At 49.2% G+C, this 68,873-nt stretch overlaps 4 protein-coding genes, 1 non-coding gene and 1 pseudogene across 7 annotated transcripts in view; 1 reads left to right on the top strand and 5 right to left on the bottom strand.

The window, feature by feature from the left end:
- Positions 1-10,726: 10,726 nt before the first annotated feature.
- Positions 10,727-12,636, bottom strand: LOC129674687 (serine protease 29-like). The gene is made up of 5 exons (XM_055604827.1): positions 12,576-12,636; positions 12,248-12,428; positions 11,839-12,104; positions 10,972-11,138; positions 10,727-10,891 (listed from the first exon to the last, which is right to left on the bottom strand). The coding sequence occupies exons 1-5, from the start codon at positions 12,634-12,636 to the stop codon at positions 10,727-10,729; spliced, it is 840 nt and encodes a 279-aa protein (XP_055460802.1).
- Positions 12,637-19,240: 6,604 nt separating this feature from the next.
- On the bottom strand, positions 19,241-21,034 carry LOC129674436 (serine protease 29-like). Its single transcript, XM_055604393.1, is given in 6 exon segments — positions 19,241-19,405; positions 19,485-19,671; positions 20,223-20,275; positions 20,277-20,484; positions 20,628-20,808; positions 20,974-21,034. Coding segments are annotated over 6 exon segments (855 nt in total).
- Positions 21,035-34,363: 13,329 nt separating this feature from the next.
- Positions 34,364-38,344, bottom strand: LOC129674435 (serine protease 28-like; annotated as a pseudogene).
- Positions 38,345-40,698: 2,354 nt separating this feature from the next.
- On the bottom strand, positions 40,699-40,835 carry LOC129674729 (small nucleolar RNA SNORA70). The gene has a single exon (XR_008719832.1). It is a non-coding gene; the product is annotated as a small nucleolar RNA SNORA70 (small nucleolar RNA).
- A 5,204-nt stretch (positions 40,836-46,039) lies between these two features.
- LOC129674661 (mastin-like) lies at positions 46,040-47,608 on the bottom strand. The gene is made up of 5 exons (XM_055604789.1): positions 47,467-47,608; positions 47,131-47,311; positions 46,673-46,947; positions 46,417-46,580; positions 46,040-46,303 (listed from the first exon to the last, which is right to left on the bottom strand). The coding sequence occupies exons 1-5, from the start codon at positions 47,537-47,539 to the stop codon at positions 46,040-46,042; spliced, it is 957 nt and encodes a 318-aa protein (XP_055460764.1). The 5' UTR covers positions 47,540-47,608.
- Positions 47,609-61,319: 13,711 nt separating this feature from the next.
- The window catches only part of Ube2i (ubiquitin conjugating enzyme E2 I), a 15,445-nt gene continuing 7,891 nt past the window's right edge, over positions 61,320-68,873 (top strand). Inside the window, exons 1-4 of one of the 3 annotated variants that reach the window (XM_055604465.1) lie at positions 61,320-61,478; positions 66,484-66,560; positions 66,698-66,781; positions 67,733-67,805. In XM_055604465.1, coding sequence (XP_055460440.1) covers positions 66,495-66,560; positions 66,698-66,781; positions 67,733-67,805 — 223 coding nt within the window. In that variant the 5' untranslated portion in view covers positions 61,320-61,478; positions 66,484-66,494. Of the gene's footprint in view, positions 61,486-62,227; positions 62,333-66,483; positions 66,561-66,697; positions 66,782-67,732; positions 67,806-68,873 lie in introns of those variants that run through there. The other 2 variants (XM_055604464.1, XM_055604466.1) reach the window with 2 other exon arrangements.

The raw sequence follows: 68,873 nt of genomic DNA, 5'->3' as shown, positions 1-68,873 counted from the left end.
GGGAGAACCAGATCTCTGCTGTTCCCAACACGCTGCTTCCTGCCAGGGCGGCATTCCTGCCTTCTTCTCCTCCCACCTCCCCCATCCCTCTGCTCCTCCTCCTGAGCCCCGATTCTGTTCCATCTGAGCCCCTGGCCACTCCTGTCCCTTCCCCCCAGGTAGCCCCACTGTGTAGCCAGCCACCCTTTGCTATAGCTCATTAAAATGCACGAAAGCAGCCAGGGGTTTTGCTGTGTTTTTGGATGTCAACAGGGGAAAATGAAGTGCTTGGGATTGATTGCTGGGGTGACATTGCTTAAGTTTTGGGGTACCAGACCATAGGGTTTGGCTGCTACAGTGAGGCGGGACCTCCTTACCACCTGTCCATGAAGTTAACTTCTCTCTACACAAGTTCATTTCTTCTGGGTAAGGGACATCACACCCTTGGGATCCAAGAAAGAGCAGGGTCACTTTAAGAGATAAATGATGGGGCTGGGGGCTGGTGAGATGCCCCTCAGGTCCTAGCCTGAGGACCTAGGACCTACATGGTGGAAGGACAGAACACAAATTGTCCCCTTGCCTCCACACATGCAGGCCATGGTATATGCCCCCACACCTACCCCCTCCCACACACAATCATGATCACAATAAAAATGAGCAAATAAATACAATTTTAAAATGTAAAGATGCTGGGTGGTGGTGGTGGCGGCGGCAGCGGCGGCAGCGCACGCCTGTAATCCCAGCACTCTGGAGGTGGAGGAAGGTGGATGAGTTCAAGGCCAGCCTGGTCTACAGAGAGAGGTGTACAGAGAAACCCTGACTCGAAAAACAAAACAAAACAAAAAGTAAAGATAAACATGGACTGGAGAGATAACACAGTACAGAGCTTGTTCTACAAGCGGGAGAACCAGAGTTAGGTCCCCAGAATCCATAAGGAAAAAGCGAGTGTGGTAAGATATGGTTGTAGCCCATATGGAGAGACAGAAACATGCAGCCTAGAGAAATGAGAAGTTTGCAAAATCTAGACACTGTGTTTTGTTGTCTTTTTTGGAGGGGCAGTGTTCAGGATAGAGTTTCTCTGTGTAGCCCTGGCTGTCCTGGAACTCGCCCTGTAGACAAGCTGGCCTGGAATTCATAGAGATCCACCTTCCTCTGCCTTCTGAGTGCTGGGGTTAAAGGCCTGCGCCACAACCACCCAGCTAAGACATCCTGTTAAAACAAACAAACAAACAAACAAACAAAGAGGATAGCACCCTGAGGAACGACATCCAAAGTTGACCTCTGACCTTCACATGGAGGTACAGACATGTACATACATACAGAGAGAGGGGGCAGAGAGAGAGAGAGAGACAGAGAGAGAGGGGACAGCAAGGCTCTCCACAAACAAGCCAGGAAATGCAGTGAAGCCTGCACCCTTCCCCTCACTCAGGCACCACCCTGCCACCCTACAAGGTAACAAGAGGTAACAAGAGACATCCTTCTTTGCCGGAATGACAGTCCACATGACTGTGCCCAGTGGGGAGTGTCTCTGGGGCTCACCATCCCACAGACATTGTGAGGATCTCACACTGCTGAGCTCAGCGCCATCCTGCTCCTCAAAATGCCACGTGGTAGCTGCACTCAGCTGCAGCAGTGGACTTCAGGGTGTCCCCTTCGGGCCTCTCAGCTCATTACTGTCTCTGTGCACATAGGTACCTTGTCTGGAGCCTGCTGGCAAGGGACGGGGCTGGGATCTGGGGGGGCCAGATCTCCATTTGTCTAAACAATAGAAAACCGCTCCCTTGGGGAGATGTGTCTTCGCCTCCCATCAACAGTCAAGAAAAAGTGACAAGGGCTGTGCTGTTGCTAATACTGGCTGTCCCTCCTCATTTACGTGTGCGTGAGTGCATGTGTGTGTGTGTTTGTGTGTGTGTGTCTGTGTGTTTGTGTGTAAACCAGAGGTCAGCGTCAAGTGTCTTTTTTTTAATTTTCATTTTTTATGTGTACTACTGTGAAAGTGTCAGATCCCTTGGAATTGAGAATTCCCAATTGGCGTTACAAACGGTCAAACAGTTGTGAGCTGCCACGTGGTTGCTGGGAATTGAATCTGGGTCCTTTGGAAGAGCAGACAGTGCCCTTAACCACTGAGCCATCTCTCCAGCCCCTGTCACGTGTCTTTAAAAAAAAAAGTTCTCTCACTTGCCTGGGGTTTGCTCAATTAGCCTAGGCTGGCTCATCAGTATGACCAAAGGTCCTGTCTCCTACTTTCCAGCCACAGGATCACAAGTGTGTCACAATACCCAGGGTTTTTTGCTTCATTTCGTTTTACTTTGTTGTTGTTGTTGTTGTTTAAGATTTATTTATTTATTATGTATACAGCATTCTGTCTGCATGTTCAGCTGAACACCAGAAGAGGGCACTAGATTGCATTACAGATGGCTGTGAGCCACCATATGTTTGCTGGGAATTGAACTCAGGACCTTTGGAAGAGCAGCCAGTGCTCTTAATTTCTGATCCATCTCTCTAGCCTACTTTGTTGTTGTTGTTGTTGTATTTGTTGTTTAGCCTTCCTGCTCTCCTCCTAGTAATTCACCCCAACCTTCCCTCTCCCCTCTGCCTCCACTCCTCTTTAGAAAAGGGCAGGCCTCCCATGGACATCAACCTGCCATGGCATATCAAGGTACAGTAAGTCTAGGCACCTCCTCTCCTATTAAGGCTAGGCTGGGCAACCCAGTAGGAGGAAAGGGTCTCAAAAGCAGGCAACAATTCCTGCTCCCACTGAAGGAGCCCCACAAAAAAGACCAAGCTAACAACTATAACATATGTTCAGAGGGCCTAGGTCAGGCCCATGCAGGCTCCTGGGTTCTCAGTCCTGTCTCCATGAGCCCCTGTAGGCCCAGGTTAGGTGATTCTGTGGGTTTTCTTGACCCCTCTGGCTCCTACAATCCTCCCCTTCTTCCCCAGGATTTCCCAAGCTCTGCTTAATGTTTGACTCTGTGGGTCTCTACAGCTGTTTTCATCAGTTGCTGGGCTAGGCACCAATCTATGAGGGTAGCGGAGTATCGTTAGGAATCATTTCATTGCCTTTTTTTTTTTTTTTTTTGGCTGGTCATGTTTGTTTCTGTCATCTGGTCTTTGGGCTCTCCAGCCTCTGGTTCCTGACCCTCCAGGCAGTGTCAGCAGTGGGCTCACTCTCAGAGCATGGGTCTCAAGCTGGACCAGCCATTGGTCGGCCACTTTCCTGGTTACAGGAGATGGCCGATTCAGGCTGCGTATCGCCTATTGCCAGGAGTCTTAGCTAGGGTCGCTCTCCCGTATTCCTGGGAGCTCCCATTGCACTGGGTTTCTAGCTCATTCCAGAGATGCCCCTCCCCCAATACTTGTCTTTCCTATGGGTTCTTGGGAACAAAATTCAAGTCCTCATACTTACAGCACACACTTGGCTGATGAGCCATCTGCCAAGCCCTGGCTGGTCCTTTGGAGATTTTTAATGAGTAAACGTCACACAGGACACAGGCATCCTGGCTGGGAGGGCTGCCGCTCTGCTACCTGAACCTGACATCTGTGTCTTCATGCTTGTCTCATCTGGTTACAAATAAGCAGTCGTCCCATCTCTTCCAATCGTCCTTCCTTCCCTCCTTCCTTCCTTCCCTCCCTCCCTCCCTCTTTTCTTTCTTCCTTTCTTTCTTTCTTTCTTTCTTTCTTTCTTTCTTTCTTTCTTTCTCTTTCTTTCTGAAACAGGGCTTCTCTGTGTAGCTTTGGCTGTCCTGGAACTTGCTCTGTACACCAGACTGGCTTTGAACTCAGAGATCCAACTGCCTCTGCCTCCTGAGTGCTGGCGTCACAGGCACACACCACCACGCCCAGCTGCCTGCAGTTCTTTAATATATATATACATATATATTAAATATATATATATACATATATGTATATATATATATATATTTTTTTTTTTTCAATCCAGTCTCACTGTGTAGCCCAAGCTGACAACCACCTCATGGTCATCTGCTTCAGCTTCCTGAGTGCTGGGATAGCAGGTGTGTTCCGCATCCAGCACACCTACTAAACATTTGTGCAGCTTCCTGGGTTACGCCTGTATAAATAACATCAGGGTTGCTTTGAGATCCTAGGGCCGCCCAAGTCCGAGGCTACTTCCTGCTGGCAGGTTCCTTTGATGGTGCCACACTGTTTACGAAGAGGGCGGTTTCTGTGCATTCTTGGCCGGCACTGGAAACAAATGTGAGACAACCTGGATTGGGGATGCGTAATGAGGAAGATATATGCTGCAGAGTGTACTTGCCAAAATAGGATGAATATATATCATTGGCCTCTTCTAAAAATAGCCCCATTTCTTTAAATCAGCGCAACCACACAGCCTCCCTTGCTGCTTCCATGCTTTGTATTTTCTTCCTTTCCTGAACTTTTGACATGGGAGCAGCTGTGCTTAGAGAGAGAAAATTTCAGTTTTGTAACAGTATTCTCTCTCTCTCTCTCTCTCTCTCTCTCTCACTCCCTTCATATCTCTGGCTCTCTGGAAGTACTTCTATGGGGCCAACTTTTGTCCCCAACTGATAAATGTCCCTTCAGCCAGCCAGAGGGTAAATTAGAGGCTTCCAGGAGTACACAGTTCACTAGCGTCAAAGAGTCACTTCCTAAGGGGGTGGTTTGAATAAGATGGGTCCCCATAGGCTCATTTATTTGAATGCTTAATCACAGGAAGCAGAACTTAGGGAGTGGAAGAGCTTGGGAAGGATTTGAGGTGTGTTCTTGTTGGAGAGGGTGTGTGGCTAGGAGTGGGCCTTGAGGTTTCAAAGGCCACACCAGGCCCTGCCTGCTGCCTGTAGATCAGGATGTAAAGCTCTGAGCTACTGCTCCAGCCATGGTCTTCTTTGTGCCATGATGATCATGGACTAACCCTCTAAAACTGTAATCACTCCCCCAATTAAATGCTTCATTTTATAAGAGTTTTCTTAGTCTCCAGGTGTGGTGGTACACACCTGTAATCCCAGCACTTTGGGAGGCAGAGGCAGGCAAATCTCTGTGAGTTCAAGGCCAGCCTGGTCTACAAATCGAGTCCAGGATATCCAGGGCTACACAGAGAAACACTGTTTGGAAAACATTAGTTTCCTTGATCATGGTATTTCTTCACAGCAATAGAACAGTGACTAAGACATTAGGTTCCTGATGAGGACCTGTGCTGCCTCTACACAGCCAGCCTGTCCACTCTGACAGCTCTGTGCACGCCCAATCATGTGGAAAGGGAGCCTTCACTCATATCCTCTCCTGTGACCCATCATGTCACTGTCCATGTCAGGGAAGACAGCTTTTTAAGAATTGAGCCAAATAGGTCAGAGGACAAAGATTAGGCCCTAAAAACCTGGAGCTCTAAATGTGAGGTCCACAGCCTGGCTGGGATAGGGCACAGGGCAGGGACTACACTGGGCTTCCCTCTCTCTGTGTCTCAGCCCAGTGACCATTTACAGGCACACCCAAGCTCAACCCTCCTGTTTGGGGCCAAAGGGCAGCCTGAGGCAAATGGGCAGCCTGGAGGAGGAGTCAGCTCCAGCCCCACTCTCGTACGGAACCATGCAGACGGGAAGACTAGGACCCTTAGAGGGAGTTGCCACTGTGGTCCATAGCAAAGTTACTTAGCCCATGAGCCTGGGATGCAGGAGACACCAGTCGTTGAGAAAGGGTCACAAAGGCCAGGTTGTGACTTCCTTCTGCCCTTCCATCTGGTGAGGACAAAGGCCAACACAAGTCGCCAGATGATGAGGGAATGCATGGATGCACAGATGGAATTTCTTCCTGGACATCCATCCTGAGATCCAGGGTGTCCAGAACACTGCAGGGAACTAAACAAGAAAGAGGTGACCAGGTCTCTCACACTAGAGGGACAGTAGAATAGACTCCTCCTTACAGGGACCGGTGGCGGCTCTAGCGTTCAGGACTCAGAGGGTCTGTTTCATGAAGGATACCCCCCTAGCCTGGGTGACATCTCAGGTGGGCACATGACTCCCTCACCCTGACCTATCTGTGCTGGGATGAGCTGACAGCGCCTATCTCCCCAAACAGCCCCTCCTTAGACCTGCTCCTGAGGGAGGCAGGCCCTGTCACCTAGCAAGGGCCCATGATGTCCTATGCATCACTAGGTCCAACATTTAGTGTGAGTTCTTATTTTTAAAGAGGTATTTTCTTTTTAATAATGTGGGAAGAGCACTGTGTGTCTAAGCGTGCAGGTGCTCATAGAGGCCAGGAGAGGGCATTAGAAGCTCTGATCTGGGTGCTGTTCTAAACCTCCCACATCTGGCTTGTCTACAAAAGCAGGACATGCTCTGAACTGCAGAGTCATTCCTCCAGCACCTGCTGTGCAATCTTGAGCTTTGGCTTCGGGACAGGCAGGCCCATCATGTCATGCCCCATGGTGTCACGTGCTGGAAGAGGGTTGAACAACTCTCCCCAGCCTCACTTTCCCAACCATGATCTAGAGGCTGTCGGTGGAACCCCTCAACCCTGAACCGAGATTTGGAACTTAGGAAAGTCCTGTACTCTGCACTCTGGCAACAGTCCTGTTCCTGGGCCCTAGCCAGACAGGAAGCCCTGCTCAGGCAGCTACAGACTCGGTCCCTCTGACCTGAGATGGAGTCAGAAGACCCAGTGCTGGATGTGGGAATAGGGACACTGAGGGAGGTGTGTTGCCACAGACCAGAAGGCTCACACAGAGCTTTCTGAGGCGCCCCGGAGGCTGGCCCGCCCTATGTGGGGAAGCGGGTCAGGAAGGAACCGGAAGGGCTGCTTGGAGGGGAACTGCAGCCTCCCTACACTGGGAAAAGAAACTCGGGTTTCAGTGAGGGCATCACTGAAACATTCCGCACATCCTTTCTCTGCAGTACTCTGCCTCTGGGCTGGTCCCTGGCACTCTGGGACCAGCTCTGGGTTGCAGACTCCATGTGAAGACAGATGGCGATAACAGCTCTTGCCTGCAAGAGAGACTGTCGGTGACCTCACCTCCTTCCTCCTCCCTCCTCCCAACTTACAGCAGATATGAAACCCAAGGCGTCTGGGTGGTCTTGTCACCATGATAGACAGACTCCATGACCTTCTGGCCCTGACCTGGAAATGGCAAGACCCCTCAGAACTTTCAGCTCTCTTCTACTCCCATCACTTCGTTCTGTTCACTTCGTTCTGTCCATCCTCCCCTTCTGTATAATGAAACCAGTCCTCCACAGAGCATTTAAATGTTTAAAGTTCTTTGATTCAAGACATATATTATGTAGAACTCAGGAAGCAATTTTTTTAAAAAGAAGTGAAAAACATTTGCACATTCACCAAAAAAGATATGCAAATAGATAATATGGACGTGTGGTGAAATGTACACTGTTAGTCCCGACAAAGATGCTAATTAGAAACAGGGAGAACAGAGCTTGGCGTGCGGCACAGTTGGTAGAGCGCTTGTCTGACATGCAGGGGGCACTGGGTTGGAGTTGCCCGTCCAGAACAAACTGGATGTGATAGTGTTGACTTTCAACTTGACAGAACCCCCTGTGAGAAGGGCCTCTGGGCATCCCAGTGAAGAATTCTCTTCAATCACACGGATTTAGGTGGGAGCACACAGGCACCATTCCCTGGCTGGGCTCCTGAACTGTATAAATGAAGGAAGAGAACCGAGTAGCGTGCACTCATTGCTCTCCGCTCTGGTGCTGTGACTATTACATGACTACTTGCCTCGCGCCCCTGCCTCTGTGCCTTCCCCACAGTGATGGAGTGTACCTTGAACTGGGGACTGGAATAAACACTTTCACTCTTAAGTTGATTTTGTTATGATGTTTTATCAAAGCAATAGTTAAGAATGAAACTAAGACACCTGGTACGATGGTGCCCATCTGTAATCTTAGCACTGGGAAGATGAAGGCAGGAGGTTTAGGGGTTCAAGGCCAACCTAGGCTACATGAGGCTCTGTTGAGAGAGAGAGCGTGATGGGGAGGAGAAAGGAAGGAAGGAAGGAAAGAAAGAAGGAAGGAAGGAAGGAAGGAAGGAAGGAAGGAAGGAAGGAAGGAAGGAAGGAAACAGAACTAGCCTTGGTGGCTTAAGTTTGTAAGCCTAGCTCTCTAGAGTCTGAGGCAGGGGAATCACTGCAAGTTTGAAGCCGTCCTGGTCTACAGTAGGAAAAAAAAAAAAAAGCCCTGTCACAAATGAAAAACAGGAAGAAACTCTACACTGCTCTCTAGAACTCCTGAAGCTAAGCAGTTGGTAAATACCGAGACCTGATTAGAAGCCAGCCCTATCCACGGCCACAGGATGTAATCACGGCCTGAATCTGGAAGCCTGTATCCTTTAAACATTCTGTGTGAGTCCGCCATCACAGTTGTGCTCCTCCAAGAGAAAACATGTGTTTCCTTCACACAAAACACAAACTGTTAAAAGCAGCCTTACTCCTAAGAGCCCTAATTAGAAACAGCCCAAATGTCCACTAACCAGATGAGCAAATCCTGTGGATTCCTTCAACAGACAGTATCAGCCACAAGGGAAGAGCCACGACAGTTGTGTAACACATGTGTGCTCAGAAACCCAGGCCCAGAGGCACAGACCTGCTTCCTCAGCCTCAGGAAAGGCTGCCTGCCTGTGAGTGTAGAGGTGGCCTGGCCAACTTACCAAGCCAGCTTCAAAGGGTCAAAAGGACTGAAGATGTAGCCTAGTGGGAGAGTGTTTTCCCAAAACATTCAAAACCCTAGAATGGGGCATTGAATCCTGCTTTCTGAGGGCAGTCCTAGGGGCATCCACAGGCTGAGGAAGATGGTCACTCCTCAACAAGTCATCTGGCCTCCCACCAATCAGAAGCTGCCTCAGTGTGGGCATCAGGGGAACGCAACGGACCCACCCATTTCTGGCGTGATCCCAAGGGTTTCACAGGTACATCTGTGTAACAAAACTCCTAGCCTGTGTGGTCTCATAGAACCGTGGGGGGTAAGAGGGGTGCTGGGAGTCTGGGCGTGCACCCCAAACCCTGCTTCCCACTGCACCCCATCGCAGACTCCAGTCGAACACAGGCTGGGCCGTGCTCCTTCATACTGCCAGCGATCCATACAAGAGCAAACAGAAGGCAATGAAAAGAGCGGACACTCTCCAGCAAGAGCTTGACATGGGAATTTGAAGCCAGCCTGGGCCACGTAGATCTCCGTCCCCCAAAAGAAAGTAAATGAAAGAGCAAAAAGACCCTGAAAAGAGTGGGAAAGCTGCTTTCTGCCTTCTGAACACAAACAGGCCCTGCACCGGGAGGCGGTGGGCTTCGCCTCATGAACAAGCCCTTTGCACACCTACCTGTCAGGCACACCAGAACTGCAGTGCCATCCTGCCATCCTTCAGCGCCACCTGGAGGCTCTCGAAATGAACAGCAAAGAGCATTTGCCGGAGGATTTAACTCTTTGCGGCCCACCGGAAGCTTTTCCAGCTCTTTGCTTTCAGTAAAAGCCTGATGCCTTTCCTTTTGCTGTCCATCCCCTTAAAGCCATCTCCAGCCCACACATGGCAAAGATGGCAGATGAGCATGGATGGCAGGGTTTTCCCTCCCCCTTGGCCTCCCTCAGTCCCCAGTCATGAAGGTCCTGATGTGAGGGACAGAGAGAGCAGGGGTGGACACAGGCAGGTGGTTGTGTGCCCTGTAGCTGGCCACAGAACTGGCTGATTCCCAGGCTTCTGTGAGCACAGTCCACCCCCACTTCGCTGCTAAATAAGATATGGAAAGGCCAGCCTCACCCTGCAATAGCCCAGTGTGTAATTGGCGGGGGGGGGGGCTATCCCTTGCAATCCTCTTTTCCTATCACCCCTCAGGTGAAGCCTGACTGGGGCTCTTCTCACCCCCCTGCAGCTTGGGTTAATCTCTGCTGGTCTGGGTTTAGCTCCAGCCAAACCACAACACTGTCCCTCCTGTCCCCGATGTACCACAGCGCTGAAGCCCGTGCACCATCCCATGCCCATGGGCATCCTCCTTGGAAACTCAGAACCTGCTCTAGATGAGACCGCCTGCTGCCAGCTCCATCCTCGCCTGCTGACCTCTCATCGGGCAAGTTGGAAGACTTGGGGCTGGGGCTGAGACTCTGGCAGAGGGGGTACTGAGGTAGGTACTCCTTTTCCAGCCCGCTCTTCTACAGGTGACCTTATCTGTGTGTTATGAGTATACAGACTCCCAGCACAGAATGACAAAGGATGCAGGATGAAGACTTCCTGTGAGTCACTGTGCCATTGGTGATGGCTAAAGTGTTCTTTTGTCATGCTGGCCTTAAATTCTTTGTGCACAGTGTGGCCACATCTGGATTCCAAGTACACTTGGGATGCCAAGATATTGAGACCCAATGGTGACTAACTGGATACCCAACCAAGACAAGAACAAAGCACAAACAAGGTTACCTGCACAGGCAGAGAGTTCTCTCAGTACGTGGTAAACAATGAGTGTGGGCATCTTTTCCAAAGAAAAGGAGATGTAAACTCACACAAAGTCCTGAATGTGCACAAGACCTTTATTAAGAACATCCAAAAAGCAGAAGCTGCTCAGTACCTTCAGCAGCAGCATGCATAGCAAACCCCCATTCCTCTTCACCTTCCTTCTAGCCGAGAGCACCCGCCCCTGCCAGCCACCGTTTCTGCTGTCTTTGTTGGGTCAGGGATGTCCAGACTCCCAGAAGCCCAGGGGACTGCACAGGTTCAGAAGACAAAGGCTGAAGCAGTGGGTGCTGGGAGACTCTTCTGCCAACCGGCACGAGGCCGGCTGGGCTCAGGAGAACTTCTGCATCTGCTGCGTGATCCAGGGCAGGAAGGACTGCACGCGTGCATAGACCCCAGGGATGTCACTCAGGGCACAGTCATAGCCCCAGCTGACCACTCCTACTAAGTTCCAGGAGCCTGCTACCCTGCAGACCAGGGGGCCACCTGAGTCACCCTAGAAGAGGAAGAAGCACCAGTGGGTATTGGCCCTGAGGTGGGAATGGGGACAAGAAGGGGGCAGTCGATGAGACTCACAAAGCAGGTCCCTCGGCCCTCGCTGCCAGCACACAGCATGTCATCTTGGATGAACCTGTGGCTCCGGTAGCGGTGCCTGGTTGCGTTGTGGTATAGCTGCTCACAGATGGCATTGTCCACTATCTTCGCTTGAACCTGCTGCAGGCGGTAGGGAGGGGGCAGCAACTCTGGGGAAAGAGGAAGTAGGGCTGGGGGTGCATAGATCCTAACTGTGCACTATGCTGCCACTCCTCCTGGGGGCTGAGGATAGCTCATCCCTACTCAAACCCATGCCTGGAACAGTATGTACAGGAGATACCAGGGTGAAAGACCATGCCCAATCCTGACACCGAGGAGGCTAAAGATGCATTCTGTCTGCTTGCAGGGGCTGAGGAGATGGGTCAGTGGGTAAAGGCACCAGCTGCCAAGTCTGGAGAGCTGAGTTCAATCTCAGGGACTCATGTGGTAGGAAGAGAGAACAGATTCCTGCAAATTGTCTCCTGAGCTCCACATGAACGCCATGATACACATGGCCCTTCAAATAAATACATAAGTGATGTAGCAAGAATCCATCTGCCCGTAGTTCAAAAACCAGAGAGCGGAGTCGGATGTTCTAGAGGAGGAGGAAGAGGAGCAGGAGGAGGAGAGAGCACGGAGGGATAGGAAGGAGGAGGGGCTTTTGCCCCTCAAAGTTTTGGGTTCTGGGCCCAACCATGCTATTGACCTCAGGTACAGAGCTCTGATGGGCACCTGAAGTATGTGGGAAAGCAGCCAGAGGTGTTCTATATTCAGAGTAGTTCTCTGCTCCCTAGTACCTCAACGCCACCCGCCAGGGGTCGCCGGATGACAAGTTTGTCCCCCCAACACAAATCTTCCCTTGATACCTACCATACATGTGGACCCTGCCCCAGCCAGTCACCCAGCACGGGTTCCTCGAGTTGACCTCCAGAGACCCAGAGAACATCTTGACAGGCTTGATGTTGGCAGAGCAGCCCAGGGGCTTCTCCAACCTAAGCAGGGCCACGTCTGAACCCAGGACACCGTGCACATAGTCCTGATGGATGATGACCTGGCTCACACCTAGCAGCTCCTTCCCCCCGTAGAGGTACACATCCCCAGCGTGGATCCGAAAGACCGATGGGTCAGCATCTCTCCTGGGATCAGAAAGAATCTGTGACCACACGCTCTAGGTACTGTGGGCAAATTCTCCTGGACAGAATCAACAGAACCCCACACTGACACGGCCTTCCAGATTCACCCCTCGTCCTGCCCAGCACTGGATGGCAAAGGAACTCACTCGTGGATGCAGTGGGCAGCAGTCAGCACCCACTGTGGGTGGATGAGGGAGCCCCCACAGATGTGCACCCAGGAGGCAAAGTAGTAGCTGTAGATCCTCAGGCTGACCTGCCATGGCCACCTCCCCTGAGGGGCACTGTGCCCCCCCACGATGCCCACCAGCACATCCTCAGGCACAGCTGCTGCAGACAATGGGGAGAAGGTCAGGGACCCAGTGCTCAGCCTGCCACCCACACTGGGGTGGAACAGGTCACACATGTGACCCCAGGGTCCGGGGAATAGGGCTTTATGGAGTCTGTGTAGAAGGAAAGGGTGTCGTGAGGACTCACGTGAATTTCCAGCAGTGGAGGACCCAACAAAGAAGAGAGTCAGACACAGCAGGCTCAGCATCTATAGAGAGACACAGAGAGAGCATGGAGGGGGCTGGACTAGCCCTCTCTGCGTGGAGAGGGCTGCAGCCCCTGCATAGATCTGGGAGAAGATGGAAGCATGGAAGGGCATGGAGGAAGCTAGGCTTGTGTGGGTTGGGATGGAGCTGGAACCCAGAACCCATTGAGGGAATCTGGGAGGAAAGGGGATGGAGTGCTTACCATGCCAGGTCTCTGCAGCTCCCTCCTCATAGGACCTCTTGGGCCCTTTTATCCTTGAGCCGCAGGAAGTGGGCAAGGGGATTGGCCAGGCCTCTGCTTTGAGGAGGGGCTGGAAGGAAGTGGCATGTAACCTCAGGCTGGGACTGTTGGGAACCATCTCCTTCCCTGGGCCCAGGTATCCAGAATGACAGTCATAGGGGTGTAACCATCTGCTCAGAGTAGCATCATGGGGAAGTTTGGGGGAGGAGGACTGCTTGGTGCTAGTGCCAGCTCTCGGAGGGCCAGGGAAGAGAACCCTCTCCAGCTGTGTAGGTGACACTCAGACCCAGGCAAAGCAGCTCCCCTGTGCCAGGTGCAGAGAGCCATGCTGTGGACAGCGTGCGGAAGCTTCTGCGCCTACGATGTCTAGAACACAGGACCCCCCCTTCCACATACGCTTCACGGAAACTGCTCTGAGCGCCTGAGAATCTCTCCACTGTGAACATCCATAGGCAAAGCTTACAGCATTGAACACGGAACCCGTTCTTCGTAGCCACCTGTGGGAGGGTGAGGCCCATGGATCCCAAAGCTTGCCAGCAACTCGCACACTCCATTTCCCTGCCCTCAGTAACTCAGTCTTGTGTTTCCCCTCCACAATTCTTAGTGTCAGGGGTGCCCTGGAATGACCGTGGGCCCTGGCTGAACTCTCCCCCTAGTTATGGGCAGTAATTGGGGGGAATTATCTCACATAGTTTCATCATCTCACATAGTCCAAGATGGCCTCCGGGTCAGTATGTAGCCTAGGATAAACTTGAACTTCTGAGTCTCCTTTCTCGACCTCTCTATTTCCCAAGTCCTGAGGCTACAGATGTAGTTCTTGGTCCTATGCAATGCTGGGGCCTTGCGTATTTTAGGCAAGTACTCTACCCGCTCTTAGCCTCTGGCAGTTCCTTTACATACAGTACTGTGTTAGCTTTGGAACAGTGGGAAAGTTCAGGGCCCCAGTTCAAGAACCTAAAGGAGGGCCTATCCCCCATACTCAGTCAGGGAAGGTCCCTAGGTTTGCCGTGTGGCAGCCCCTTCACCGGCACTGCAGAGAATGTGGCTCCTTTGTGTGGGCACACCGGCCCCATGGGAACGAGGCCAGCCTCTTCCTCTACATCCACCATGACACTATCTTTTAGAAAGGGTCCCACCAGTCGTCAGAAACACACTCCTGCTCGTTCCCCAAGGTGACCCAAAAGCAATGCTTGATGTCTCCAAACTCTAAAAGCGGACTGAGCTCTAGGGGCGCAGGCAGTGCTGGTGGAAGGGCACCCACAGTCGCTCAGGGTTAGCTGAATTTAGGGGGTATAGAGGAAGAAGGGAGAGGCAGACCTGGCCCCGGGGTCCTTATCCAGTGAGAGCAAGTCCTGAGAGGCTGAGCTAGGTGGACAGAGCACCTGTGCACGGGGACAGTGTGAGTCCAGGGGCCCCAGCATGGGCCGGGGTACTTTGGGGGAACAGTGTAAGCCTAGCATCAGGACATAGCTGTCCCAGCTCTGGGACCCTTGTGTTGTGGCCAGGAGGGAGTGTGCTTGGGAGCCTCAGCCTGAGAGGAGCCTAGCTGTGAAGTGGCCTCCAAACCCGAATGGGCTATCAAGACTGGGAACAGCAGGCCAGGTGTAGCGGCAAACATCTTTAATCTGAGCACTCAGAAAACAGAGGCAGGTGGATCTCTGTGCATTTAAGGCCAGACTAGCCTAAAGAGTGAGCTCCAGGCTAGCCAAGGCTACATAGTGAGACCCTGTCTCAAATAATAAAACAAAACAAGACTGGGAATGGCAAAAGAGGGGAAAACAGGTCCTCTTAAAACTGCCCAATGGACAGTTGCGTGGGAGTACAAACAGGAGGTAAGTTCAGGGCTGGGCACTTTACAGTTTCCAAGAAACCTAGAAAAGCCTAGGCAGTGACCCAAAGGCTCACTCAAGGGAAACCATTTCCTGCTTGTGTGGCCATTTCAAGCCCTTGGGTGACTTATCTGTGTGAGATCTCACCTGAGGCCCCTCATTGGTGGCCTTGCTGTTGCAGTTAGGCAACAAGACCTGGGGACAGGATACCTGGCCATGCTGATAGAGGCAGGACCAGGCCACCATGAATGAGCACATCCAGTGATAGGATCAGAAAGAGCTAGGGACCACATGAGTTGGGTCCGTTAGCTCAGGAGCCACAACCTAGCCAGTGAGAGTTCCTGTCCAAGTTTTGAGCTCAGGGATGCCGTTGGGTGAAGGATGTGGTTGCCCAGGGCTGGTGTTGCAGAAAGGAGAGTTGGGACAAGGTACCAGCGCTGGAGCACCATTGTCTAAGAGTAATAACCAGAGTCCATAGAACGCTTGAGCTACAGCTTATGAGAGAGACACAGACAAGGTTTTTCCAGTGTCTCCAGATCTATCCCAACCTGCGCATGATGAGCCAGCCCCTGGATTAGGCACAGTACTTTTTCAGGACCTGAAAAGTCCTCCTCTCAAGTTCTGGGTGACCCAGGGAGAAATCTCCATTGTCCACATGAGCAGATTTGCTTAGTCACATGTGACATTGGCTCCCTCCCAGCATCCTCACACTGAAATGGGGGGAGCAGGAGCAATTTCGGGCACTGATTACCACAAGGCTGTGGTATGTGAGCAGCATGTTGGCATTCTCCCTGACTAGCATGGAAGATTCTGTGATGCAGGTTCAGGCTCAGCCTTGAGCAGATGGGAAATTGGCCCGGGAGTCAGAGACAGAGCAGGATGTCCCTGGGATTGAGAAGATGAGCTGGCCATAGGAAAGAGGCTAGGTGCTTGGGCCATTCTGCCTTGACAACTCTCCCTCACAAAGAAGCCCATCTGGCTGCATTGGCTTGCTTGTCTTGAGTGCCCAGGGCCACACTTGTCCTGGTCTCTTCTCAAGGGATCTGGCCCAGAGGTGAGCAGGGGGAAGGTCCAGGGTTGACATCCTCAGTGCCTGATGCTATGTGTGGCCTTGGGGAAAGCATTCTCTTCTCTGTTCTGAATCCAGAGTGCAGGGGCAATCCCACTTGCCCCGGGAGAAGGGAGTTGTTCCCATGGGCTGTGAAACAGTGAATGTCCCTAGGAAAAGTCCCAGGGAGTGATTACCGGTCATTATTTTCCAAAAGTGAGTTTACCAAGAACATGATAGAAAAGGCTCCGCACTAATAGGTTTATTTGCCCCAAGATTGCATCAGGAACCAGCCTGTCGTGTATTCATAATCGTACCTGACAAGGGCACCCAGACCATGGCTCAGCCCTGACAATGACCAGGAGTAGCTGAAACATCTCCATGAAAATTGCAGCAGCATTCAATTATGATTTTTCTCCATTTAATTTTCTTGTCTTTTACATTTAATTGTCTCATCTTTTAAAGAGCATTTGCTACTTACAAAGCAATGATGTCAGACTAGGGACATAACTCAGTGGCAGAGTGCTTGTCCATTGTCCACACAATTCTGGTTTCACCCCCCCAGCACTGTAGCAGGAAAAAAAAAACACCCAAGCAACGGTGTCCATTGATGAAAACCTAATTCCTTGTTTTACAGATAATGACTGAACAGTTTGTGGGAAGGGCAGGTGTGGAACAACTCCAGCTTTCACTCTTACAACCACTTCCAAGTGTGTGCTCCCCTAGAAGTTCCATGCAGGCACCCCTCAGCTACTCCTGCAGAGGACACTACCCCTGCGTCTTCCCAGTGTATGAGGAGAAGGACCCATCTGGACATGTAGCAGGGGGCATGGTACCCACTGAGGCTGGTGAAGGTGCATCCACAGGATGCTACCCGGTCCCCTGAGGATGGCTGTCAGAGCCCTTGCTAGGGGAAGCTACCATCATCATCATCACTAAGAGCTGTGGAGAGGAGTCAGAGGGTGGTATCACCTGGGTACCCCTTTGGAAGCCCATTCCATCCTATAAAGCAGTGGTTCTCAATCTTCTCAGTGCGGCCATGCTTTAATGCAGTTCCTCATGTTGTGATGACCCCCGATCATTATTTTTTTTTCATTGCTTACTTCATAACCATAATTTTGCTACTGCTATGAATCATAATGTAAATATCTGTGTTTTCTGGTGGTCTTAGGTGGCCCCACAGGTTGAGAACAGCTGCTATAAAGGAAAATGGTGTGAGTTTACCTCCCCTCCACCTTCTATATCAAGTGTGATCAACTTTCTGAGCCTCCAGACCAATGCTACCCAGTGAAACTTGGTAAGAAGTCCCGGGTGCCCGTGGAGGCTGCTGTAGCACATCCCTTTTCCCCAGCACTTGGGAAGCTACAAGTCTGAGGCAGTGGCCTCCATAATGAGTTTCAGGCCAGCCAAGGCTACATAGAAAGATCCTGTGTCAGAGGGGATGGGGGAAAGAGCCAGGCGATATGACTGTCAGCAGGCAAAAGCTAGCTGTCAAGCCTGGCAATCTGAGTCCCATCCCTGAGACCCACATAGTAGGAGGGAGATGACCTCTACAAGTTGTCTTCTGACCTCCACGTGTGCACCCTTCTTCCTCTACACCCTCCCCCATCACACACTCACCTGTGATCACTAACTTTGGGGCAGAAACTGAGGAACTATTTCTGTACCCTGATAGGTAGACCAGGGGGACGTAGGCTTACATGCCCTTCTGAAGGGCAGTGGGACACCTTTAGTCTAGGTGCTGACAAGTATTGTCTTCCCATTACAGATATTAGGCTCCCTGTGAGCCACACAGAACTACTTCAAGAGCCACTGAGTGCCACAGCAGGCAGGGGCATCCGAGGCCACACGGAGCACAGCTGAGCCCACCAATCACATCCCCCAGCCCTGCCTTCCACTGTGTCACAGGCAGAAAAGAAAATCCTTGGGGTACACAGAAAGGGTCTCAAGCACAGGTTGTCAGGAGCCAGACTCCACATCAGTCAGAGGAGAAGTGCCCATTGCCCCACAGCCCTAGCCACCCTGTCTTTTCAGGAGCCTGAGGACCCACTCCTCATACCCAGGAAGCGGGGGGAATTACAAGAAAAAGGGCCAGGTCAACCCAGTTCCAGCACCCTGAGAGCCGCTATAGCCACAGTCCAGAGACTCCAGGTTCTGCTACCCTCTGCCGTCTGACGTTGAAGCGGTGTCACCCAGGTTGTGTGCTACAGAAAATCCTTTTTCTTCCTTCCTCGCCAACCAGGAGAGGTGCCGGAAGCACAGGGCAGGTCTTGCTCGTGGTGGGATGTGAGAGAGAAATGCAGGCCTGTGTGTATGTATTTTCAGAGAGTGCATGGTGGCTCTGAGGACATCCGTTGTGGCACTGTCCCGATGCCTACAGGAACCCTGGGGACCAGGTGGCTACCAGTCTCTCTGAAGTGACCACCTCTGTCTCATTGCTCTGCCCAGCTACAGGCAAGAAAGGGAAAGAAACCATACTAAAGGCACCTGCTTCCCTTCCGAAGAACAGGAGCCAGATCAGCCCCGCAGGACTGCAACCTAATGCCCCCTGCAGACTCAGCAAAGCCCCCCCCCCCAGCCTCTTCCATCCCCTCTCAACTCCTGACCCCAGAATCTTGAGATAAACCTCATCTGAGTTTAGCATTTATCAGGCACCTCCCATCTCCTACGTGCCACAAAGGCCAGTGCAAATGGCTGCGCAGCACACCTGATGACCTCTGCAGACCAGCAGCTCCTGGGTGGAGGCTTGGGATGAAAGAACAGCCCTGCTTGAGTCTGAGGTGAAAGCTCCCACCCAATCCACCCTTCTTCTTTTGCTGCTCAGAGTGAAAAGGGTTAGTCGGCCCCTCCCCACCATGAACCCAGAGTCAGAACTTCTGTGCAGCCGGTGGCCCTCAACCTAGATCTTAGACAGCTGCCTCTATGCATAATTCAAGGCAGCAGCCCAAGCCGTGTAGATAACCTTAGCCACACTGAGTCTGCAGTAAAATGAAAGGAGGTACAGGAAGAAAACCAATATCGCAGCAGCCTCCTGGCCCCATGGTGACATTGATGAGGGTCAGGGTCACACTGGTGCAAGGATGGGTGTCACCACAGCCAGGTTCCCGGGTGCTAGGTGCTTGGGAGACACACATCTGCCTGACAACCATCCAGGGTACCTAGGGACCAGGGACCAGGACGCAGTGCAGACCTGCCTGAGCCCACCTCTGCTAAGTTCAGCCCTCGGTTTCCTTGTCTAGGAAACTAGTAAAACTGCACCCACAGGTGTTTCCACTAGACATCAATGGATTTGTATTCACACGAAAACTTGAACATGAATGTGTTTATTTAGGAAGCCAGGAAACAGAGCCATGTCCTTCAGTAGACAGTGCTCGGCACACTGGGCGCTTACACTCCAGAGCCTGCCCATCCACTCTGCCCATCCACTCTGCAACTGTGATGAAAGCCGACCCATCCTCAGCTGACCAGCACACGACCAGCACCTGGGCTCAAGGGAACTTCTGTATCTGCCGCCTGATCCAGGGCAGGAAGGGTTGCACACGTGCATAGACTCCAGGAATGTCATTCAGGGCACAGTCATAGCCCCAGCTGACCACTCCCACCAGGGTCCATGAGCCTGCCACATTGCAGACCAGAGGGCCACCTGAGTCTCCCTGGGAGAAAAAGAAGCACTGATGGTTATTGGCCCCGACGTGGGGATGGGGGTGGAGGGGGGAGGTGGGTGGGACTCACATAGCAGGAGTCTCGACCCTCACTGCTTGTGCACAGCATGTCCTGTAGGATCAGTCTCCGGCCCTCATAGTGCTACCCAGAGGCATCGTGGTACAGCTTCTCATGAAGGTCGTTGTCCACTATCTTCACCTGCACCTGCTGCAGGTGGTAGAGAGGAGGCAGCGATCCTGAGGGAAGAGAGGTGTGGCTGGTGGTGCAGAGAGTCCCCGCCTACCCCACAATCCTGCTGCTCCAGCTGGGGATAGAGAGGAGGCCTGTCTCCAGCACAGCTCCATCCCTGGCGGAGCTCAGCTCCCTTCCTGAGCCTCAGCATCCCCGTTCTGGAAAAGAATTTCTAGACTCCAGCCTGAAGGGTCCATGTCCACCTATAACTTCTAGGACTTCTATACATGGATTCTGTCTGGTTGCCTGTCAAGGGCCAAATACGCAGGGTTTTTTGTTTTTTTTTTTTTTTTGTTTTTTTTTCTGGTATTTTCTCTAAGATAATTTATTATAAGTTGGAAAATAAGAAGCAACGATTCCACCTCAGATTGTAGCTTCTGGATCCAACTGTGGCCTCAGGTATAGAGACTCTGATGGACATCTGGAATTAGCCTGGAGGTGTAGCTCTCAGTCCATGTTTGTCAGCCACAGTTGATCTCCTCTCCGGATCCTGCTTCCAAGACCTTGGTACCACCCACCGGGCATCCTCGGATGCCACGTTTGTCCCCACAGCTCGAATCCTTCCCCAGTACTTACATGCTCGCTGCACCCCAGCCAGTCAACCAGCACACATACTTCTGGCTGACCTCAAAGAGACTCAGAGGACAGCTTGACAGGCTTGGCATTATCAGAGGGCTGCACAGATTCCATCAGCTGGAGCAGGGCTACATCGGAACCCAGGCCAGGATAGACAAAGTCTGGGCGAACAATGACCCTGCTCACACCCAGCAGCTCCTTCCCCCCGTAGAGGTACACATCCCCAGCGTGGATCCGAAAGACCGATGGGTCAGCATCTCTCCTGGGATCAGAAAGAATCTGTGATCACACGCTCTAGGTACTGTGGGCAAGTTCTCCTAGACAGAATCAACAGAACCCCACGCTGACACGGCCTTCCAGATTCACCCCTCGTCCTGCCCAGCACTGGATGGCAAAGGAACTCACTCGTGGATGCAGTGGGCAGCAGTCAGCACCCACTGTGGGTGGATGAGGGAGCCCCCACAGTTGTGCACCCAGGAGGCAAAGTAGTAGCTGTAGGTCCTCAGGCTGACCTGCCATGGCCACCTCCCCTGAGGAGCACTGTGGCCCCCCACGATGCCCACCAGCACATCCTCAGGCACAGCTGCTGCAGATGGGGAGCAGCTGTGGGGAGAAGGTCAGGGACCCAGTGCTCAGCCTGCCACCCACACTGGGGCGGAACAGGTAGCACATGTGTCTCCATGATGCTGGGGACAGAGCTTCAGGGAGCCTCTGTAGAATGGAGGGAGGAACGCCAGGAATAAGGACTAACCTGGGGTTGCAGCAATGAAACACCTGAGAAAGAAGAAGGTCAGACACAGCTGGCTCAGCATCTGTAGAGAGGGGTGCTGGGGTGGGGGGCTAGAGGGGTCTAGCAGTAGCCTGGGTCAGGATGGAGAGAGCTGAAGCCCTTAGAATGATTCTGGGCATAGAGGCATGGAGAGGACTGGGCTTTGCCTGGGTTGGGCTAGGGAATATTGGAATCCAAAGCCAGTTGGAGGCATCTGGGAGAGAAGAGGACAGTGCCTTTACCCTGCCAGGTCTCCATAACTTCCTCCTGCTTAGGCCTCTCAGCCCCTTTATCCTCAACCCCAGGAAGCTGGCAGGGGGCTTGGCCAGGCCCCTGCTTAGAGGAAGAGATGGGAGGAAGTGGTGTTTGACCTCAGGAAGGATGGGAAGGGGCTGAAGGGACCTGAAGCCCTTCGTCACCAAGGTTACATGGATGTCCCACCTGCTTCCAGTAGCATCACCAGGAGAGAGCTGTGGCTCAGGCTGGTGTCTCAGAAGCACCAGGTGTCTCTGACACAGCTTGTGCTTCAGGGACGAGACAAGCCCTCATCCGTCTCGTGAGCTCCGAGACACCGGTGGAGCGACTCCTCCCGTCCCCGTGCTGGGAGACCCGACCCATGTGCCCACACAGTGCATCCTGCAGGGACTGCCCCAGGGCGTTCTGCATGGATGGCCTCACTGCTTCAGTGGACAGCTGAGGCTTAAGCGCCAAGTGCTGGTCGTGGACACCCACAACCCAGGACAGTGGCTGTGACTAAGTTTACTGTCAAGTCCGAGAACAGATGTTACCTGGAGCCTACAGTAAGCCAAGCCAAGTGCTCCTGTTTGTGGACCAAGTGGACAGTGCCTGTCTGCAGCCTTCTTCCGGCTGCTGGAGTGTTTAGGTCAGTGAAGGGTCCTGCAGGAGTCCCAGGGCACCTCTACACTCAAGGACAGGCCGTGTATCTGCCCCACTCCTGTCTCTACAATGGAATTTTCTCCTCTAGGGTCAAAGGGACACCTAGCTAGCTGGCCTCTGGAAGCTCTGTGCTCCTGGCATGAACTCACATGCCACCTGGGTCCCATGCTCAACCCAGCTCCTCACAGGGGAGGTATCTGACAGCACCTGAGGGCATTTCTGGTTTGGAGCCCGTCTGAAGGCATCGCTGGCACTCACTAGGCAGTGGTCAGGGGTGCTGCCAGACCCTGGGGTTCTCCCGCTTCACATCTCTACTGTGTCCCAATAAAATGACCCCAGTCTGGCTGCAAACACATCCCATCCCACCCACCTGTGGTCAACACAAGGATGCCAAAGAAGGTTCTAGACCTTAGCTGAGAAATTGTCAGTAACTGGCTCCCTGCAGTGTCCCTACTGTCCACATAGGAGGATCGGGACACCCACTGTCCCCTCTGACTGGGCCTGTCAGAGGCAGCTCAGAGCCAAGCTGCGGACTCACCTTGGCTCCAGAAATGCCAGGTCCCCTGGTATAAGCACTAGCCACAGGTATTGTGAGAACCCTCAAAGGAGATGGGTGTGCCCAGGATTGCCCAAGACACAGGTTCTTGGGGACTCAGTGGCAAAAGGATGTCTCAGGTAGAAGCGAGCTAGATAATTCCCACACCCCTGAGCAAGAGGAAGGGTTTACATGCTAAGCTGGACAACGTGAGCCACAGCTACCTCAGACCTGAAGTCTGCACCTTGGCTTCCTCAAACACTATTAACAAGTCCAGGGTCAGTACAAACGCAATATGGGCATCAGAGCTTGACAGGAAATGCTTGGATGACTACCATAACAACAGAGTCAGGCCACCATTATCACACACAATGATAGGATCAGAAAGAATCAGGAGCCATATGGTGGTGGGGTGCAGAAGTTACCAAAGGGGCAATGGACTGGCCAATGAGGGGTTGTGACCAGGTTCTGTGCTTGGGGATGCCGTTAGAAGGATGTGGCTACCCGGGGGTTTCTGTTGCAAGAAGGGATGTTGGGCAGAGACTGGGACAAGGGAACAACACTGGGCACCAGGGTCTCAGAGCAAAGGGTCCACCAAGGCATAGGAGAAAGGTAAAACCATGTTTTCCCTGCATGGCCCACTGCATCCCAGCCCTAAGGACAAGGAGAATGTACATTAGTGATAAACTTAGCGCTGGGAAAAGTGCCTTCGAAAGATGTGAGGTGTCAAACTGAGGGGTCGGGAGTTAGATGGGTCCCTGACAGGATGATAGATAGGGAGGGGGGCTCAGCTAGGTAGTAAAGATAGCAAGAGAGGCTGGAGAGATGGTGCTGGCTGCTCTTTCAGAGGACCTGAGTTCGATTCCAAGAACCTGTGAGAACAGCTCAAAATCACCTGTACGTCCAGCTCCTGGGGTTTCCAACACCTCTGGCAGCCTTGGTTACCTGCATATGTACAAATCATACATAGTTAAAGATAATAAAAAAATCAACCTTAAAGGGGAAACGGCAAACTTCCAATATGGCAATAGTCCACCTTCTTCCTCAGCCTCCTGACCTGAGACAAAACCTGGCAGATTAAAACAAAGGCCTGGCAGGGTCTTTTTCTCCTGCCAGGAGAACTCCTGTCCTGACAAGTTGAAGGTCTGTCTGGTTGGGACATTGTTCATGAGAATTCCTGGAAATAAACTGTGTCTGCAAAAACTGACTAACTAAAACTACAGTGATGTGGAGAAGTTGGAATGTTGCAGGTCTGGAAGCTACTTATCTTCTCTTGGGCTAGCTCTGGCTCCCAGAACAACCCCTTCGCCCACCTCTATGTCTGACTCAACATCCCATGAATAATAGATAAAGGAATCTGGGGATGGAGAGATAGTTCAATGGTTAACGCTAACTGTTCTTCCAAAGGATCCAGGTTCAGTTCCCAGGACCCACATGGCAGCTCACAACTGTCTGTGTAACACCAGCAGGATCCAATGCCCTTACACAGACACACATGAAGGCAAAACACCAACGCACATAAGATAAAAATAAATAAAAAAATCATTGAAAGGAATCTTTGGAATCTATTAATTTAACAGACCACTGGTTTACACAAGCCCCAAAGCTAAGAATGGCATCAGACATCTTAGGCCTATAGAAAAGCCTCTCCCTTCTTGCTGTAACCTCTTACCTGGTGTTCCCACCAATGCTTTGTTGTTGTTGTTTTGTTTTGTTTTTCAAGGCAGGGTTTCTCTGTGTAGCCCTGGCTGTCCTGGAACTTGCTCTGCAGACCAGACCAGCCTTGAAACTCAGAGATCTGCCTGCCTCTACCTCCTGAGTGATGGGATTAAAGATGTGCGCCACCACTATCCAGCCACACCAATGTATTTAAAACTTGCCTTGATTTATGACTTTCTTTGTTCTGTAAAACTATAACATTTCATGAAACTGCTTCCACATTGGGACATGGAATTTAGGGTAACCTAAATCTTATTGTAACCTGCTTAAATTCTATAGTCCCTCTGTTGAGACCTACTTTATTTCTTAGCATAACTGACTCCTCTGTTAACACCTGCTGTAACCGTTAGCATATCAGAAGCCATTTTGCCTGCAAGACTCCATTTTGATTATGTCTCTATGATTTTATTTCTCAAAACAAGAAGCTAGAGAGATGGCTGAGGTATACTTTGTTACCTGGACACTCTATGAAGTCCCCCAGCTACAGAACCAATCAAATTAAAGGTCAATTAGAAAAGCTTGATCTAGCTAGTCAAAATGATGTAATGTTGCTTGCTCTACCTGGATAGTTGGTTGCGTTTTTGTTACTTAGTTGTTACCTAGTTGCAGTTTGTTTCTTACACCTGGTTACAGTTTTGTTACCTGGTTGCTTCCTGGTTACAGGTTTTTTGTGTTTGTTTGTTTGTTTGTTTTGTATTAAAAAACCTGTTTCTGTTTAGCGGTCAATAAACCTCTGTTGAGTTGAGTGTGGTGTCTGAGTGCTAATCTGTGGTCCTCAGCTGTGGTCACTCAAAATGGCTGCAGAATGGACTGTCTCGTACTCCCTTTAAGATGAGAACTGTGTTTTTTGTGTTGATAACATGTTTCCCCACAAAATGTGGGCCTATCAGCCACCCTGCCTTTGTTCAAACTGATCAACTCTAAAGTATGATACAAAAGCACCTCACAGAGACCCTTATAAATAAATAAATAAATAAATAAATAAATAAATAAATAAATAAATAACCTAGTCCTCAAGGAGAAGCCAGCTTAAATATTCCTTTAATGTTTTCTACTTTTATTTTATTTCATTAGGTTTATTTATTTTACTTTGTGTGTATGAGTATTTTGCCTGTACGCATGCATGCCTATTGTATTGTCTGGAACTGGGGTTACAGATGGTTAGAGCTGGGACTTGAATCCCATCCTCTGTATGGGGATATAAGAGCAACAAGCACTCTTAACCTCAGCCATCTCTCTAGCTTCTTGCTTTCCACTTTTAATTTGGCTCTTTTTAAAATTGGCTTATTGAGGATGAGTGGCTGGACCTGTGTTGGGACACAGGTTGTGATCTGGCTAGTTTTATGTCAACATGGACACAAGCTGGAGGGAGCCTCAACTGAGAAAACACCTCCTTAAGATTTGGCTGTAAGGCATTTTCCTAATTAGTAGTTGATGGAGGAGGGCCAAGTTGCTTTGGTCATGTGTTCATCACAGCAAAAGTAACCCTAACTAAGACAACCCCCAAGTTTTATACAAAATGTTAACCAGGAAGGGCCATAGGTAGATTTTGGGGTATCTACTAGTTACACTTAGTTGGCCTCAGCAGAGGAGAGCTGGAAACTCTCAGCAGCTGCTGAGTCATTTACTCCAGGGACAATCTCCTCTACCCCTTGAAGGAGAGTTTGGACTTTGAAGAAAATCTGAACCTTTGAAAGTCTCTCTTTCTTTCTTTTTTTTTTTTTTTTTTTTTTTTTTTTTTTTTTTTTTTTTTTTTTTTGGTTGGTTGGTTTTTAAGACAGGGTTTCTCTGTGCAGCCTTGGCTGTCCTGGAACTCTCTCTGTAGACCAGGCTGGCCTCGAACTCACAGAGATCTACCTGCCTCTGCCTCCTGGGTGCTGAAATTAAAGGTGTGAGCCACCCCACCAGGCTGGGAAGTCTCTTTTTTTTTCCTGGTGCACCTCAGACTTTTGTTAACCCCACCATCACCCAAATTCTTTGGTCAAATTATGCAAGCTTTATTTTCTATCAGACAGAGCTATCTCCCAAAAGCAGGTTTTGAGAAAATAGCATTGAAAGGGAGAAGGTGGGGTTCATGTCAGCCCCCAAACTGCAAGGCTTGGAGGGGGTTTCAAGGGTTGGGGGATTTCCAGAGGAATTTTGGTAAGGTATGAACTTGGCTGAACATTTCAAAATTATTTGGCAGAGTGTCTTATCAGGTTGGATAAGGTCCAGGGTATAGGGTGTGGAACATGTCAAATTCCAGGAAATAGGTCAACCAGTCAAATTTAAGTTTTACAGAAAATAGGAATAAACTTATTTTGACCTTGTATTGAGATAGCTTCTAATCTTAAACTGAAGTCAGGCTACTTTGTCACTTTGCTCTCCTGCTTGTGTTTGGATGCTTTTGAGCAATGTTTTGTTGTTGCTGCTGTTATTTTTGTTGCTTGCTTGCTTGCTTTTGTCATTGTTTGTCTTGTTTGAGACATGGTCTCATCATGTAGCCTTGGCTGGCCAGGAACTCTCAAGTTCCTGGCTGGCCTCAAACTCATAGAGATTCGCCTGCCTCTGCCGCTCAAGTGCTAGAATTAAAGTGTTACCATGCCCAGATCAATTTGAGGTTCTTTTGAAACATTTTTCAGTAGTTGTCACCTGGTACCTGGCTTTGACTTTCTATGTTCTGGAACAATATATGGGGGGGGGGGGTATTGTTAAACAGAGAAACATGGTGTCCGTGGTGGTGAAAGGGAGATCTGTCAGTCACTGGAACCTGACTGTCATTCAAAGTCAGGTAGAGAGGCAGAGGTAGAGAGGCAGAGGTAGAGAGGCAGAGGTCTACCATTCCTGCAGTGAGTGGCTTCAGGGAGACATAGTCTTGGGTTTGCTTTTTCCCCGGCTACGACCTATGCAGAAGGGACCTGTCAGCTTCATGTGGGAACATGGCTTTATAGAGTGATGAGTCTCTTAAAAGGACAGGCTCAAAATCTAACCATAATGTCATTTCTAGAACAGGCGTTGTCAATGTGAAAGCTCTTTTGAGTAAATCTGGAATTCTGTTTGGGAAATATTTGGGACATCTACCATGGGGCAGAAAAGGTTTGGGCTCTCTTGAGCAGCTGGGTTCTATTGGACTGATTGAAATAGAGAAACAAGAGTCTTGAGATATGCCATGGTAATATTGAAAACCATGAGAATATTGTGTTGGGGTATCTGCCAAGGAGAGCTGCAGAGTGGAAACTGCCTGAGAGAGAAGTGTGTTGCACCGGAGGGACAGTGCCATCTGTGCCCTTTGACATGGGGCATGGAGCCACAGGATTTAGAGTGTGCCCGATGGGTTTTAGTCTTGCTTTTGCCCAGTATTTCCAGCCTATGCTCCCTTTTCTCCATTTTGGAATGTGAGAACATTACAGCACAGATGAAACATTCGTCCACGGCCACAGAGTGAAGGAGGACTATCCAGTCTGCAGGGCTTCAGTCTGAGCTCTTTGACTCAGCCCTGGGCTCTTTACCACAGTGGCCAAATGATCGTATCTTTATTGTCAGAGGAAAAAAAAAAAACTGTTTGTGTGTGTGGTACTGGAGATTAGACTCAGTGCCTCATTCATGTCAACTAAGCTACATCCTCAACCACAAGAGAATACTTTAAAATAAAATAAAACTTGAGCTGGGCAGTGGTGGCACACACCATTAATCCCAGCATTCAGGAGGCAGAGGCAAAGCAAGATCTCGGAGTTCTGAGGCCAGCCTGGTCTACAGAATGAGTTCCAGGACAGCCAGGGCTACACAGAGAAACCTGTCTCAAAAATAAAAATAAAAAACTTGAAAAAATCCTGTCCTTTGAACAGTGAACATTTTTTTTTTCTTCCTCCTTTATTTTTTGTGGGTTGATTTAATTTTCAGACTAGCCAATTGAATTAAGCCTGTGAGGTCAGCCCCCAGGAAATGGGGGAAAGGCGCAGTCACTACCTGAGTTAGAGTAAAACACAAACGGAAGCTGGGTGGTGGTGGCACACGCCTTTAATCCCAGCACTTCAGAGGCAGGGGTAGACAGATCTCTGTGAGTTCGAGGCCAGCCTGGTCTACAAAGTGAGTCCAGGACAGCCAGGGCTACACAGAGAAACCCTGTCTCAAGAAAGCAAACAAACAAAGCACTTCCAGTCTTCATGTGTTCCATCTTCTGAGCACACCCTCTTGATTAAGAGTTAAGTTTGCCTTGTCTGGCTACTTCAGTTGGAGTGGTGGTCGCTTTCTTTGTGATCCGGAAATCATTTCTAACGGGAACTATGTTTGACTCCTGAGTTTTTTTTTATTTGTTTGTTTTGGTTTTCTTTTCTTTTCTTTTCTTTTTTCACAGCCTTGGCCGTCCTGGACTCACTTTGTAGACCAGGCTAGCCTCAACCTCACAGAGATTAACCTTCCTCTGCCTCCCCAAGCGCTGGGATCACAGGTGTGTTCCACTGTGCCCGCCTGGCTTAGTTATTTTTTAAATGTTATGTATGTGGAGGTTTCGCCTGCATTTATAATGCATACCTGCACTTGCATACCTACCCCTACGGTGGCCAGAAGAGGGCACACGATCCTATAGAACTGGAGTTACGGATGGCTGCGAACTGCCGTGTGGGCGCTAGGAATCGAACCCCAGCGCTCTGGAAAAGCACCGGTGCTCTTAACTGCTGAGCCAACTCTCCAGGCCTTTGTTCCTCTTTTTAAGCTCATTTTAAGCTGGTAAATGATGGGAATGCCTTTTTAAGATGTTTGAGTGTTTGTGTATATGAACATGTTGAGGGTATTTGAACTATGGAAGAGGAATTTCTCTGTGTCTATTTTTTAAACCCAAAGTCCAAGGATTAAAAAATAATAATAAATTAAAAAAAAAAACTTTTCTCAACTTTACCTCTGAGAAGATTCTTACAGGGAGCCCACCAGAGATGACCACTCAGACACAGCCTCTGGCCTATTTAAAGTCTTTATTTCAACCAGCTGAGACTACACCCTACCCCTAACCCTGAAATTAACTAGCAAGAATAGAAGCTGCTCTCATAATTGACATGATCACAGCGGAAAGTAGGCCAATCCAAAAAAAAAAAAAAAAGTTAAAGCCAGGCGCGGTGGCACACATTTTTTTATCCCAGCACTCAGAGGCAGAAGCAGGCAGATCTCTGAATGTGAGGCCAGACTAGTGGGCAGAGTGAGTTCCCGGACAACCAGATACACAGAGAAGCCGTGTCTCAAAGAAAGAAAGAAAGAAAAAGAAAGAAAGAAAGAAAGAAAGAAAGAAAGAAAGAAAGAAAGGAAAGAAAGAAAAGAAAAAAAAAGAAAACCAACCAATCAATCAGTATGTCTTTTGTCTTCTACTATATCTCTGTGCTTATTAAGATGTCAAACAAGCTACACATAAGTTTATTAAAAGAGAAACTGTGGGACTGCGGACTGCTTCAGACATGAACTGATTGGCCTGCTCTTTGATCACCTCCCCCTGAGGGGGGAGCAGCCTTACCAGGCCACAGAGGAAGACAATGCAGCCACTCCTGATGAGACCTAACCGACTAGGATCAGAAGGAAAAAAAAGAAACCCTCCCCTACCTTGGGGACTTGGGGAGGGGAGTGTGTGGAGAAGGGGAAGGAAGGGACAGGTTGGGAGGGGAGGAGGGAGGGAACTAGAGGGGGGATACAAAGTAAATAAGGTATAATTAAAAAAATTAAAAATAAATTAAAAAGGTAAGTAATGGAGAAAAGAAGAGAAAGGTTATTTATTCAGTGTGTCCACATTGGGAATAAAAAAGTTCAGAAAATCTCAAAAAAAAAGAGAGAGAGAGAGAGAGAAACTGTGACAGCTTGCTTAATATATGACCATCATATGGAATTGCTTAGGATTTCAGAACACAGCATTTGGAAAAAGTCTGACACTCACAGACAGAATCTCAGCATACCTTCTATCTTCTTTGACATTTATTGGAGAATGAGAGAGGAGAGAGAGAGAGAGAGAAAACCCAGGTGAGCATGGCTTGAATAGCCTAGTTCAAATCTAATATAAGCATTCTAATAAAATTCAGTGTCCGTAAGTGCTCTTTGTGGTTTGTTCTATCTAGTTTTAATGGCTGCTCCTCCTGATGACTAGGCAACATTGAAGTACTCCAACCTGTTAACTGATTTTAAAACTTGACTGTGTTTATATGTCTTGTTCTCATCTGCAGCCTAAGTATTCTTAGGTGACACAGAGTTCCTCTGTCTAAAGCAACAAGATAGACTGTCTTGTCTTGTTTTGTTTTGTTTTGTTTTGTTTTGTTTTGTTTTGTTTTGTTGGGGGAGGGGTCTCACAATGTAGCCTTGGCTATCCTAAGACTCTCTGTATACCAGGCTGGTCCCAAACTCATAGAAATCTACCTGACTCTGCCTCCCAAGTTCTGAGATTAAATGTGTGCACCACACCCAGCTACAAGATAAGTTTTGGTTTCGTTTTGTTTTTAAGATTTTATTTCTTTTAGTTTTCTGAGTATGAGTGTAATGCCTGTATGTGTTACCATGTGTGTGCAGTACCCCTGGAGACCAGAAGAGGGTATCACCAGATCCCCTGGAACTAGACCTACCAATGGTTTTGCTAGGTCCAAAGCAGGCCTCCAAAATGGCAGTGCTGGTGACAGTGTCCTCAGAAGAATTCTTATTGGGTAAACAGAAACCCAACTCAGCATCCTTCAGGGATTCCATATGGTGGGTTCTATATGCCAGGAAAGCCACTCCTTCCTCATCTACGCTGATGTTTAACTACCTCTAGCAGGGACATCTAGTTCCTGATTAACACAAACAGCCTGCCACAGATCAAAGCCCCCAGGCTGTTCTGGCCTGTCCTCTCCTCCTCCTCTGGCCTCTCCTCTTAAAATGGATGAGGCTTTTCCCCTGGCTGCTGCCCTCTGCTCCTGAGAGACAGCCTGGCAGTTCATCCCACAAACTGCCAGGTCCAGTTTGGTGGTTTCACTGTGCCCTCACAGTTCTGAGCTGCCATGTGGGTGCGAGGAACCAAGCCAGTATCCTGCAGAACAGGATTGCTTGCAGCCACTGAGCCATCTCCACAGCCCCTGCACAATGCTCTTAAAGAAATTGTTTAAATTGTAAATTTAAGACACGATTGCATGCTTCATCCAAATAAGTTGTCTTACGCTTTCTAATGTCTGTGTTTCACACTTAGGCTACTTAGGAAACGTCTTAGTCTTAAAGTCAAGATCTATTTAAGGATTGGTCTGATGCAACCAAGGACCATGTATGAATGTAACCTAGAACCTCTGCTCAGATGTAGCCTGTGGTAACTCAGTAACCAATTGGTTTCCCATAGTGAGGGGACAAGGACTATTTCTAACAGGAACTCAATGACTGGCTCTTAGGCCTCCCCACCCCCCAAGGGAGGAGCAGTCCTGTTAGGCCACAGAGGAGAGCTTTGCAGCCAGTCCTGAAGATACCTGATAAAACAGGATCGGATGAATGGGGAGGAGGTTCCCCCTATCAGTGGACTTGGCAAGGGGCACGGTGGAGATGAGGGAGGGAGGGACTGGGAGGGAATGAGGGATTGAGACACGGCTGGGATACAGAGTTAATAAAATGTAACTGATAAGAAAAAAATAAAATTTTAAAAAATAAATAAATAAATAAATAAATAAATAAATAAGGATTGGTCTGTGTGGAAGTCTTTCAATGCTTTGTATTAATACCTTTAATACCCTACGTATCTGACTAGAAACATGTTTAGCTGTTCCTAAACTTTATACATTACGCAAAATTTACAATGCTGTTGCTCATGGAGAGCTGCTGCAGCAGGTCAGAGCCAGGCTCAGCAGTGGGCCCAGCAAGCCGCAACATGGCCTGCCTCCCTTTGTGAGAAGCAAGTTAGGGACACGGAGACCCACCATGCCAACTGAAGCGTGAACACATGGGGACAGGAAGTACACTCGAACTTTAGACTAGTCCACATGGGGCTGTGTCTTGTTTTCATTGGCTGGTGTCCAACCTCACATTCATTCATGATTGGCTAGTGTCAAAAGAACCAGCACAAAGGAAATGAAAAAGAAAGAGAGGATGGGCCGTTTTAGGGCTTGAACATAAACAATGGTTTTTACCAAGTTGAGGAATCAAAACATAAAGGTAGGGGAAAATAAAAAGATTTTCATTCCTTATCATAAACACAAGTTTTATGGTATTTAATAAAAAGATGAATATTTACTGTTCCCTACACATTTGATGGGGTGTCAAGCTGACTAGCATAGCTAACTCTGCTAAGGATAAAAAGTACAAGAAAATCACATGACAGTATCTGGCTAAGAAAGGCAGTCAAGGAGACTGTGGACTACAGAGAGCTAATAAGGAAAGCCTTCCGGTCCACCAAGCTGTACTGAAGTTTTCACTTTTACAGGAACAATTGATAAAAATAATGGACTCTTTTCATACAGCTACTGGTTCCTGAAACCAACTGGCTCCTGCTTAAAATGATGATAGAAATCAGAGACCTCCCACCCTCTGTACAAAGGTTTCATAACACGTATGATATAATGCTGACGTCTTTGTGTCTTACAGACTTTTAAAAAGGTATTTTAAAACTGTCATTCTAGGAGGCAGATGGCTTAGTAGTTAAAAGCCCTGGCTGCCCTTCCAGAGAGTGCAGGTTCGATTCCCAGCACTCACATGCGCTCACAACCAACTCCAGTTCCAGAGGCTCTGAACCTCCTTGGATACCAGGCCTGCATGTGGTACAGAAATATGCATGCAGGTTACATGTATAAAATAAAATAATTAAGAAATGTAGTTACCATAATGATTTATTCTACCAAGCCAAAGAATTCCTTTCTTATTTTATTTTTATTTTTTTGCTTTAGAAGCAGCCTCTAGATGTGACTAGTCTGACTCCAACTTGATATGCCCCCGCTGGTTGATATCAATGGGAGGCCTGCCCGTTTCTGAAGAGAAACAGAGGATGAGTGGGATGAGGGGAGGGGAAGGAGGGAAAGTGGGAAGGGAGTAAAAGGGAAGATGTTTAAAAAGTAAATTCATTAATTAATTTCTAAAATGTAAGCATTCAAAATATTGAGGCAAACCAATAAATACATATATACTTACATATATAAAAACAATGTTTTTAAGTTAAAAAAAAAGTACCCTCTATATAGTTCTTCTGTGTCTTGATACTAATTGTTGGCTCTGAGTATAGATGCCTATGGAAGCCTTCTAAAGATTGACAGAGGCTAAATATTTGTCAGCCATACTTGATTATTTAATGTTCAAAATACTCCTGTGGGTTGTATTTTTGTAGAGCCGTATAACTAAACTGTTACCCTTCTACAGAAGCTCAGTTCCTCACAAAGGAACCTGAATGACATTCTTTAGATGCCAGGACATTGCCCACCCAACAAGCAGAGTGTCGTTCAGGCATGGCTGACCTAAGAGCCTTTCCTTCTATACCTCTGTTGCTTAAACCGAACCTAAAGAGTTTATTGGAACTAACTCCTTGACATGTGTCACTCAACTCTCCTGCCCACCACCACCAATGTGTGACTCAGACCAACCAGGATGAATCTTTCCATCATGGGACAATGACAAACAAATTACTAGATGGCTAGTCAGCAAGGTCTTTAGAGACTATTGTTCAGACACGGGGGAAAGATGTTAGAAACGGAAATCAAGTCCCACTGGCAGTGCTTGCCTATAATCCCAGCACATGGGAAGCTGAAACAGGAGATTGTTAAGTTTGAGGCCAGTCTAGGTTTCATGAGGAGACACTGTCCCAAACCAGTGAGATGGGAGTTAGTCGCTTGCGCCAGGCCTTCCAAAAATAACTAAAATCCAAGAAGTTGTGAAAAAAATGATTCTTATGTGTGGTTACCGGACACTAATTAAATGCATTTTAATCTTGGTGCCTACTTGCATTTTTTTTTATTATGTTTTATAGATCTAGTCCACCTCAAGACTGAGGTACAGAAAGTGGGGAATTCTAACTGGCCTCAGAGACTCTGAGTTCACCCCGTTCCACGACCGTGCCCACACCTCAAAGACCACTCTGACCACCTTCATTTACTCAGTTTATTGAGACAAACACAGCCACATAGCAGCCCAATCCCACAGGGACCTGAGCACTCCTGTCAGTAGGGAAGGACAGGCCCAGGATGGAAGAGGTAGGCTGCAGGGCAAGGAAGGGCCTAGGAAGAAAAGAACAGAGGAGCCAGGAAGCTGTCTCCATTGATTAGCCATGTCTGGTGGAAGTATTTACTCGGTGTGCTGACAAATCCAAGCTAAGGAACTCTGAGCTCTGGAGAAAATTGCTGCGGTCCCTCCCCCAGCTGACCACGCCCACCTGCATCCTTTTGTTTTTCTTCCAAAGACCAAGAGCCTTCCAGAGTCACCCTGAGAGAAGAGCGGCAGTCCTGGCAGTCCCGTCAGAGGCAAAGCACTAGGAAAACTCCCGGATCCAGCCTCCCTTCAAAGGCAAGGCATTCTGGAAGGTCACAGCTGGGCCTGGACAACTCACAAAACAGGGGCCTCGGCCTAAGGTGCCAGCACACAGCATGTCCTCAAAGATGATCCTAGTTTTGTTACATTTTCTTCCTGTCAACCTGCTCACAGGCCTTGTCATCCTGAATGGGGGACTTCACTTCATACTGCTGATGGGGAGGCCACAGAGGCACTGGAGGAAGGGTGGAGGAAGCAGGAAGCAGGAGTGAGAGGCATGTTCCCCAACCCTAACAAACTCACTTCATGCCAGTCACATTGGCCCTGACCTTAATGTGCTGGCCTGGAGTGAGTCAGAGCCTCCATTTCCCCAGATATCCTGGATGGGACCATGATCCCAAGCTATCTTTATAGACATAAACTTATTTCTATTTTTAAAAGGTTTAGAGTCTAAGGGGGCAGGGCTACAGCTCCTCCGAATTCATGTCCACCTAGAAGTTTAGAATATGACTTTATTTGAAGCAGGCATGGAGACACAGGCTTATTATAACCTTAGCCTTTGAGGATGAGGCAGGAGGATTAGAAGTCTAAGGCAGCCTTGACTACCTAGTGAGCTTATGCCGGATTTGGGGTGAGCCCTAACTCCCATGTAAGAGTTCTTGTAGGAGACAGGAGAGAACCCAGAAGGGGCAGCCACATGGAAACACAGCTGAGATCAGTGACAAAGCCACAAGTGATGGCGTGTGGAGCTGGAGAAACTGGGAGGGACAAGGACCATGCCCTGGAGCCTGAGGTGGTCCCGTGGCTTCAGACACTCCAGGGTGAGAGTTCACTGCCACGGCTTGCACCCTGGGTCTATGATGCATGGCTATAACATGCACAGGAAACAGGTATGTCTGCACCTGTCTCTGGTTCCCCAGAGGTACCCAGATCCCTTGAGGAAGTGGTGTTCCTTTAAAGAGGTGTCTAATCAGACTCCCTCCTGCATGGCATGGAGCAGGAAAGCAGCAGCAGCTTCAAACCAGGGCAACCCCACTTGGTTCTGCCCCAGCTACTTGCTGACCATGAGATCTGAAAATGCCTCTGACTTCTGTGAGCATCTCATGGGTGTCCAAGAAGCCCACCCAAGGCAACAGTGGAGTCGTAGGAGAGCCTTGCACCTACCCATTTGTTTCTACACTACAGGCTAGCCCTCTGGGAAGGGACGTGGAAGGAGAGACTGTGAGATGTCCCCTCTGTCTATCTGCCCACCCCAGCTAGGCTTACCATTTTGAAGGTCACCCCAGCCAGCCAGCCAGCACTGGTCAGTTGAGTTAAAGGTTGAGCTGTCTTTTGGCAGAGAGGCTGGCTGGACAGACTTGGATATGATCAAAAGGGCAGTCAACTTCAGCAGGGCCAAGTCAAACCTTCCCCCACCTGGACCAGGTCTAAGGCTGGGTCGACATCCTGGCTGGGGAAAGACTGACCCTGCGTGACTCAGAGGCAGCTGGTCTGGAGTAGTGCACTGTCTACATTCTATACCCAACAGATGCCCCCAACGGTGTCTCGCCTTTGGACGCAACGGGCAGCAGTCAGTATCCCCTGTGGATGGATGATGGAACCCCCACAGGTGTGTCCCAGAAGCCTTGTAACTGTAAGTTCTCAGGTGCATGGCCACCTCCCCCACTGGGTTCGGTGACCCCCTATGATACCCACTGGCTTGCTTCTGGAGACAGACACTAAAAGCATTGTGAACAAGTCAGGGAACCAGGGCCAGCCTCCTGTCACCCCCACCCTGGACCAGATGTTGCCACTCAGTGCTCAGGTAAGCCCTAAGAGTGAACAGCTGGGGGCCAGGAGAGTGTTCCAGATGCAAATCTTAGGTGGGTCAGGATATCCCAGGCAGGAGAGAGCCAGGAACGACAACCAGAACATCTGCAGGGGGAATGGGACCCTGAGAAGTGCAGGGCCTCAGTCACCACAGGCGCTCAGCTCACCTCACTGGATGCCCCCCCTCAGCACCCCATTGTCCTCATGAAAAAAAAATGGTTTGGGCTTGGCGGGGTCTTCCTGAAACCAAGATGGCGCTCAGAATATGGGTCTCTGTATCTCCCTGCTCTGGACCCACAGTGCTCCTGGCCACTGGGAGCTCCCATGCCACCTGGATCCCCTGCCCAGCCCAGCCCAGCACTTCACAGCCAGCGAAGACATCTGACAGCACCTGAGGGCATTTCTGGTTTGGAGCCCATTTGAAGGCATCGCTGGCAGTCACTAGGCAGAGGTCATGGGTGCTGCCAGACCCTGGGGTTCTCCCACTTCACAATCCACTGTGTCCCAATAAAATGACCCTAGTCTGGCTGCAAACATGCCCCATCCCACCCACCTTGTGGTCACCACAAGGATGCCAAAGAAGGTTCTAGACCTCAGGTGAGAAATTGTCGGTAACTGGCTCCCTGCAGTGTCCCTACTGTCCATATAGGAGGATCGGGACACCCACTGTCCCCTCTGACTGGGCCTGTCAGAGGCAGCTCAGAGCCAAGCTGCGGACTCACCTTGGCTCCAGAAATGCCAGGTCCCCTGGTATGAGAACCACTCACAAGGTGTTTGTGAAACCCCCAAAACAGGTGGGTGTGCCCAGCTTGCCTATGGCACAGTCTTTTGGAGACTTAGCAATAGAAATATCTCCAGTGGAAGACAGACAGATAATTCCCACACCCCTAAGCAAAAGGAAAGGTTTATGTTAACTAGACAAAGGTGACCTCCAGCTACCCGGAGTGAATCCTGACTTTCTCAAACACCATTAACATACCCAAAGTCAGTAAAAAGAGAACCTGAGCACCAGAACCTGCCAGGAAATGCTTAGATGACTGACTCTCTTAGTGACTTTGTTTATGCTGTAGGGTTGGCACCTGTGCCAGGGTCACCTAACTGGCAAGGTGGAAGTGAGGGCCAACATGGACATGGTCAAGCAGAGCCAGGCCTCCTTTTTACTGGTGGAACACAATCGATCCTTTGAACAGATGTCTTCATCGGATTATCTGTGGCTGATCGCAAGAGGCCATCCCTTAAATCCATTGTTACCTGTTGACATTCCCTCAGATAAGAAGGTGTAGAGGCAGGCTTTGGATCCCTGCCTGAGAGTGCTCATCTTTCCGGGGCTGAAGGAGCAGCTGGGATTGTCAAAGAGTGCAGCACCTCGGAAGTAAGTTTCCCAGGTTGCACTGAGGCAATAGGAACGAACATGTTTTCTCAGTTTCAGCCCACAAAAGCTGTGGAAGGAGACCAGGCTACACATTGAGCTGGTCAAACTTGACAGTGTTGTAAGTTTCATTCCAGTGGTTCTGGTTTTGAGAAGACACAAGATTGAAGAGGTCATGGAAAGCAGCTGAGGATTGCCCTTCCCTTTACACATAAGAAAAGCTAAATATGTAGCTCTAAAAATGTTTTTTTTTTTTTATAGAATCTCATAATTGAGAGTCTTTGGGGGCTTTTTGGAGTTGGACCTATTTTATATGATACGAGCAGATGAGACTTTGGAGACAGCGAATGGAAAGTTATGGCTTGAAACGGCATATCTGTGTATCAAGCTGACCAGGGGAGAATTGTGCCAGTTAGTTTCGTCAATGTGACTGTCTTAGTCAGTGGTCAATTGCTGTGAAGAGATTCCATGACCACGGTCGCTCTTATAAAGGAAACCATTTAGCTGGGCCTTGCTTACAGTTTCAGAGGATTAGCTCATTCGTCACAGTGAGGAGCATGGCGGCAAGCAGGCAGACATGGTGCTGGAGAAGTAGTTGAGAGTTCTTTACCTGGATCCATGAGCGGCAGAAAGAAAGAGACCCTTGGCTTGGAATGGACTTCTTGAAACCTCAAAGCCACCACCGGTGACGTATTTCCTCCAACAAGGCCACATCTCCTGATCCTTTCAAAACTGCACCACCCCCTGGGTGACCAAGCCCTCAAAGGTTTCCGCCTAGGGAGCCTCTCTCATTCATGCTACTACAATGACACAAGCTAGAATCACCTGGGGAGACAGCCATAAGGAGAAGCTATCTGGATCAGGTTGGCCTGTGGGCATGTCTGTGCGGTGCTGTCTTTATTGCTAACTGGTGTAAGAAGACACAGTTCACTGTGAGTAGCGCTGTTCCCTAGGTCCTGAACTGTGTAAGAGAGGAGCCAGCTGGCTGAGGACAAGAGTAACAGGTATTCTCCCCCAACAAAATGAGCCAGTTCAAGCCAAATTAAAGCATAAAGGCGGACTTGACTGTGGATGTGATGCTCTAAGTTTCTACCTTGACTTCCCTGAGATAATGGATTTTGACCTGGAGTTGTGAGCCAAATAAGCCCCTCCTGCCCAAAGTTGCTTTGTCAGGATATCTTATCATAGCACCAGAAATGAAGCTAGAACTTTTTTTTTCCTTTCCTTTTCCTTTTCCTTTTCCTTTGAGACAGGGTTTTCCTGTGTAGTTCTGGCTGTCCTGGAACTTATTCTGTAGACCAGGCTGGCCTCGAACTCAGAGATCTACCTACCTCTGCCTCCCATGTGGGATTAAAGGCTTGAGCTGCTGCAGCCACCACTGCGGCGGCCGCTGCCGCCGCCGCCACCACCACCACCACCACCACCACCACCACCACCACCACCACCTGGCTCCTAGAATGGCCACTTCTAATGAAGCTCTGCTCTAATTGCACAGTGCCCTCTGGGTCTGGGAGGTGCTAGATAGAGTATATAGGCTCAGGGAGGCTCAATTAGAGAAGGCCATCATCTCGGGGGAGCTGAGATCCTGTGCTGGGCGAAGACTCTCTGCCACTGCTTTGGAGTCGCCCACCCACGCTTTAAGTCAGCCCAATAAACTCACCGGTTCCCCAGGGTGAACTTCAGTGGAACCATACTTTGGTGGAGGGGATAGACATTTTAAGTCTCTCCAGGGAAGGAACACTCTTAACAGGAGGCTTCCACCCAGGCCCCAGGGTCAATGACACTGCTGCGACCACTTGAACAGATCTGGGCCCAGCCTTGGTTTTTCTGATCATTTGTCTGGTGGGGGGGGGGGGGGGGGGAGCTACGTTTTCCTGAGAGCCCTTCGTTTCCTTAGCAAACACCCTGCAACTGAGCTCTCCCCACAGCCTCGGAGTTGTTTTAATGCTACCTAAAACTCGGCTTACATGAAGGAATGTAAACTTTGGTGGAGGCTAGTCTACATGAGTCTCAGAGGGCTAGGAACTGCATTTTTTTTTTTTTTTTTTTTTTGGAGGGGTTGGTTTTTTCAGACAGGGTTTCTCTGTGTAGCTTTGGCTGTCCTGGACTCCCTTTGTAGACCAGGCTGGCCTTGAACTCACAGAGATCTCACCGGCCTCTTCCTCCCTGAGTGCTGGGATCACAAGTGTGTGCCACCTCACCTGGTTTAGGAACTCCATTCTTAGCCCTGGTCACCACTGATGCCCTACAGTGTTCCTGTGTTGGCAGAAGTATCCAAGGGTCAAGGTGCTGTGGGAGCAAGTTTTGAGCCAGATAGGGTTTGAAAAAGAAAAAGAAAAGCACTTTAATGTATCTGAAGTTTGTATTTGAGTTGTGTGGAGGCATGTGAGCTTGTTTTGTTTTGTCTAGATGGTTGCACATCTTTTCAGCTCTTTCCTGTTTTCAATGTCACTTTGCAGCCCCCCCCCCTCAGGCATGTGTACCTGGGTTTACCTTAGCGACCTCTCTCGTTACAATAGGGCTGTTGTCATCCGGTTTGTGTTGTTGTGGGTTTTTTTTTTTTTTTTTTCACACAGGATGTAAGATTTACTATAGAACATGAGTTGGTGGGATGCAGGACAGGACAGCAGAAGCCCTCAGGAGGGTAGGGCCTGACACTTGTCCAGGAGACCACAGTTGGGAATATTTTTTACCCTCAGCCCTCAGAGATGAGCCGCTTCTCAGCTACCATGTCATTAAGTTCATTTGCATTAAACTTGGTGAAAACCCCACTTCTTTGAGGTGTGTACTTCCCAGTGGCCAAAGAACGTGACTCTGCAAAGGCTCCAATCACCTGTTCCTTATTCTTCCATCGTGTTCAGATGGATATAACGAGCTGGCCCTGGTTACTGTGTCCTGGGGCTTCTCAAAGGCACCACTGCAGAGCCTGGCTTGGGGACAACATTCTGATCCGAGATGTTAATGGCCACCAGGAAGTTGTCTCCAAAGTTCCCTCAGGGGAACCTGTACAGGTAACAAAGCTGAACACATTCCCAAAGAGATGGCTGTTTGCAACCATTTCATGCAAGGTCCCCAAGAGGAAAGGAACCTGGTTGGTTTAATTGGCTTCAGGGTCGGTACTGTTTTGAGGCCCGATCTCTACAGCCCAGGCTAGCCTTTCTGTCTGAGCTCCTTGAATGCTAGGATTATAGGTATAGAGCACCATACATGGTTTTATTGGGGTACTTTTCAAGCCCTGAATTGATTACTTAACTCATCAACATTTCTAGTGAACTCCCTTCCTCCAGAAAGCCTTGGCAGTTTCTGGCTCTTGCCTTCTGAGACTCTGTGGTGTGCAAGCCACTTAAATCTGGCCAAACTGCTGAATTTGCTTTGCTTCCACCCAGGCACAAAGAAAAACTAGACCAGTGATTGTGGCTTCCCAGCAGACAAAACAATACCTACGTTTCGTAGCAGGACTCATGAGAGCAGAAAGGTGGGTTGCATAAATCAGTTGACAAACTGCTAATGACTAATGTGTATGAGTTTTAATGAAAGAAAGAAAATTCTCCTTTACAAATATTGGAACAGACACAATTGTTGGTGACATGTTTAGGAGAGTCACACTGCCCTGAGGTCAACAAATATAACCTTGGCAGTGAGAATGTAGATTCAGAGATTCGTGGATTTGTTTGTTTGTTTTCCCAAAGCAACTGCACATACCTTAACTTTTGAAAATATTTTTATTCTTTGGCTTGTGATGTAGATATAGTTTGGTCCCCAAAGCAGCCCAGTTGTTTTTGTTTTTGTTTTTCATCTTAAAATAAGATGTTCACAAAGAAAAGATAGCTCCATTGGTGGTACTTGCCTAGCATGAACGAAGCCCTGGGTTCCACCCAGCCCGATATAATCCAGGCATGGTATAAATTCGTGGTCCTAAGCACTACAGATGCAGAGGCAGGAAGATCAGAAATTCAAGGTCATCCTCAGCTAGGCAGTCTGTTGGAAGCCAGCCTGGGCTACATGTAATCCCATCACAAGAAAAGCAAACAGGATGGAGAGATGGCACAGCCACCAAGAGCATGCATGTACTGGTTTCCCAGCACCCACGTGGTGGCTCACAACCCTCTGTCTCCAGCTGCTGGGGATCTGATAATCCTCCTTTGACCCCTGTGTATCAGGCACGCAAGTTATACAGATATATACATTCAGGCAAAACATTTTTACTCATAAAATAAAATAAATCTGAAAAAAAAAAAAAGAAAGTTGCTTTGAATCGATGCTGAATACAGTGTAGTACTTTGAATCCCCCGAATTTTTGTTCCAACAAAGCACATTTTACCTAAGGGGTCGCTTGTGTCCTTTATGTCATTTGTGTAGTGCTGAAGACTGAACCCAGATTCTTACACATGCTTGGCAAGCAATCCCTTACTGAGCTCCATCCTCAGTCCTAGGGATTTTCTTGTCAAGTACTGTTGTCCTCTTCGTTCTTGTTAGACAGGGTCTCACACAGCCTTGCACTTGATAGGTGACTTTGAGCTTCCGATCCACCTGCCTCTGCCTCTTGAGTGCTGGCATCCCAGGAGCACCCCACCACACCTAGTCTATGAAACCAGGGCAGGCACTCTTCCAACTGAGACACATCCCCGGCCTGCTGTTGCATCTTATAAGCAAGGGTTAATTCTCTTGCAATCAATAATTTGGTGATGACTTTCTACTTCCAGAAGTCTGTAGTAAAAATGTTAAAGTCATCTGGGTGTGGTAGCATGTGACTCTAATCCCAGCACCTGAGAGGCAGTGGCAGGCAGATCTCTGTGACTTCGAGGGCAGCCTGGTCTACAGAATGAGTTCCAGGCCAGCCAGGACACACAGTGAGACCATCCCAAAAAATAAAAATAAATCAAACAACAGCAACCATATAGTTGTGCTTCTCAGAAACCCCTGTGAGGGTTTCACTGGGATTCCCACACATGTGGTGTGGACGTACCATCTGTGGCCACACGACCTGACACATCGGCACAGGTATCCTAGACATGGGGGGTGGTCAGTAGTCAGGGGAGGGCATGGGCACAGGTATTCTGGGGGTGTCAGTAGTCAGGGGAGGGCATGGGCAGTTATCCTAGGTGTTTGAGGGAGAGGGTCAGATCGCCAGTGCAGCTAAGGCCTGGTGCTCAGCGCTAGAAGGAAACAACTTCATTCTCGACATGAAGCCACCAACATTCAGCTGTGTCTGGAAGGAGAGGGCTTCTTAGACTCAAGGCCCAAGTGCCACCAACAAGGGATTTTAGTTTAAGGAGTGAGGCTTCCCTCAACAGGGAAGTAAGGTCACAGACCCAGGGAGTTCCAGGATTCTGGGACTAGGTCCCTGATGGGCTGACAGGGGAAGTGAGGGACAAGGGTGTTGGTGGATTCCAGGGGCGCCCCACAGTGTTCCTATGCCTCTTCTTGTGAGTGTCTCTGGTGGCCTGAGTCCCATAGTCACCTCAAGGCATGGATAGTGCCTTTAACACTAAGCCTTTCTATTTGCTGAGGCAGGTCATGTGACCTTGGCCGAACCTGAGAGCCCCACCTTTCAGAACCCCCAAGGGGCCGTTCTTCAAATTCACCAAGCGCCCAATATAGACTGCTGATAGCACCAACCTCCCCAGAGCCCACTGTGCAGGAGGGGTTCCCAGCAGCTCCCCCATCCACCATGCTTTTGTGGGCCTGGGTATCCCAGCAGCTGGTCTAGAGACAGTTTCAAAAGAGTCAGAGAAATTAAAACTTTAGACTTAAAAATATATATGAGTTTATTTGGAGCCAACAAGAAGGCTTGATGGGTAAAGGTGCCTGCTCTCCATCCTGAAGGCCTGAGTTCAATTCCCAGATCTCTCATGGTGGAAGAAGAGAACAATTTCCTTTAAACTGTCCTCTGACCTCACACACACACACACACACACCTACACATGCAAAATAATAATAAGCTAATGGCCTTATAATAATAATAAGCTAAATAATAATTAAGCTAATGTGATGGTGTCCTCCTTTAATCCCAGCACTCAGGAAACAGACATACAGGTCTCTGTAAGTCTGAGACCAGCCTGGTCTACATAGTGAGTTCCAGGCCAGCCAGAACTACATAGTGAGACCCTGTCTCAAAAAAAAAAAAAAAAAAAAAAAAGTAAATTTCTTTTAGTTTATTATTTTTGACAGCTTTACTGAGATGTGATTTTCACACTGCACAACCCACACACTTAAAGAGTACAGTCCTGCCCAGCATGATAGTGCATGCCCATAATCCTAACACTTGGGAGGCCAAGGCAAACAAGGCTAGCCTGGGCTATCGAGGGAGACCCTGTCTTAAAAGCAAAACACAGGGTGTAGTTTTGCGGGTTTTAGCCCATGCCTGGCGTGCAAGCCATCCCCACACTCCATGTAACAGCATTTTCCTCACCCTGAAAAGACACCTGTGTCCTTTAGCTGCCACCGGTCTCTCCCCAACTCCCAGCAGCCACCAGCCCACTCTGTGGACTTCCTCCTCCTGGGAGAACAGACCCTGTGGGCCTTCATGACCAGCTTCATTTACTCACCTGATAGAGAGCTCCTTCCTGCTTGGTCCCTAGCCGTCCCAGGAAGCCAGGTGATGCCCTGACTCAGTGTACAGCTTAGAGACTACCTGCTTCAGTTCCCCAGGGCTGCTCGCCCAACGCTGTGGATATGGTGGCTTACACACACACCCCCCCGCGAGGGCTTTCTTCTGACAGTCTGGAGGTAGGTGTCCAGGGGTAGATTTTGGAGCGGGTTCACCTACTGCACCTCCCCCCTATGTCCTTTCATGTCAGACAAAGTAAGCTCTCTAGGGTCCCTCTTATAATCACCTCCTAATGTTTCTGAGGTAGAGGTTAGAACTCCAAGACTCGGGGCAGAGCCACCACCAGTGGTAAAAAGGGGGACTTCCTTTGGCACTGGATGGCAGACATATTTGAAGGCCTCTGAAGAACCTGCCTTCTCTCATGACACCCAGCTGGGATGAGATATGGGGAGGCGTATGGGCCTCAAGGTGCCTGCAGAAGATTTCAAAGCATCACGGGTAGAAATAAGCACTTGAGAGCTGTAGCTGTGGCACGGTTGGTAGAGTGCTTGCCCAGCATTCACTGAGCCCTGGGCTTAGCCACGTAATGGAGTATGGTGCCACATACCCATAATACCTATAATTCCAGTACTCGGGAGGTGGAAACTGGAGGATCAAAAGTTCAAGGTGATCCTCCGCTATTTTATAAGTTCTAGGCCTGTCTGGGCTACCTATGACCCTCTTTCAAAAACCAAAAGGGGCTGGAGAGATGGCTCAGTGGAAAAAGCACTTGTGCAAGCTTGAGGATTGGAGTTCAGATCTCTAGAAACTATATGAAAAGCCAGGTGGAAGCCAGGCGTGGTGGTGCAAGCCTTCAATCCCAGCACTCTTGGAGGCAGAGGAAGAGGCAGGTCAATCTCTGTGAGTTCGAGGCTAGCCTGGTCTACAAAGGAAGTTCAGGACAGCCAAGGCTACACAGAGAAATCCTGTCTCACAAAACAAACAAACAACAACAATAACAACAAGCCAGGTGGATACGGCAGTCCAACCAAAATCTTCCCAGGAGATAAAGATGGGGGACTCCTGGGGCAAGCAGACTAGCTAAACTATGTGAACAGGCAGTCTCTGGGCTTAGCCAGAGAACCTGCCTTAGTAAATAAAGTAGAAAGTGATTGAGGAAGACACCTAATGTCAACCTCTGGCTTCCACATGCACACGTGTGCACTCACACATATATGCACACACAGACACATACATATGAACATGCATACACGCTCATGCAAGCACAGCAAACATGTAAGAGGGGAAGAAAGGATAGTAAGAACTCAGTTCTTTAGAATTTGAATGGCCACATGGGCTCAGAAAGAGGCAATTCAACACCATTATGCAAGGGCTGAAGTGTTAGGGAGACCCCCAAATCCGACCCCTGCCTACGAGCCTGAATAGGCAAGTGGAAGCAGCTTAGGACAATGCACGTTAGGGGGGGTGGAATCCACAGAATAGTGTGGGCTAACTTGGTGACTGAGTGCACCTCCTTTTCACACCACCGAGGTCTCAGAGGCACTAATGGGGTACGTTCCTCCCTACCAGTTCAACCTTAGGGCCATGCTCTGGGTTCAGAGGTCAAACAGACATCAATTAGACAAACTACCATTTAATGGGAAACAAGATAAAAGGAGGATATGGGCTGCCCAGCTACTTTTAGCCCTCTCTTTCAGAGCTAAGGGATGCCACAGACTCCAGACCAGGAGCACAAGGGAGTGTCACCACCATGGGAAAAGGAGGTTTAAGAAGGTGATACTGGACTAGCTGGAGAAATGGGGAGGTCAACAGGAGTGGCAGGGGTCTCCTCTGTTGTATGAATTCCATCTGGCCCCACTGAGGGTTCCGCGAACGTGGGAACGTAGCAATGAATCCAAGACAGGTAGCTCGTCACACGGGTGTATACACCAGGGAAGTCAGGAAGTCCACAGCCTTTGCCCCAGCTGACCACACCCACCTGGACCCAGGAACAGTTCCACCTGCACACCAAGGGGCCTCCGGAGTCCTCCTGTGGGAAAAGGCAGGGATTAGCACTCCAGGCATCCCATAATTCCAAGCCTGGTGGATCCAGTGTCCTGGGCCAGGAAGGAACAGAGGAGAAGGGCTAGGTCAGGCTGTCACCTGGCAGGAGTCCCGGCCCGCCATGCCAGCACAAAGCATGTCATCTCTGATGATCCTGGATTTGCTGGCCAAGAAAGGATCAGCCTGGTACTTGTGCTCACAGTCACTGTTTCCCACAATGGGGACGGCCACTTCCCTCAGGTGGTAGGGTGGGGGCAGCGACACTGGGGAGAAAAGACAGTAAGAACCAGCACTGGGGGCTTCTGCCTCTCCCCACCAGTGCTGACAATGGACATAAGGCCTTCCCGATACCCACTGTCGTTCTCGATGACACCCCAGCCGGCCACCCAGCAGATCTTGCTCGAGGAGACTCTCTGGGAGGCGGCAGGGAGGGACACGGGGTAGACATGCTCAGACAGCACAACTGGGGTGTCCAGTTTCAGCAGAGCAATGTCTGCACCCCCTTGGGCAGACAGCCTCTCATTGAACTTGGGGTGTCGGATGATCCGGACCACTTTCATCAGTTGGTTGTTTTCATAGAGCCTCAGCTGTCCAACTTGGACTCTAAAGCCACAGGCCTCCAGCTCTTTCCTGGGAGACAGGACAATGAACCCCTCAGAGGGACTGAAGGGTAGGGAAATCAATCTTAGCACAGACGCAGGGATCAGGAGGGTCTCAGAAACCCTGCTCCCATGGGAAACCCTGCTCAGAAACGATCACCCACTCCCCAACACCCATCTGCTCCCAACCAAGGGAATAGGTGACCCCACTCACGGCTGCACACAGTGAGCAGCAGTCAGCACCCACTGTGGGTGGATGAGGGAGCCCCCACAGATGTGCTCCCATCTGTCCTGCTTCATATTGTAGAACCTCAGGCTGACCTGCCACGGGAACCGGCTGTCTGAGACAGGGCAGCCCCCGACGATGCCTGCCAACTCCTGTCCTGAGCCAAGGTCTGTAGAGGCAAGTAGGGTCATTAGACACCAGAGGCATCCAAGGCTTAGGAGTCAGTGAGGTTCCTGACAGTTTGACAGCCTGGCATAACCTCAGGGGATCTGGAGCAGGAAACTGAGCCTGGGACAGCATGAGGGCTGGGGGGTTAAGACTCACCAGGAGTCACAGGCGTTGTGCTCCCCAGACAGGGGAGAGTGAGGAACAGCAGCCACAGCATCCTGAAGCACATATCAAATATCTCCGGGCCCAAACACTGGCTTCTGCAGCTAGGAGACCTAAGGGCAGAGGTGCTAATGGATAGGAGCAGCTGTGCTCCACTCTCTGTCCTCCCTTGAGCCCCCCCAGGGTCCCATTTATCTTTCTTCCACAGGATGTGGGCACAGAATGCAACATCTGTACTCCAGAGGAGGCATGTTGTGGCCACACATGTCTTTTCATTGAGGCTGATATGAATTGACCAGTCAGTTCAAGTTCACAGCCTCCCAGGCAGGCAGAGTGGGATATGCCAAGCTTGAAAGCATGCCCTGCCATAGATGGGCAAGGCTGCAAACTGCATATTTGAAAGGAAAAAGGCAAGATGGGGAGACCAGTCTACAGACCCACACCCAAGGCACAGCAGGAGGGACTCTGACATGACCTCCTTCTGTCCTTGGCTATAGTCACTGCTCCTTCACCTGGCACCTGGAGCTGATGATAACCCAGGATGTAGACTGAACTTGCAGAGGTGTTATGGGCTCATTCTGATGGACATGGGGGAATCCAGCAAGCACTGCAGAACTGTTGGGTCAGAGCATAAATTTGAGTCCTAGGGGACATGCCGCTCCTTATAATGACACCACAGGAACCAACTCAGAGCCCTCCATGTCAAATGCAGAGTCACATTTATTTATTTACTATTATTATTGTGTGCATGTACTTATGATGTGTGTGTGTGTGTGTGTGTGTGTGTGTGTGTGTGTGTGCGCACGCGTGCGCGCACCACAGCCTTATGTCCGGAGGTGGGAAATTGGTTCCCTCGCTCTCTGTTTCCATTGGTTTCAGGTATAAAACTTAGGTTCCAGATCTGGGCAATGTATGCCTTTATCCACTGAGCCATCCACTGAGACCTCTCCGCCCTCGCCTATTAGCACCTTTGTGTGGCTAGGTTCCATTTTCACCTAGCTCTGCTGACTCTGCTTCCCACCAGAGCAGAACAGGAGTCTCTTTAGGTGATCGACAGCAGCAAGTAGAGGATAAATGCTCAGTTCCTGTCCCTCATGATGGGGACTCTGGAGCACAAGCTAAGGGCTTCCAGAGTCTTCTCCCAATCGAGCTCCGGGGACCTCTGGGAAGCACACACCCTGCTGTCTCTTCCGTGGCTCTTCACAAATACCCTGCTCCTAGCTGAGTCCTGTCCCAAGGTTGGCTTCTGGAAGACTCAAGGCCAAGCCCATGTTAATGTTTTAACAGGGGCCAGGTCTGCAGAGGCTGGGGAGATCAGGCAAGGGCTGGATCCTGTCTATTGATCCATTTACTCTTGAAGATCAGGTCTCACTATGTAATGCAGGCTGACTTTGAACTTTCAACCATCCTGCCTCAGTCTCCCAAGTGCGGGGATTACAGATGTGCACTGCCTGGCCTAACACCTGGCCTAACTTCACATTTTGAGAAAACCGCTGATTGTTTGAAAAGGCAATAGTGGATGCAGACTGAAAACAAAGTCACATTTTTAGGCCAGGAAAAGAACTACTTAGAACCTATAACATTTCTCTGAGCAAAGGGTGAGGCAATGTGAATGCCGTCTCAGGCACAGAACTTGTGAGACGTGTGGCAGGATCATGTCTGCTATCAAAAGGATACAGAGGCAAACATTTGGAACAGAAGGAAAGACTGTTGCAGAAACAGAAAGCAAAGAAGACCAAAGGTCACAGCAAAGGCTGCTGTATCTTTAAGAGATAACACATTGGGAAAGCAGAAAATGTATCCACAATTAACAGTTGTGATGCTGTCTATGATAGATTTGAGAGAGGAAGCGTGAAGAGGAGCTGGGAAGTTGATAAATGTCTTATCTGAGTAGGAAACGTGTACACAGAGATCTAGAAGAAAGATTTCAAAGGGGAGAGAGAGTAAGCGTGGAAAATGAGTGAAGGATAAAAAGTGATATTAAGAAAAAAGGGCAAGTCTGAGTGCACCGAGTACTCTGATAAGCACAGGGGGAACAAATGTAAACAGCTAGAATACAAATATCAGGCTGAGGATGTCTTCAGTGGTAGAGTGCCTAATGTGCTTGAGACTCTAGACTCAAGCCCCAGTGCCACAACAATAAGTCAATTAACTGATTAAAATAAACTAAGAATAAAATATTGAGTGTATAGAAATAAGTATAGATATATGCTATCATAAGAAGAGAGGCTGACAGTTGGCTCTGTCTGAAGAAGGCAGACCCTCTCTTGAGCACAGGTCCCATCTTCTTCCCAAACTCCTTTCTCCCTTTCCCCTAAAAACTCTGCTTAAATATACGGCAAGCCTTTTTCATAATAAACTCCAGCTCTGACTCAAACTACAAAAAAAAAAAAAAAAAGAAGAAGAAGAAGAAGATATTTAATGCAAGTCTTAGCCAGAAGATGACTTCTTAAAGTTCTAGTGAATTGGATTTCATCACATTCAAAAATCTTACTCTCATCAGAAAAATCTCAAGGATATAGAAAAACAACCAGATATAGTGAGTGGCTCCTGCAGGAGGGCTGTGAAAGTTCAAGGCCAGCCTAGGATACAGTGTAAGACTCTGTACTGAAAAGAAAAAAGAAAGGACTAAAGAACACACAGTACACATAAATAAACGAATTTAAAGCACAAAGGAAACAGACAATTCTAGTAGCCAGTGAGGATGAAGTTAGGCTAGATTTTTCACTCGTAGGGGAAGGGAGACTCAAAAAAACAAAAACAAAAAAAAAAAACAAAACACCTGTATGAGAATATTTATATTGATATAATGCACAGTCAGGACCTTGAAACAACACAGGGTAGACTCAGGTTTGTTTGTATTTTTTTTTTAAGTCAGTCTTTTAAAAAGCAACCAGATGAACAAACAGCAGTCCATTCAGTAATGGAAAGAATCGAACAATGGGAGCAGCAGCAATGAGAGAAACTCAATCTGTCATGCTCAGTAGAGCATCCTGACTTCCAGTCAGGCATAGGAACTTGTGATCCCAGAACAGGGGCCTGAACACCTGCCTGTGGACAGCCAGGGCCAGCACCACCACCCTTCACCCCTACCCCTTTTCAACTGGAATATCTGATACTCAAGGCCCACCATGCTACCGTTATGTCTGTGACTTTGATTTCTCTAGAGACCTTGTTACTGGAATCATACATTTTTTGCCATTTTTAAAAAAAGTTTTATTTTATTCTTGCTGGGTGTGGTGGTACCCATCTTCAATCCCAGCACTCAGGAGGCTGAAGCAAGCAGAGTTCAAAGCTATTTTGGTCTATATAATAAGTTCCAGGACAGCCAGGGCTACAAAGTGAGACCGTGTCTTAAAAAAAAAAAAAAAGATATTTTTTGTTACCAGTATTGTGTGCATCTGTGGGAGTGTATGTTACTTGAGTGCAGTGACTGAAGAGAGCAGAAGAGGTTGTCAGATCCCCCAGCACTGGAGTTAAAAATGGTTGTGGGCTGCCATGTGGGTGACAGGAACTGAACTCAAGTCCTCTGCAAAAGCAGCAAGTGCTCTTAACTACTAAGCCATCTTTCCAGCCCCATTTCTTGTCATTTTGTGACTGATTGGTTTCACTGAGCTATATCAGCAGTAGCACCACAGAGAGGGACATGGTGCGGTTCCCTGGAGCCTCTCAATGGAAGCAGTCAGCACCCACGAGTGCTTTGCTGCATTTCTTGGCAGCCATCGGACCCCCAAACTGCGGCTACTAGTCCTGGAGTCTCTACCCTCCCCAACTTCAAGCCACCGTGTCCCTGACACTTACCTCTGACTCTGATGTCCCCCTAGCCACTCACTGACCACATCATCCTCTGCAAAATGCTCAGGAGGCAGCTGGGGTAAAATCAGGGTGTGTGGGCACAGAGAGCAACACAGAGGCCTTCGGTCTCTGCAGGGCAGTGTCTGCGCCTGCCTTGGCAGACAGGCCCTCATTGTACCTGGGTGACAGATGATTTCAACTCCCTTCTTCAGCTGATAAGCTTCATAGAACCTAAGATACCCACACTAAACTCTAAAAGTATAAGCTTCAAAATCTTTACTGGGGGACAGGAGCCCTTCATGGAGGATGGAAGATAGAGAAGCCAAGCTCATTGTGGGCATAGGGACACCCCAAATATTTGGCTCAAAGCTTCTCCTGCAACCTGGAGAGGACCTCAGAAATCCTCCACCCAGGATTCTGCCCACAAGACAGCACCTTCTCCCTCCCAGCCCCACCTTCTCTCAATCAAAGGCTATAGGGGAGCCATCATTCACCCATGTGGCTTCTTCTGAACCACCTGCTCTTCTAGCCTCCATGGATGGGTACCCATGTGTTTAGTAAGCCAAGAAGCTCATTGGTTGCTCTAGGTGAACTTTGGTGGAATCATACTTTGTTGGGCGTTGTTTTTGTGTATTGGCCTGCCTTCCTGATCGGGTGGGAAGATGTCCAGACTACTTACAACTCCAAGGGCCGCAATGTGAGTCACAGCTACAAGGACTGGGAAGGTATCTCAGCTATGAGCTGGGACAGAGTCCCAAGGGTATCCTGAGACACCAGAGCCCAGGAACCTCACAGCTCTGAGGTGAGGCAGAGTCCCAAGGGTGTCCTGAGGCACAGGAGCCCAGGAACCACACAGCTCTGAGAGGAGACCTCCTCAACAGAGATGTTGCAGCCCCCAGGGAGGTTTGTCCCAACCACCTACGAGCTAAGGAGCCTAGGAGCCTGAGCTCCATTCCTTCTCCAGTGGAGGCATCTCCCAGGGAAGGATTGCCCCAACCTCTGATGGGCTGAGGAGCCTAAGTACCTGAGCCCCACTCTTTTGTTTCTTACTTTTCTTCTTCCAACAAATGAGTCACAGCAGGCAGTAAATCTCTTAAAAGAGATTTCCTTGAAGGGCCAAATCCAGGAGTGGCTGCCTTTGCTCCAGGGAGAAGGCAGCAGAAACTGGGGCAAACAGAGCCTTTATATAGGATTTCTTAGGGGGTGGAAATTTCTGGGGCAGGGATTTCCAGAGTGTGGATTGGTAGGATTTCAAGTCCTAAACTTGGGGAGCTCAAAGATTGGTGGGCTTTGCAGTTCAGGGATTGGTTGATTTTCTTGTTCAGGGCTTGGTGGGTTTTGTCCAGATTTTTTTTTTTACCTCAGATTTGCATAATCTGGGATGAGTCCTACTGAGGGGCTGGAGAGATGGTTACAGAGGTTGGGAAGCAGGGGAAGCTGAGCTGCTGGAGCTTCGTCAGGCAGGGGTCTGGCCAGTTTTCTGCCTTAAGAGATTATAAAGTCCATAAAGGGTCCAAAATTTAGAAAGCGTCCACTGTGAGGGCAGTAGGCTGAAGCAGGAAAGGTTGTCCTTATCACAGACAGCTCCCATGGCAGCAGCAGCAGGCATTCTGAGGCAGGAAAGGTGTCCAGTTCCCACAGGCTGAGCAGGAATAGTCACCATGGACAGCTCCTACTGAGCTGCTGTGGCCATTTTGTCTCTTGCCTCCACAGCCCCAGGGCGGGAAGGAGGGACAGACTGCCCTGGGGCAGGAAGGGGAACTGGCAGCCAGCCACTTGCTACTATGTATGTAATTGGCCTCCAAACAGCTTTTGAAGGGTACAGTGGGCTTTTCCGATTTGGGTCACCACAGCTTGTGGGGCAACTAGACGGCTTGGGGTGGCAGGCTACCTCAGCTTGGTGGACCACCCCACGCCTTGGAGTGGTTGGATGGCCACATGGGTTGGGACAGCCCAGGTTTAGAATTGCCTCAGCCTGGGGCATTGCTGCAGTGGGCTTGGGGTGGCAGGTTGCCTCAGTTCCAGCCTTACATTGGGACCTTCAGAGAAGGAAGCGGACCTTGTTCATGTCTTCCTCAGGGAAGGAAGTGTACCAACTCCCTCCCTGCACCAGTGTCCCCAGTGTCATCAGGATGCAATTGGAGGAGGCTGTAACCATGATGGGTCTCCGTGGGGAGACTCACCCTCATCAGAGATGATGATGATCAGAGATCATCAGTCCTACCCAATGCCCTCTTTGGCCCTGTTGGATACAGTGTTGGAAACACAAATTAATCAGATGGTGGGCACTCCTGGGCATTACCAACCTGAGCCACAGCTCCGGGTCTCCTGCCCCGCCCACACTGCATCACATCAGGGCCAAGGAGTCCAAGGTTTACAGGAAGAGACACTTTGGGGTTCCTGCAGCCTGAGACCTAAACAAGAGGACAAGCCTGGGATCCAGGATGAAAATCTGGTCTTTCTCTTCTTTGTTGGGTCTTCAGCGCCCTCCCCTGGCCTGCAGGGTTGGTTCAGTTAGAATGGGACAGTAGAGGTGAGGACAACCACAGTTTCCTCACACTCCACTCCTCTCAGTACCCCACCACCACCTTCCCTCTCTCCCAGAGCCACTGCGTCTCCATTTCCCTTCAGAAAAAAAAAAAAAAAAAAAAAAAAAAACAGCATGGATGTGCTGAACATGGCATAGCAAGTGAGGGAAACCAGAGCTATTCTGTGTGTGTTACAGGATGCCAGAACAGTTATCCTGATGATGTAAATAAAAATGGACCCTAGAGCTGGGTGGTGGTGGCACAGACCTTTAAGCCTAGCACTCAGGAAGCAAAGACAGAAAGATCTCTGAGTTCTAGGCCAACCTGGTCTACAGAGTGAGTTCCATGACAGCCAGGGCTACACAGAAACCCTGTCTCAGAAGGGAGAGAGAGAGAGAGAGAGAGAGAGAGAGAGAGAGAGAGAGAGACTGAGGTTGAACTCTCAGACTTCATTGAGAAGAAAAGCCATTCAAGGAAAAGAAAGAGCAGGCATGGTGACACAGTGACATATGCCTTTAGTCCCAACAAAAGACAGTGGATTTCTGTGAATCTGAGGCCAACCTGGTCTACACAGCCCAGTTCCAAGATAGCCAGGGCTACTTAATGAGCTCTTGTCCCTGAGGAGGGAGAGAAGAGGAAGAAGCAGAAGCAGGCAGATCTGAGTTTGAGGCCAGCCTGATCCACAGAGCAAGTTCCAGGACAGCCAGGGCTATTTCAAAACAAAACAAAATTATACTCAGCAGAAAGAGGCAGACTGTTTCTGGAAAGGGGCTCTTAGTGCTATGCTGGCCACTGCAGGACCAGTTCACAGGAGGACCAGCAGTGTGCCCAGCATCCAGGGACTGAAGCTGACATATTCCAGCTGTCTCCAGCTACACTGTGGCATTGTGACCAGCTGGATGATCAGATTCACAAGCACCACTGGTTCTTTCAAATATGTCTTTTTCATATGCTTCCCAAGTGCTGGGATTAAAGGTGTGCACCACCACCGCTAGTCTTGTTTGTATAATTATTCCTAAATTACTTCATTTTTTTCTTCCTGTTGGATGTTTAAGAAAATGTGGGTGAAAAGAGGAGGGGTGGGGCTACAACTGGGATGTAAAGTGAATTAAAAAAAAATTAATCAATTAAGAAAAGAAAGAAAGAAAATGTGGGTAAGCCAGGCATGGTGGAATACACTTGTAATCCCAACACTCAGGAGGCAGAGGCAGGTTGATCTTTGTGAGTTTGAGAACAGCATGGTCTACAGAGTGAGTTCCAAGACATCCAAGGCTACATAGAAAAACCCTGTTTCAGGGGGAAAAGAAAAAAAGAAAGGAAGAAAGAAAAAAAGAAACAAACAAACAAACTGTGGATAGCCAAAAAATTAAAGATTTTTCTTTTTAAGGCTAAGATGAGTTGAGGCCCCTTAGGGTTACTTTTGGTGACTTACAAGTAACACCTTGGCTCTCCCCCCCACCCCCATCCACTATGCTATCTGCTGGGGTAGGTCTTGCTGATGATGTGGCTTTCTTTGGACCTTCCCCTTTGTGGGGTGCGTATCAGTTACAGGACAATTTCTGGGGTCTCCATGGCTTCTCAGCCAATGTGACACAGGACTCACTGGACTTCTAAGGTCCTACTCCTTTCTTTGGAAGCTGGCTGGAGTAGAGAAGAAAGTGCTGTAATATTGGCTCTCCCCTTAGATTTTTTATTCTCTTTGGCTTTGGCCTCCAGGGTTTGGTTGTTAAATGTTCTATTCCCAGCACCCACATGGCAGCTCAGAGCTTGTGTAACTACAGTTACAGATAATCTGATACCCTCTTCTGGCCTCCTTGATAACCAGGCATGCCTGGCTCTCTGCTGAAAACAAGCAAAACACACAGATAACATAAACATAAAATTTTTTTAATTAAAAAAATTATGTCGGAGGTGTGGGGATAGTGATTTTGAGGCCTTAAGTAATCCAGGCTGGCCAGAAACGTCTGAGGGCCCTGCCTCAACCTCTGGAGTGCTGTGATTGTAGGTGTGCACCACTGTGCAAACAAAGGGACACATTTTGTTGTTGTTTTGCAGTAGTGGAGATAGAACACATGACAACTGCTCTGCCACTGAGCCATGCCCTCAGCTTTTTGTTGTTGTTGTTGTTTTATTAACAAAAATAATGCCTTTTACAATTTAGTATATTATATTTATGGGAGGGGGTGTACATGTGAATTTAGGTGTCTACAGAGGTCAAGGAGTCAGACCCCCCCCCCCCCGAGACCCGGAGATACAGGTAATTTCGAACTTCCTGACGTAACTGAGAATTGAACTCAGGTCCTCAGAAGATCAGTACATGCTCTTAACTCCTGAGCCATGTCTCCAGCTCTCAAGAAGTAACATCTGGATGAAAAGACAAGACACTCTGTTTGAAACATAGGAAACATGGACACTGCATCTAAATGCATGTATAAACACACTCATCTAGAAGAGGATTTGGTCTTAATGGGGAAACCGGGTGTAAATGAACACTCCCCTCAACATTTCCATGCAGAGCAAATTGCAAGACTGGAGGTCCTCAGGAAGCTGCCTTGGGACAACAGGAAGCTTGACAAGCCAAGGTGAGAGCACACCCAGATCCTGAAGCATTGGAGAACCTAACATCTGGGGCAGATGCCTGGTGCCTGTGACTTGAGTCTGACCAGGGACACAACCCGCTTTGGAAGCATAGCTCCGGATTCTACTCTCAGTGTCCTTGAAGAGACTGGGTTGGCAATGAGCCTAGCTAAGCCGAGCCTATTCGCTCGCTCGATTCACACCCTGGTCATTGTCTCAAGGCATCACCACTATCATTGTACTCAACAGGGGGCAGCAGAGAGCCAAAGCTGCATGCCTTCTAGGGAAACAAGGTGCCAACCTGGACACCTTCCCATGTTGTACAAGTGTGTTATTGAGGCATGTTTGTCTTCCCATAAACCTTTGCTCAGCTGGCCATTCTGGACACCGGTGGCTTCCTTGACAAGGTGCCCTGATTTTCTTTTTTTCCCCTTGGGGCCATTTCTTAAGTCCCAGTGTAGTCTTCTTGATTCTTCTGAATGGGCCTCATTCTAACACCTGAGACATATCTTCTTGAAATGTTGCTTACTGGCTTGCTCAGCCTGCCTTCTTAGAAAACTCAGGAATACCTGTCCAAGGGTGGAGCCCTCTACAATGGACTGAGTATTCCCACATCAATCACTTATCAAAAAAATGAGGGACAGACTTAAGCCTATAGGCAAGAAAATGAAGGCGTTTTCTCAATTGAGAATCCTTCTTTCCAAATGACTCTAGCCTGTGTCAATTTGGTGATTTGGTAGCCAACCTGGGGGTGTGATGGGGGCACAGAAAAACAAAGTCTGGGTCATTGTCCAGAGATTGTTCTGGATGCTGTACCTGTTCCTTGTTCATCTATCAGCTAGGACCTAGCAAGCCTGAGACTCATGAATCTGGTCACCTCACCTGATGTAGCAGGAAAGGAGCAAGACACTTTAAGGCTGTCCAACCCCCCCTATTTGGAGTACAGGCAAGCATGTTCTGTTTAGGACCAGATTAAATGCCAGGATTTACTAGTGTGACTTGGAGGCTGTATTCTGGCTTGTCCAAACATGGCTGTCTCCGAATGGAAAGTCCAAGCATCCAGTACAGAGACAAGTAGCACAGCTGCTTGTCTTGGATGCAGACAGGAAGAGAGAAATCAGGAAGACTTACAAAGCAAGTAACTTGTTCTGCTGGTCCCTCTGAATGGGAACAGCTCTGAGGCTGGATGAGACATCAAACTGTCTCCAGCCAGGACTTTAATTATGCTCAGTCAATAAATCTTGTTGGCTGCAGAGCCCTCCCGACTTATCATGTCATCTTTTCATATGGCATAGAATGAAAAGATGTATTACAGTTCGGTTATTCAGTCCAGCCTGGCTCATAAGGAAAGACAGATGCCTTTTACCTGCTCAGACTAAGAGCAGAGAAGCACTTTCAGCTAAATTGTGCACGCCACACATTCCACACATGTGTTTATGCAAAAATGTATATTACCCATGGAAGTTTATATGGTGGTTACAGAACAAAAGAACCAGACACCAATGAAGTTAAAGCAGCCCTGACAGGATTCCCCTTCTAGGATGCTGAGACACATTTATCCTAACAACTGCTTGATTCAACCTCAGACTGCCTTAATAGCTGTTTCATCAAAACTTGCTGCCAGGACAGCTTCAAAGCTACCAACTACCAACAGCCTCAAAGACTGTTCCAGTCATGACTTCATTTAAGCCCTGCATTTTCACAGTACATGGAGACTTCCTCCCCCCCTCCAAAGGAAAACAATGCCCACAAAAGCAAGAAGCAATTTTAATAAAGCAATGCCCCATTTCCCAAAACATGGGGTGGGTAGTTTTTGGTCATTTAGTTGGTTGTAAGTTATTAAATGGTCTTGGTCAGGGGAAAAAAACAAGGTATAGGGGTATAGGAACTTAGGCTCAGGATTTCTCTCTTTTGCTTTTTACCTCTATCTTTCATTCTCTCTTATCTAATGTTAAAGGGAAAGGGGGAGATGATGGAGGAAAAGAAAAAAAGGAGGGATATAGGAATAAAAGGATAAAAGTGTAGATTATTGAATTTATTTATATATAATTTTTAAAGATTTTATTATTTTATGTATGAGTGGTCTATTTGCATGAACACCTGCATGCCAGAATAGGGCCTTAGATTTTAGTAAAGATGGTTGTGAGCCACCATGTGGCTGCTGGTAACTGAACTCAGTACCTCTGGAAGAGCAGGCAGTGCTCCTGACCACTAACCCATCTCTCCAGCCCCATTAAATCTATTCTTAAACCAAAGAGCAACTGCTGGTATCAAATATTTTTACATTGGTATAGATCTTTGTATATTGACACAAAATTAAGGTCATTTTGTTACAACATGCTATATATTGCATTTCAACTCATTTAAAGATGCAATGTAAAGTTCTAGTTCTTGAAAGCTATTATTACGAACTGTTTAAGATAATCAAGTAACACCAGTTAGCAGTCAGATTCCTGGCCATGTTAGATACTAGTCTAGATAATTACAGAAATGTGTTTCCTAGGTTGAACAGATGTTAAGTAGTTAGAAATGAGCAATGTTTACTTATTCAGATATACTAGAAATAGATGGTCTTCAAAAACCTCAGAGATCCACAGAATATGGCATTTACAGATGTTTCTATTAATAAAAGGATCTTCTGACAGTGACATGTCAGCTCCTAGAAGCACTCTCATCCTACTTCAAAGATGATGTTGGGCATGGAAAACCCTCCGTATGGAGTTTGCTTCAAATGTGGCTAGCCACTGGGCAAGAAAATGCCCTTGCCTAACTGTAGACAGCCTGGTATCCAAACTAACAAGAAGCAGGAAAGTCAACTGCCAACATTTGCAAGGACAAGGTAGTCCTTCATAATTCCTACCTCACAAAAAAAAAAAAAAAAAGAAAAGAAAGAAAAATCTGTCCAGAAGGCAAAAGATGATGTTCCAACAGTTGCTGAAAAACTTGGGTGACTGTCCAGCTAGTCAGCTGCCTCTGTCATTTCTATAATCTTGGAAGCTGCTTGCTCTGCACTTCCTACATGCTCAGGTAGTATTAATTCCTTCTCAAGCCTCTGATGGGGTTGAAAACAGTTTTATTCTCACAAGAAAGCTGAAGATGTTCAAGATTTAAGAAGATATCTTTAGGTCTAAGAAGTCGTTTTTAGATTGATAATTCAAGTTAGGATTAAGAATTGATTTAGGAACAGAACTCTGAACTCACCAAGATAGGATAGATAATACTTTCTCCTAAGATGTCAAATACATATGGACTGGACATATGTATTTATGTATTTAAATATGTATTCACAATTTACATTGTGAATGTAAATCCTACCTGATTATTTTATAATTGTTCTGACTGTAAACAGTTTATTGATGTAAGAGAAAGAGCCTTTTATTTGGACTACAAGGAGGAAATGTAGAAGGAATCTCTTGTGCCAGTATGGAAGCATCATCTGTCAATAAAAAGCTAATGGCCTGTTAGATGAGGCAGGAAGTGGAAGAGGGCGTTCCAGCTGGAAGAGATGAACTCTGGGATAGAGTCAGAGGCAGGAGATTCACTCCAGACTCTGAAAAAGATGGAAGTATGAATCTGAGTAAAGGCAACCAGGCACACCGCACCCACAGAATAGAATAAATGAGCAAAATATGTTGTGAGCTAGTTGGGGAACCAGCCAAAGTTTAAGGTCTAAGAGTTATTATTTCTGGGAACAAAGGCATGGGTAAAAACATGGGTTACAGAAAACCCCCTTCAACACTTCTGTAAGATTTCTTAGAGGTGTGGAGCTTTTCAGGGCAGAGGTTTCCAGAGTGAGGATTGGTAGGATTTCAAGTCCTGAGCTTGGAGAGCTCAGGGATTGGTGGGGGTTTGTGGGAAGCTCAGAAGTTAGTGGCTTTTCTCGCCCCCATTTCCCTGTATAGGCCCATGGGTTAAAATGAGAAGTCCTTCCGAGCCGCAGGTGGCTTTGGCTGAGGCACCATCCCTGTGGAGGTGCTTGGGGAGGCTGGAGAGGAGGTGCTGCCACTTATGGACTGCTCCTGAGGTGATACCTCAAAACAGCAATAGGCTGAGGATGTATCACTGTGTTGACATGTGCCGCCATTTTGGCCGCTCCTGTGGCGGTAGCTCCCAGGAGCGCTGCTTTGGCAGCTCTTGGGGATCACGGACCAAAGATATGGTATTGTTTGTACAACGATGGGGGTTGGAATCACACGGATCAGGAATTCAAGGTTATCTTTGAGTTTGGAGGCCAGGCAGGACTAACGCAAGAAACCCTAAGCTAAAAAAATAAATAAAAAGATTACTGGGCCACACAGAGCCACTGGCTACAGATGAGAGCTCCCAGACAAACTGGTGATGACTTTGGTCCCTGATGGTACAATCCACAGGCCAGGCTGTTTTCCGGTCAACGTGTGGGGCCAGGGGCCACCACTTTTGTAAGCTGCTGCGAAAGCTGAGACAGATCCAAAACAGATGCCTTCTGTTGGGGCAACAGACCTGCGGGGGCCACTAACCACTACAGCTGGGTGGCGGGGTGGGGGGGGGTGGGGGGGTTTATGTCTATACAGACTGTGTCTACAACTCAGCCCCAGTGAGAGTGAGTAAGGCCCTTGAGGATCTGGCGCTCATCATGACCTCACCCTTCCTCCTAAACAGTACAGCTAAGAACAGGAGGAATTCACAGGGTGGGCTCCAGGGAACGCTGGGAAGTTACGGACAGGGGACATGAAACCGTGGTCCACGTTCTGGGGCACCCAACAGCCTCAGGAGGCAAGAACGGGAGAGGACGAAGGCGGGAGAGAGTAGTGGGTAGATGGATAAAGCCACCGACAGATGAACAAATGAGGACTGGTCGCTCCTGGAGTCCCCAGCAGCCCCGGACCAATGATCCCAGGAAGCCCTTGTCGCTGGAACTGGCCCCGGAAGGCCTGAAGCACGTGCCAAAAAGCGGAGCAGGCTCCAGGATGGCCACCAGGGGGCCAGCTGATGGTTCTAAGTACCCGTCCCGTCGGTGAGGAGGCTTCCGGGCACGGAGCTGGGTTGCTGAGGGCTGGCTGAGGAAACTGGACCAGGCCACAGCGCGACAAGAACGAGTCCAGCAGGACCAGCAGGACCCGCGCAGGGGTATCAGGTGGAACTGAGGTGTCGGGTGCGGGGCAGAGATGGGGACGGGGGGTGGGGAAGGTTTCGGATGCTGCCCCTCCCCCACGGTTCAGGCCCGTTCCCCTCCCCCACCTAGGGCCAACTCGTAAGTTAGGGAGCATCCACATTTCTGTTCCCGTCGGTTTTGCATGCGTTTGGCCCTTTGTATGAGGCCAGTTCATTGGGTAGGTTCGAGGTACACCCCGCCCAAGTCTCCGAGTTGGCCAATTGCAGAAAGTTTCACAGTGCGCTTTATTCCGGGGATCGTCAGCGTCCTGCGACGATTCGTAGGATGCTTAGGCCTCGGTGATCTTTGCTCCCGGAACCCGGGCCCTGAGCCCAAGGATACCTGCTGGTCCTTTCCCCGGGAATGTGCCCTCTGAGCATCCGGATTACCCTTGGGAATCTCGGCTTCGTTTTCTTCACAAGCCTCTCTGGTTTGTCCTCGAGTGGACGCACTTCTCCCGAAGAGGAGTTTGCAGACGCTCCCTGGAAGCTGGGACGCGGCTCCTTTAAGAGTGCAGCCGTTTAGGTCGCTGCCTGCTTGGACAGTCGCCCTTGGCCCGGGCTCTCTAGGCGGTCGCGGGCAACGGGAGCGCGGCCGCCGAAGGCGGGCAGTGGGCAGCTTGTGGTTGCGTAGACGGCGTAGGGCACGGGAACGGGAGCGACGGTCCGCGGAGCAGGCGGGCGGCGGGCAGCCCAGCGCAGGCCCCGCCCCGCCCCGCCCGCTGGGGTCCTGCGCTCCGGGCTGCGCGCGGCGGGCGCGGAGGGAAGTCCCGAGACAAAGGAGCGCCGCCGCCTCTGCCGCCGCGACGGTCCGGGCCGCGGTCGCCCAGGTGAGCCGCCACCGGCCCGCGCGAGCACTTGGATCCTCGCTCCGCGTTGCCGCCGTTCCCAGTAGGCTTCCGGGAGGCGCGGAGCTGAGCCGCCGCGGTCTCCGCTCCCTCGCGGCCTCCTCCCGCCTCCGAGCCGCGGCCCTCGGGGCCCTGGGGCCCAGCCGCTGTGCCCCGGACGAGTGCAGGGTTGGGAACACGGCTCACTGCCCCCCACCTCTGTTGTGCTAAGTTCCGCCGACCCCGTAACAGACGATCTGCGCTCCTCTGTAGCACCCGGACAGGTTCTGGGCGGTGCTGGGCCTCATAGTTGGGTGAGCGGGAGTGCAGGAAGGCCGTGGGCACTGGGCCGTGCCGCGGCCTGTAAGCACCCGGAGTCACAGCAGAAGGCTGGGTTTACTTCGTTTGTCGACACGCTGGGCTTGTCCTTTGGGGCTTTGTAGGTGTCTTGTGCAGATTCTCTGCCTCACTGTCTTTTATTCTTAAGGAACTGTTGTTTTAATAGGTGAGTTACCTGCCTGCATGACAGAAAACAGGTATCGCAGGGGAATTTGTTCTGATTCCAAGGGTATTTAGGCTGTGAGTGATTGCATACCTGCCCTCCTCTTGCTGTCTCTGCCACTGGAAACTTAGACTAGTGTCTTTAGTGAAGGGTCCTTAGGGCCTACAGTGTGCATTCCGGTGGAAGAGGCCGCTTAGCCTTTTCCTAGCCAGCCTTAGTATTAGTACCTGGTATTCATGAGTAAGTAGAGGTGGGCCGAAATAGGCAATCTTGCACAGTCTCTGACCGGTAAGTAGCTCTGAAATACGTGGTGTCGCCAGACAATACAGCACACGGCAGGAACCCTGGATTGGTAAGAATATCTAGCCCTGCTTTTCTCTGGTGGGGGGAGGGGCGGTGTTTTGTTGTGGTTTGTTTTGTTTTGTCTTTGCATCACAAAACTTTCCTGCTGGTGAGGTGGCTGTTAACTTGGGAAGGCAAGTTGTAGCTTTTGGAGAGCTGGTGGGAGCAGCAGCCCTGTCTCAAGGACTAGGTTTCCGTGTAGATCGTTGTCAGTGTGTAGGGTTCCTTTTCTTGACCATGGGGCAGAAGGCCTTGAGGAGGTCCTGTAAGGAGCCTCCTTCACTTCCCCTGTCCCTGTTTTTGAGCTCTTTTTGCTATGGCTAACCTTGAACTCTTGGGCCCCCTGGGTCAGCCTCCTTGATACTGAGTGTATAGACACAACCCACAACTTGCAGCTCCTCGGTTGTTTTTACCCTTGGGATAACCACAGTCGGATGCTTGGACAGAGGTCTTTAGGTAGGCAGCTTTCTCCTGAGGTCAGTTATGGCAGGCCCAACAGCTTTGTCCAGCACAATATTTCAGACACCCTTTCCCCACTGACCAGGGGTCCAGAGACCTGCTTGGAAATCCTACTCAGACTTCTTTGGGATCTTCCAACATCTGATTGGCTGGGTGGGAATAGCAGCTCCTTTACAACCTACCCTCAGTTTGAGGAGCAAGAGTGCTTTCCCTTAAGCCTGAGGGAGCAATTAGGCCTGTCCATTGAGAAGCACTAGTTGAAAAGTGGGATACTTTGGAAGTGAAGCCCTGGGCTTCAGTGCCCTGCAGCAGCCATTGACATCCTCAGATCTGCCTCCATGCCCTTCTAACCAAACACCTTAGAGACAGACCTTCCCTGCCGTGTTTCCCATGCCAGTGTCAGCCAGGTTTAAGTAGCACGGTCATCATCTCACTAGTAAGCCCAGAAAGCTTTTTTCCGCCTCCTAGAAGAGCGCCAGCTGGATCCTCCGTTTTCCGAGAGGTACTGTTCAGGCAGGTCTTGGGTGTTTGGTGCAGCACCTTAGTGATGTGCTTGTTTTGGACAGTCTATACTCTGTGGTGGGGAAAGACAGTTGGGTTTGGGCTTGATATGTTTTGGACTTGAGGTCAGATGAGAGAATTCTTTAATTTGTACACTTTGTGCTGAAGACTGGAGCCTTTGGTGCTTAGAGGCTGGTCGTCAGGGCTTGCTCTGGTAGCTTGTGCCTTTTTTTTTTTTTTTTTTTTTAACGTTTTTAAATTTTAATTTTCTGTGCATTGGTGTCATATCTGTATGTTTGTGTGAGGGTGTCGGGTCTCCTGGGACTGGAGTTACAGACAATTGTAAGCTGCCATGTAGGTGATGGGAATTGAACCCAGGTTCTCTGGAAGAGCAGCTAGTGCTCTTAACTGCTGAGCCATCTCTTCAGTCCCAGCTTGTGCTTCTGAAAGAGTTTCTTTATCTTAAGTGTACAGGATATTAAAAATGCCAATACTGGGTGTTTATTTTATAGTGACCTCACCCAAGTTCCTGAAGCCTGGCCTCCTAAGTGATGCTGCCACCTTTGATGGCAGTCCAGCCCTTTCTACTTGTCTACTTAGTAAAGTCATCAAAAGCAGTCTAGGGCCAGGTTTGGCAGCAGTGCCTTTAATGCCAGACTTGCAGGCATGATTGTTAAGGCCAGCCTGGTCTACCTAGCATGTTTCTGGCCAGCTGCGGCCACATAGGAGCCTCTGTCTCCAAAAATAAAGGAAAGAAAAAAAAAGGAAAAAGCTGCTGGTCAAGGAACTAGATGTGGTGGGTCATGCCCGTAATCCCAGTACCAGGAGCTAGCCGGGAGGATTGATGTGGGTTTCAGGCTAACTTGGCCCATGGTGTGAGACTCTTGTCTCAAAAACAAGCCGCCTAGGACCTCAATGTGGGGCTCCATCAGATTGCTTTGACCTAGTGGTTATGTCTGTTCAGGTGATGCCAGAGAATAATTATGCTTGCATATGGAGATACATGTCTAATCAGAATCAGCCCACCTGTAGCACAGGGATCATGGACTCTGGGCAGCTGTGTGTGAGAGCTCTAGAGGACCTGGCTGGGTCAAGAATGCACCATGATTTCTGATCAGTCATGGCTTTGCAGGTAAAATGGGCAGCCTGAGCTAAGTATAAGTAGCAGGAGCTCTAAGGAGGTCTGGTTGAGGCCTGTCAGAGCAGTGGCAGGAGTCTATTCTATAAGAGTCTTGCTCTGGTCTGGAGGTAAGTGAAGGTTCTGTTTCAGAGTGAAGATTTTGAGCTGAAAACAGACTGGGCTAGTGCTAGTGCTTCTGGGAGATTTTTGCCCACATAAGAGTAATGGAAACCTTAAGTTGGTTAGATGTGGAACCTTTGTCCTCTGAAAAGCAGCTCAGTGTGAACACCTCAGAAAGATACCCATTGCCCTCCTAGATTCTTGCTCAAGGGAGTCGCTCCTTGTGATCAACTCATCCCTAGGCCCCAGTGCTCTGCAGGTTTGGGAGTCTCTGAGTGCTGCTTCATGTGATTAAAAAAAAAAAAAAAAAAAAAACAGCACCTAAGTAGGTGTGGCCAGGTTGAAGTCATAACCAGAATGAATGCAGGCTGTGAGCCTAGATTAAGGTGCTTCTTCAACCAAGATGGGCCCTGGCAGATGCTGCTTACCTGGCCTGGGGCTTGTCCTCCTCCATCCCTCAGGGTCATAGGGCAGATCTCTGGACTGTGAGCTGACAAGCCTGTGGGCCACTATAGTATAGCAGGAAGCAGAGAGATTAGTCTAGTCTGGCCACTTGGGGTAGTCTGCCTATGGAAGTTTACCCTGATCTGCCCTGTGGTGTTGATTTTTCTCACTAGGACATCCATAATAGTGATTGTCTTCCTGTTAAGCCTGATTTTAAGCTGGGGTCTCAGGGCAGTGCCTTGTCCCTTAGCCCTCCTCCCACTCCCAAGGGTTTTGCGGTGCCACACTGAGCCACATCCTAGCTGCAGGTGAGCATTTGCAGTGCCTGCTAGGCCCTGCCTATTGTGAGGGTGCCAAGTCTTTCCAGAAGATGGTCAGTGCTTGCCAGGGAGTTGGCAGCCTTTGTGCAGGCTCTCCTCACTGCACCTCCCAGCAGTCGGGTTTGTAAACCACAAGAGGGACAGCAATGGTGCCCCACCTGCCTGCCTGGAGGTGATCTGAGAGGTCTATTGAGGGATGTAATGCCAGCACTTGCTCCAAGGGCAGCTTGCCCAGCTGGACTCCAGCCTCATTTACCTGCTTCTTGGAAAGAGCCCTCTCTGGCTGGGGTGGGGATGGGGAGACATGTGTGCTTTACTAACCCTCCCTCTGTGCTATTTGTTCCAGGGACTTTGAATATGTCGGGGATTGCCCTCAGCCGACTTGCGCAGGAAAGGAAAGCTTGGAGGAAGGACCACCCTTTTGTAAGGAGCATTCTTTTTCTGTGCCACAAGGAGGGGCCCTCTTTTGGGTTGTGTTCCCTGCTGCTCAGCCTGTGGCCACTGGGTGAGATCCAGGCTTGTTCTCTGAGCTGGTTTGTTTTGTGACTGTTCTTTCTCAGGGCTTTGTGGCTGTCCCAACAAAGAACCCTGATGGCACGATGAATCTGATGAATTGGGAGTGCGCTATCCCTGGAAAGAAGGGGGTAAGGGCTGCCATTGGCTTTGCACCTACTAACTGGTTTTAATGAGATTTGAGGGAGTAAAGCTACTAGAAGGCACTTGAGTTCAGATACTATGACCTCTGGCCATAGATAGCCTACCAGATCACAGCCTTCACCAGGACAAGGAGTGGGCTGTAGTGGTAGGGAGGCTTGGACCCTGGCAAATCATTGGATCAGTGAACAGCCCTGGGGTGAGGAGCAGGTGAAGGTTGCTATAACGTGGTGAGCCCCAATGGCAAGGTGCCCCTGGAGAGCACAGGCTATTCTTGCTGCACATTGACCTCAGTGCTGCCAGTTGTCTGTCCTTGCCCAGCACATGTAAAGCATGTGAGACGGAGGGTCTCCTATGGCTTCAGGTCTTGTCCAAACTGGGTCTCCAGGTTCAACTTAGTATCTGAGCAGAAATGCAGTTTGGGTTCATCTGAAGACAGCTGTATTGCAGAGTGTGGAGTGGATCCCTGACGTGTGCAAAGGGTATTCTTGTCTCTCAATACACGATGGGGCAGTTGCACCATAGTGTTTCCATCACATGGGGTAGGGTTGGAAAGATGGATGGGTTGAGTAGTGCCCTATCCCTACCTTGGTAGGATCCAAGGTACTGGCTTGAATAACACAGGTACAAGCTGTTGGTCCCAGCTGTGTTTGCTGAGCTTGTTAGTGTTCTCAGACACCCAAGAACTATGGGTCCTGAGCCCTCCAGCATCTGGCAAGCTCCCCTCCTTGTGTTCAAGCCAGCGTCTTCCTCCATTTTGTCTGATGAGGGCTCTTGTCTAGCTTCCCAGAGGCACAGTGGGAGTCTTCTTCAGTCCTAAGGGGACAGTAGTAGTGTGGGGCAGTTAGAGAACAGGCCCAGAGGACGCAGGTTTGGGGAAGCGTATCCTGGGCTTACTTGGGAAGTAAGCCACACACCTAACCTTAGTTCCCTTCCCACAGACACCATGGGAAGGAGGCTTGTTCAAGCTACGGATGCTTTTCAAAGATGACTATCCATCCTCACCACCAAAATGTAAGTTCTGCAGAAAGCCTGCAGTCTGTTTCCCACGGCCTGTCATCAGGAGCCATGCATGTGGATGTTCTGCCCGGCAGGCAGGTGGCAGTCCTGGGATAAAGGCAGTTCTGGTGGCTTAGCTTGGATCACAAGTCAGGGTAGAGGCACTTGTAATTAGTGTGGTCTCTAATCCCAGCCAGTCAGGTGCCACACGCGGCATAGGGAGAGTTGTGAGTGTCAGGCTTTTGTGCCCACAGGTGCTACTGAAGTATAGGAGCTCCTCTCAGGTTAGCTGAGTGGTTGGCCTGTATCAGCCCCTGAGCTCAATTCAAAGCACTAAATGACAGAGAAGACGTTTCACTTATTCTAGTCGGCTGGGTTCTGTTTGTTCCCATTTATGCTCAGCATCCCAGTGAGAGGCTGTGTGTGCAGCCTGAGGGATGTGCCTTCAGGCCTATGGGTCAAAAGAGAAGAATGGACTGTGATCTCAGTGCAGCTCAGCAGAACTTACTTGCCATCACGACCCTCTACCCAGGGAAGACCAGGTCTGAGCTTTTACAGCTGGTTTGTAAATAGAGATGTTGCCCACTGCAGTGGCCCCGCCAGGAGTGCTTACCCATATCTTATTGGAAACCACTGGGTGGCGTCTTACTTGTTTGTGGTCACCTTGTCTTGAGTTCTTTTTGCCATACTGTTATTAGTACTTTCTTTTAATTAAGGAGTAGGTATCTAAAATTGAGACCGATACGGTTGCTTGTTGCTTTCATGTGGTGCTGGAATCCTAAGCAAATATAATGAGGCAAGAAGTCTCAAAACCAGCAAGGAAAACCAAGATGCAGCCGCTTATGAGGGGAAAAGTGAACATGAAGAAATGGATTGTAGCATGTGGAAATTTGAAAACTAAGTATTCACAGTAGCACCAAATACACTGGAAGAGAAGTCTTATATGCTCGAAACCATGGGCATTTCTGAGAAGCCCAGGATAGCCTCGGCAGTTATGTGGGAAGATGGCTGTTCTACTAGCTGGTGTGCACGTGGCACAGGGTGTCCCAGTCAGTCAAGCAGGCACTAAAGTGTATGTGGAGG

Source organism: Psammomys obesus, unplaced genomic scaffold, assembly GCF_907164565.1.
Source record: "Psammomys obesus unplaced genomic scaffold, mPsaObe1.curated_primary_1811, whole genome shotgun sequence".
NCBI lineage: Eukaryota > Metazoa > Chordata > Mammalia > Rodentia > Muridae > Psammomys > Psammomys obesus.
Note: the sequence above shows the minus strand (reverse complement) of the source record. Positions and strands in the feature narration are given on the sequence as shown.

Excerpts from the sequence above, each read along its gene's own strand:
- LOC129674661 (XM_055604789.1), bottom strand. The coding sequence starts at position 47,539 with ATGTGCTTCAGGATGCTGTGGCTGCTGTTCCTCACTCTCCCCTGTCTG. Across the intron at positions 47,312-47,466 it reads CACAACGCCTGTGACTCCTG|ACCTTGGCTCAGGACAGGAG; the intron begins GTGAGTCTTAAC and ends TTGCCTCTACAG. Across the intron at positions 46,581-46,672 it reads GGGTGTCATCGAGAACGACA|TGTCGCTGCCCCCACCCTAC; the intron begins GTGGGTATCGGG and ends TTTTCTCCCCAG.
- LOC129674687 (XM_055604827.1), bottom strand. The coding sequence starts at position 12,636 with ATGCTGAGCCTGCTGTGTCTGACTCTCTTCTTTGTTGGGTCCTCCACT. Across the intron at positions 12,429-12,575 it reads CTCCACTGCTGGAAATTCAC|CAGCTGTGCCTGAGGATGTG; the intron begins GTGAGTCCTCAC and ends CATTGTCTGCAG. Across the intron at positions 10,892-10,971 it reads AGGGCCGAGGGACCTGCTTT|GGTGACTCAGGTGGCCCCCT; the intron begins GTGAGTCTCATC and ends TTCCTCTTCTAG.